Here is a 72,089-nt window from a genome sequence, read left to right as displayed (position 1 = left end):
AAACATTGTCAATTAGCCCCCATAGCACTAACAGACAAGTGGAGCCTGCCAGCAAAACATAACTCACCAAACCTGGAACCCACCGCTTCTCACAACAGCAGCGCGTCCTACAGCCCGGCTGTGTCTTTACCGCAACCAGCACACAGCAAGGACTGCAGTTGGAAAAGTATGTAGCGGCCCGAACTCCCAATACGAAAACCGGTGGAGGATTTTTAGAATGATCATCATCTTCCAGACACTCCAGTACGAAGACAATATCGCCGTATTTTCTCGAAAATAGTGAGAGAGAAAATAAAGATATGATGTCAACGTATCCTTGCTTTCCAACTCTTCTCCTACCATCACATCACTTCAAGTGTGGGGATCTACCGAGGCACTTCCTTGTGGTGAAAGCGAGAAGGAGGCGAGTGGGTGGCCCCACCCCTGCTTATATGGGTAAGCTGATAGGGGTGTGGTCAGACAAATATTGGGATTAAAGGTACATTGTGGTCTTTATTCAGTGCGTGTGCATGTGTGCGAGGACAGTGCAGAGAGTGACGCCGAGCGAGAGCTATACGATACAGAACTGAAATTCAGTTGGATCTGGTGGTCAGATGGTTTGAAAAAATCAAATATTGTTAAATGATTGTGCATATTGTATTGTGTGAGATGATGACTGAATAAACTACTACTAAGTGAGATTAAGTGTCCACCAAAGTTTGAATGAAAAGTTATAGGTCTATTTTAAGGTGAGAAGACTAACAGTCTAACAGTTCCGACAGTCACTGAATTAAGTAATCTGTCCTCGACCATATCCTGTCCCTGGAAATGTCCCAGATTTGTTCTTCTTACAGTAAAAGAAAACCTTATAATGGCGTTTTAGAAGGCAGAAAGGGAAATGTAGATTGTAAATGAATCATACTCGGTGCAATGGTTGCCATGTCGGATACAAATAACTAACCAGCTCTTTTGGGAATGTGTGTGTGGCAGAACAAGTATGTGTCTATTAACACAATGGGGACCGGCCACGTATACGGCTTTCGTGCCATGCGTTGTGGACCAGAGGCACGTATATAGCCGTGGCAAGTTGTTATTGTTTTATTCCATATTAATAACCGGATCAAGATCCCAGATCGACTCTGCAGATCTACCCTCCTCTGTGGAATCGGCAACATGCAATACCGGCCAGATCCTCTTAGGGGCGCCATCGCGCCACTGCAGTATCATTGTGGGCGAATGGATTTTTTTTACCCTCCAACGGAGTATCATATTACTCTGATCCCAAACAAACAGCATGCACCGTGTATCACGTTTCGAAGCGGATATTTCACCATGGAATAAGGGGATTTATCATCAACCAATGGACATATCGATCTACCAGATGCCGATCAATAACGGGGAAATGCTGCCGGGTATCACACGGGCTGACGGTAAGACATTTATCACCTAATTTATAGCCGGATCGGAGCTTGCTGTGCAACGCAAGCAATCGATCTGTGAATGTGGCTACTTACACGGACACTGTATTGGTAATCAATCATACTAATTGACGTCCCCCGCTGCCCCCCTTTTATCCATAGATGCTCTGGGATAGTCCGGATCAAAAGCAGTTTGTGTTATTTCATTAGCATATATAAAACGGAAATGCCGTTGAATATAACGTTAGTAGCCTTTAGCTCTATAACTAGCTTTCCAGAAAATAGATGATACGAAATCTGCGATAAAGCTTATATTCACGGCGCTATAAAATGACAACCTACCGATGGATTTTTTTCTTTCTTTAAGCCATTTTGAAGGGACGGTTTATGCACTCAATTGACAATGAGAATGAACAGATAGCAACACTATAAAGTATAGATATAGCTGTTAGAAAACCCACATGTTTGTTTACATTCCCCGGTCCTCTAGCCACTAATTAGACTAAGCCCATCGGTCGTCAAAGTGTTAAAGATCAAAATATGTCAACGTTATGTCATCCCCATAACGCTGATGCTTTTATCCAAAGCGACTTACAAGTTCTGTATGACAAGTCAACAGTCAACAACTCTTTCAGCTGAGTAATAATGTTCATCAAACAGTGTTGAAACTTGGGTGCTGCAGTGTTGAGTGCATAGTAGTAAAGACCTATTAGTATTACTGTATGTAGTAATATAGACAAGGACGATTAATTAGTGGAAGAGTGCATGATAGTAGAAGACAGTAAGAAGGTTATTTTTTATTTTCCTTTTTTTTATTATAGTTTTTTTTACTTCAGGTATTGATTGAAGATGTGTGTTTTTAGTAAACGTCACAAAGGGACAACACATTTCAAATGGCATCGAGATCGGACAAGCTGTTCATGTTTTTGGTTATGTGAGTATAGCGCTGCCATGGGACCAAATGACTCACAACTCACAGGACTCCTTGCTATAGATTATTAGAACAAACTGCAAGTAACACATCACTTCCTGTTTACCATGTCTTACATAACTCAAATTCAGTTGGATCTGGTGGTCAGATGGTTTGAAAAAATCAAATATTGTTAAATGATTGTGCATATTGTATTGTGTGAGATGATGACTGAATAAACTACTACTACTACTACTACAACACAGTGGTGTAGACTAGCCTTTTGTTGGGGGTACAGTACACTGTGATTATTGTGGGACTTAAATCCCTTGTGTCTAATAATATAATAACAATAATAATAATAACAATAATAATAATAATAATAATAATAATAATAATAATAATAATAATAATAATAATAATAATAATAATAATAATAATAATAATAATAATAATAATAATAATAATAATTGTTACAAAGGGTCAGATTAAACCGAATATATATATTTATTGCTTGAGATCCCTTGTATAATATTTGTATATCGTTTGATATCCCCTGTATATTATTTGTGTATATACACGGAATATCCCTTTACCTGCGTACAAACCAGAGTAATATGCGCTCTCCTATTGGACACCCCCCCCCAGGCTCCAGGCAGTCTCGTACTCAGACAGGTGCAGTGGGCGAGTTTGGGACATGTTACAACATGCCTTTGGCAGTGTAGTGGTTTCAGGACCAAAGTGACCAGGTTGGCACTAGATTGTCACTTACGTATAAATACGGCGCAGGTGTAAACAGCAGCAGTTCGTTCATTACTAGTAAAGCCTTCACCACGAGTCAACGACCAAGTGAAGTGAGCAACCTTGCGTCTAAATAGAGCACTTAGAACATGTGCGAATAGGATAGTAAAAGTGTCAGAGTTTAGTGAAATAACGTCAAGTTCAACCTAGTTTAATGTGAAGCAGAGTGCACAGGAGAATCTACACCGGCGACTGCAGAACCTTTCTGGTTGGATTATATTGCTTTGGTACCGTTACCGCTGGAGGAGAGTACCGTGGATTCCACTGTCGTTTGGGATTTACCCCCGTGAGGATCATCACTCGAGCCCGCCTCTAGGAAGAGGCTGGCTAGCTGTCTTCCATGCTGTCGAGCATACTTGGATTACAACTGCTGCTTTGTCTACCGATCAGGGGAGTACATGTACCGACTCCCGTAGCTGGAGCCTCTTTATTCCTCGTTGACCCAGACTTTGCACCCGAACATTCCTCTACCCGGCCTTACACCCGGAGGGAACCCCCCAGTGTCTCCAGCTGGTACTAGTGTGCCTTATGTAATTGCTATGCCACAGGTGGCGTCAGTTTAGACCCATCTTAGTATTCTCATTGACTTACGCTCTTGACCTACTTTACGTGTGTTCTTCGCCTTACAAGCGCAAGCATAATTCTCAATCTGTAACCTAACGTTGCTTGCTTGATAATAATAAATACCCTCTAAATAGAACTTTATGTGTCAATGCCGTGTTCTTGTGTGGGTGTTCACCATATATATTCATGTACTGTATGGCCAGTAATTAAAGTACATAACTAAGTAGTGGTTTAATATACCATACTCTCAATACAGTCAGGGAATTGTTCCCCTCAGTTACAATAATAATAATAATAATAATAATAATAATAATAATAATAATAATAATAATAATAATAAAATCCCTTTATTCGCCAAGGACGAGTTTCCACGTCATTCTCCGCCATGCGTAATCTGCCAATGACGCCGTAAGGCGTCTTTGAGATCAATATTTCAAAAATCTGTGATGGCAATCATATTTTACCCACGGAGACTTGGGATCTCCTGTTGATCTCCTCTCAACTCTCCAACGGTTCAAGAGCGCCATCTGGTGGCGGATCGGCGGATCGCCCAAACAGGAAGTGACGCGCCGGAAGTGGTGCTCATCCATATTTGGTCCGGGCACTCGCTATCGTTAGCGGGACTCTAGCTCGACACACTGGACAGCGATCAGTTGCCAATAACTCGATAAACAACATGATTTGGACGTATTATACAACCTGGAAATGGATCGCATATATCAACATCCCATAATCGAGAACTTTATGCGCCACGCTGACCACCCAACGGTCAGAGGAAAATGCGGTAAGTTTCAGCTTGTTTGATTATTATTAAACGTATAATCTGCTCTGATATATATATCGCCCATACTAAATAAATGATTTAACGTCGGCCACGGACTTATAAACCCCCCCCCCCCCCCCCCTCCGGTCACCAGCAGATGATGAGGCAGGACGTTTAGGACCTTGTACAATTGAAAGTTTTAATATGACGTCAATCGGTATCAAACTACATTTGATGATGTAATATATGTATTTATAGCTATAATTCGCGTTCTGCAGAATGCTGCAGAAAACGATAAAAACATATTTATACTTTAGACCGTATTTTAGTATGAATATGTGAATGAAAAAGTAGAACGTTGCTACATCCTAAACGATAGATACTTGACGTTGAATGGGCCATAGTAGTAATGTCAATTTAGCAATACAATTTAAAAAGTTATAGCCATGCAAAGAAGGGGAACATCTCCATAGACTTATAGTGGTGGCAGAGAGGGGATTAAGATCAGAATAATCCCTGGCAGATAAAGGGCAATAATAATAATAACAATAATAATAATATATATATATATATATATATATATAATCTCAATATTTACATTTACAACTTTTACAGCTGGGGAGATTTAAATGCTTTGGACTGATTTCTTATTTAACTTTCAATGAAAGGCATTGATTATTATGATTTAATAGTGCAAGTATTGTTAGAAATAAATGCTGATTATGCTTATCAGTTAGAATAGCAGTATTAACAGTGAACATTCTTGAAGTTCTGTCACAATTCAAGCACTCATTTATTACAGAATATTATGAACTTGGCAGTGAAGATACAAACAGGATTAATCTATTACAGAATATTATGAATTTGGCAGTGAGACACAAACAGGATTAATCTATTACATAATATTATGAACTTGGCAGTGAGACACAAACAGGATTAATATATTACAGAATAGTATGAACTTTTTCGTTTGTTTATTAAAAAAATTCGAAAAATTATTTGTTTATGTTTATTTATTTGTATGTGTAAACATTTGAAATAAAATAATTCATTCATTCATCAGTCATTAACCAATCAAAAATTGTGTCTAACTATTGCATCCCTTATTGCACTGTCCAGTCAGTCCCTCATTCTGACAAAACGCTGGAGGTTGGTAAGAGTCTCCAACGGGCTCAGGTGCATCACGAATGTCATTTGTCAATGTCAAAGAAAAAAGTTGCGCTTGGCCTGGGAAATCTGGTCATCCTTTATAAATTAAACAAATTCATTGACATTCCCTAATAGATAGTGTGTATATAAATGAAAATGTATGTGTCTGATATAAAGAGATAGGGATATACGTAGATGAAAAGGTATGTGTCTGATATATATTATTAGAAGATTGTATAATTGGTTGATATGAACATAGATAATGTACAGTATGTAAAAGCTAAATAGTATTCTTACATATCTCGATGTGATTTATCAAGAAATATCTACAGCAAGAATTTTGGGTCTCAATGAATCCAAAATGACAATGTGGTTAGAAGTGGTGGAGAGAATAAAAGCTAGCATGTAATGGTAGTGTATGGTTAGGAACAAGTTATAATGGTTGGATTATCCAATGGGGGGTCCGGGAGGGGGGGGGGGGGGGGTACGAGCTAGAGCATATGTGTATAGGTTTTTAGATAACAGGTATTAGGGGTATATCCTGTATAAGACAATTAACTAAATGGTGATTTCATTGGATGTGCACTGTCAACTAATGCTTGTATATCTTATCGTGTGTTGTCATGTTTGTTTATGTGTTTGTTTAAAAAATAATAAAAAAATAAAATACAAAAAAGCTAAATAGTATATTATAGTAGGTATTGTTGTATTTTATTATGAATTTATTAGGAGTATGTATTGTTGTATTGTATTATGAATTTGATTAGGAGTATTTATTGTTGTTTTAATTGTCTGTATGACATGTGAATGTTGTGAGTGTATAAAGTCTGTAACTGTATTTTACGTGTTATGGACCCCAGGAAGAATAGCCACAGCACTGCTGTTGCTAATGGGGATCCAAATAAATGTAAACTTAAACCAGGCTGGCCAGTGTGATTGACACAGCTTTCACCACATCACACACAGTTGATTTTTCCACTCCCATAGTCACCAACAACTTGGTAGAAAGTCCCACATGCATAGAAGCGTAGAGCAATGAGGACCTGTTCTTCCACAAACAGACCGTGAAATTGAAATAGAAATTTATTTGAAGGATAAACCCCTTGAGATATGCTATCTCGTTTTCGAGGGGGTCCTTAACATAGGATACAAAACATACAATACAATACATAACAAAACAAAAAAACAAGACAACAAATGCACTTATACACTGACAGACGCTCTCCCAAGCTCACTCCCACAATCCACACTGATTCCTCCCAAGAGGATCACCAATATATATATATATATGTTCCCTTATAAAACACAAACAAAATTATAATTTGATCTGAAAACGACATTTAAGCCCTAACACAGTAAATCAATAACAAGTGCAAGTAGTCTGTAGATGAGTGAACAAAGATATCTTGAATAACCTGTAAAGGCGCTCCCATAGTCCAGCAGACTGTACACAGAGCAGACTCCGCGGAGGTCCGCGCGGACTCTTTGACGGCCCGAACTCACTGCTCACGAACGAACACGGACGGACGGACGGGCGGCTGCCTCTTCACTTCCGCTCCCATGTTAACGGACGATAGTAGGCACACTGGCCGCGAGCGGGAGCGCGCCTCCCGAGTGGCTGGCGAGCGGCAAGCTATTTTTTCGCCTCGATCCTATTTGAGGCGGCGCGCCGCGCATTGTCACAGAAATACAATTGAATATCTGCATTATTACCACAGATATAGATGTTGTTCAACCAGGTGTGTCTGTATCTGCAAATAAACGCCTTGAATGTTTGTCTGTATGTTTGTTTATACCTATAACTATTACAATGTTGCATAATAATAATAATAATAATAATAATAATAATAATAATAATAATAATAATAATAATAATAATAATAATAATAATAATAATAATAATAAGCTCTTGCTGCTGCTGGGGCTACACGCTGCTCTTTCAGGAGTACAGTCACACTGATCATCATTCTAAAATGACTGACTTTGCATATAGACTAGGCATTTACAGCTGTCCCAATCAGGCACGTGCACACATAGAGGCCAAGGGGTGCTTGAGCACCTGCCTTTTTGAGCCTCATCAAAAAAGTGCCCTTTTTGAAAAAAATAATTTATTTTATTTTTTATTTGTTTTACTGTTACGCCAACTGAAAAATGTCAGGATAGAATCAAAATATTAGGTAAAGAGAGAGAGATGCCCCATATTCCATTGCAGTTTGCACTGCCTCCTCAGCGTGCCTCTCCGCGGACCTATATATTTTATGCATAGCGTGGGTGGTGATGATGATGATGATAGAAACCACTGTGGCGCATACAGTTGAATGCTGGTATTACACTCATTGATGGACACGAAGAAGTCAAGTCCGATGGGATTTGGGAATCTCAAATACAAATCGGGATTGGAATAAAAAATGCATTTATATTAAACAATACAGAATATACAGCACTTCTTGGGGTCTGTAGGGTAAGCACTTATTCCCTCCCCCCTGAACATTTATGGAGATGTATGGGCCTTTTAAGTCAGTGATAAAAGTGTCTTTCTTTTTTTTTTTTTTTATTGATATTTTTGTACAAATCTTTCCATTATTCACAGTGTATCTTTTCACAGCATAGTATCCAACATCCAAGATTCGTCTTTTTCGTTTTTGTAGCAACATACAAAACATGTAAGAGACTCATACAAACACATTAATAACTGACATGGAAATTAAAAAAACACTTACAAAAAAAAAACATACTATACATTGTGCATATACATCTCTGTTATATATATATATATATATATACGTCATACGTTACATGTAGGCCGATCTACCTGCGAGCAGGTACGTGCTGCATCTTTTCTTTTCTTTTCTTTTTTTTTCTTTTTTTTTTACCTTTTTTCTTTTTTTCCACGTTTCAGCTACGTATGTGTGTGTCTCCTATATACTTGTGTATCCCCCTATGTGTCAGTGAAAGCCTATATCTCAACTATGTGTATATGTAGGTGTATGTATGTCTATTTCCTATACATGAGTATGTGCATGTATGTGTGCCCCTGACGTGTATACCTTATCCTTGTGTATATGAGTGCGTGTAAACCTATTATGTACACATATGAATATGTGTATCCTAGATATTTGTATGTGGCTATATCTGCGCACATGTGAGTGTGATAGAGACATTGACCGTTCCATAGACACCCCATCCGGACATAAAATATATGTACATATATACATAATATATTATAGAGCACAAGTATCATCAGATCAAATCCCCTTTTCCATATTCATCCTTGATAATATTGTATTCCCATCTTAATCATTTGTCCTCAGATCGTTCAGTCAGGTGTAAAAAACTGTCCCATATCTCAGCGAAAATATCCTCTCTCCCTGCGACTCTATACGTCACCCTTTCATATGATGCTGTCCGAAACATTAGTTCCATCCATTCTTTAAAAGTAATATCAACAGGTGATTTCCAATGTCGTAATGCAATTCTACATCCTGATATCATGGCCATTCTATACCACATTCCCCGGTATTTAGGCAGCTTAATTCCTTTCGGTACTATACCCAAAACACATGCCATTGGGGCGTTATTTATCTTCACATTCAGGACCTTACTTAGGAATGTCACAATTTGATCCCACATTTTCCGGACCTTCTCACATTCGTACAACATGTGCAGTAAGGTGCCTGTCTCCTTCTCACATCTCCAGCAGATGTCACTGTCCCTTAATTTCAGTCTGGCCAGCTTACTAGGCGTCCAATAGCTTCTGTTCAGTACTTTGTAAAAAATAAGTTGTGATTGCGCCTCCCTAGAGAATTTACTCCATTTGGATACCAGTTTCTCCCACATTTCCTCAGTAATATCCTCATGTACATTGTTCTCCCAGCTCAATCTCAAACCCGCCAATTTGGGTGCATTGTATTCTCTTATAACATCATAAAATCTTGACGCACCGCCTTTCCTGCGCCATCCTTTATAGAATATTTCTTGAATTGCAGTAATTGGGCCGCACTTTGGTCCTCCTATTGATGACGATATACAATGTCTAATCTGTAGGAATTTATAAAAGTTTTTATTATCTATATCAAAATCCTCCTTAATATCCTCAAAAGGCAAAACCCCATCCTCCCCGGCTATATCACCCAGTACATGTATCCCCCTTTTAACCCAATCGTCCCATATGACTGATTTCTTCCCAATCTTTAGTTTCTTATTATACCATATAGAGGCTCTCGTATAAAAGTGTCTTTCAAGGATAAGTGAGCTCCTGCACTGATTATTATAGTTCAATATTCAATATTTGATCACCAAAACCCCCCAAAAAGCATAAAAAGGGGGCCCCCCGCCCGAAAAGGGCCCTTACAAATCGTGCTTGCACGCTACGCGCGCTCGGTTAATATATACACGCAAGTGTAGTGCCCTTTTCAGCCTTTGAGCACCTGCCCCTCTAAAGTCCTGTGCACGTCCCTGGTCCCAATGTAAATATGCCTTCCTCGGTGCGCTTCCGCACGCTCAAGTCGTAGGTCCAGTGTGCCTGACCAGGCGCGCGATCTCACGAGGGAGCCGCACGTGAAATTCGTTCGTGAGCAGTGAGTTCGGGGCGTGAGCCTTCATAGTCGAGCGGACCTCCGTGGACCAATTTCCTAGATGTCACGCGCCAGTTTACACAATTGTCCCCACGCTGTTCAACTTCTGTCATGTCGTCGTCATCCGATGTCAAAATAAAGAGTATGTTATCTCCGTTTCCAATATTTCGATAATAAAACGGGCAGTTTTACGCACTTGAATAACAGGTATATAGGCAGCGAGATGCAATGTACCGTATAGGCTTGAGGTGGACAGCGCGTGGTGCTGAAAAGACACGCATTGCATGAAATAAAAGCACCCGTTTTATTTCAAAATATTGGAAACGGAGATAACAATATTTATAAATATTTATTTATTTATTTCGAAATAAAACTGGCAATTTTACACAATTCATTTAGAAAAGCCATTCAAACATCTCTCTGGGCACGGAGCGAGTGTTCAGAGTAAAATGCAGATCGGCGTCACATTAAATGCAGTTCGATGTCAACCAAAACGCTGAGCAGCGTTTTGTGTGACACCAAGTCAGCGGCGCGGATGTCCGCGCGTCAGAAAATAGTAGCTTCGCACCTGTGGGTCTGCTGTCCGCTGAGATCAAAGCTCAAGAGTCCGCGCGGACCTCCGCGGAGTCTGCTCTGTGTACAGTCTGCTGGACTATGGGAGCGCCTTAAGAAGTAAGAGATCTGAGTGAACTAGGCAGTTTGTTCCAATCAGCTGGTGCTTTATATTTAAAGGCAAGTCGACCGATAGCTTTGATGGTTCGAGGTATACTAAAGAAAGGATGATCCGTGTGTCTTAAATTATAAATTGAACTATATGGTGTTAAGAACTGCTTTAGATAGGGGGGATAATTAAAGTAAATACATTTGTAAACAAAAAGCAACCAATGAAAATGTCTTCTGAATTGGGGAGAAAGCCAGTTTAACAACTCAAACATAAGACAGTGATGGGTTCTATAAGGACACCTCAATATAAATCTGCAAACACTATTATAAGTAACATTTAAAGGACGGAGATTTGTTAGTGTGGTGTTTTGATAGACTATGTCTGCGTAATCCATTATTGGAAGTACCAGCTGTATAATGATTCTTTTCCTAACCTGAAGAGAAAAACATAACGATACAATATTCTCAGGCTACAATTTGTTTTCTTCATCACAGCATCAATATGTGACTTGAAGGTGAGTTGAGAATCAAGCCAAAGACCCAGATACTTATATTCATCGACATTTTCAAGAGGAGCATCATCTAAAAACGTAATCGACAACTGATTTGATATTTGCACCAGATTTGATCTAGTACCAAACAGCATACTATAGGACTTCTTCTTATTTAATAAAAGTTTGACTTCTTCGGGTTCTGTGTTGAAGTTTTGGCCTGAGAAGGTCCACAATGTACTTAAAGGGGAACTATCTTATAAATGGCCTTTTTCAGTGTTTAGCATTGTTTCCTAGCTATGTGGACTTATATTAATATGATCTATGTCTCTAATTCTCATATTGGCGCATTCTGCCAATTCTCCTCTCACAATATTCACCCTCACTGAACTGAGTCATCTGAAAATGTGCTGATTTGTGATGTCAGAGAGACACCGCTGCATGATAATGTGGCTGTGTGGCATCAGGTACATGATGAGCTGCACACAGTGGTTGGAGCCCAGGCTCAAAACGGCTTAAGATCTTGAGGTAGAAAAATGCTGTTTTTGAGTACTTGATTAGAAATACAAAACAATGAATTAAAAAAAAAAGAAATTACAGAGGTGTTCCATAAACTCACAGGAATTGTGTAAAAGTGCCCAAATAGTGAAAGAAATAGTAAAATAGTTCCCCTTTAATATCAGCCTTCCCAAAGAGAAACCGTGCATACAGCTCCTCAGTGGTGTATTTCTCCAGTGGTTTGGTATGCTCAACATATACACCCTTTGATGGTATCCTCTCCTACCAAAATGGTGGTGGCGGTGGACAACACCTGCCATGTCACAGCCTCTCTGTGACCTGTGAGTCCTCTGAGAAAGGATGAATAAGATGGCTGTGTAATTGGTCTTTTCAAACACACCCATTATAGCTCATTTACTTTTGCTTGTGTTAAATTTTAAGGCAATCATACCCAATGCCTATAAATGATGAACTATGTTCACTACACCAAAGCAATGGTACCATGGACTCAAAAGGCCCTAATTTCACTGTTGCCGAAACCTGTGCGCTATTAGATGGTGTTAGGTGCCATTTTGGCTCAATAGGAGGGAGTTTTAGTTCTGCTAAGGGTGGAGAACTTACCAACAAAAATAAAAATTATATTTGGGTTGAAATCACCCAGAATGTGAATGCCATGGGGTCTGGCCAGAAGACGACCACAGAGCAAGTGAAATTTATGGAAAAAGGACCATGCTTGAAAGAACCGAGGCATGGTCATTGATTGCTGCAACGGTGGACAAAGGTTTAATACACACACAGGTGGTTAGATATAATTATAAGATTGAGATGAAGTCAGATTTCAGAATATAACAATACTGTATGTTCCTCAATTTTTTCGATTGCTTAAGCACGATTTTGAAAACAGGGCCCGGTGTTTCAAAACACTACACACAATTAGCACAACCACACACACAATTATCAGAACACCTCAGATCCTTTGCTAAATTAAACACAAACTATACACTAATTTATAAAAACTACATTTTGTTACCATATGAAACACACGTTTCATATGACTTAATTCTGTTTGAACCAGTTACACACTGCTGTGCTTAACCTAAAACACATTTAGCAATTCTACTTCTCAGTGATTAGAGTACTGTAAGTGAAGTACACAGAGAATGTGCAAATATACAATAAATTCACCAAACACTACACAAGACCAATGCTGTAGACTGATGAAAATATAATTTATTTATCTACATATACCCAAATCAATGATGCAGACTGACAAAAATAGAAATTTTCTCTCCATATAACCAAATCAGTCAACATTTCAACATGGAGAATCACAACAAAACATGTCCCAGTTTTCATGCTACTACAATGTGCATAACACAGTAAGCTCAGCAAATATCAGACAAACATAAAATACTGTATCCAGTACAGGTTAAAATGACAGTAAGACAAAAACAAAAAAAGAAAACATTTAAATAGAGTACAGAAAATACTAGACATAATCTCTTTGCCTATGGATCTGGCAAGAGATTATTTTGTTGCGATTCTCCATGTTGACATGTTGACTGATTTGGGTATATGGAGAGAACATTTATATTTTCATCAGTCTGCATCATTGGTTGTCTTGTGTAGTGTTTGTAGGGGTGGGACGATACATCGATCCAGATCGATACATCGATGTAATTATCAACGATCGAATCGGATCGATGCGATGTAATAAGATCGATTCATATCGATACTCTTATTTTGAAAATCCTGTGGCGAGTCTCATAACTGATTGTGTTAAATGGGCATATGATATCATCTCATATCGATCGCAGGCACCTGAATCTAATCGTATCGTATTGTATCGTGAGAGACTTTGTGATATCGGCAAATATCGTATCGTTGTCCAAAGAATCGATATCGTATCGTATCATGATGAAACTGGTGATTCCCACCCCTAAGTGTTTGGTGAATGTATTGTATATTTTCACGTTCTCTGTGTACAGTACTTCACTCTCCTTCCGTTTTGGTTGAAGGCAGGTGAACTCACCTGCTGCATTTTTATAGTGCTTAAACCTGATTGGTGTATCTACAATTAAGCAATGGTGTGTTTGTGCATCTGATTGCTGTGTTTAACCAATTGGCTCATATGTGTGGTAATTTGACATTCTATGTGTAATGTAATGCAAGTGTGTTTAGTGTTTTGCAAATCACTGTGTGTATTGTTTTGCAAAAAGTGTGAGGCTGACTTTGTGCTTATAGGGGTGCAAATCTGGGCCTATGTTTTGCTCCTTGAGTGTAAGGTTTTGATAATTGTGTAATACTTTTGATTTGAGTGTTTATGCAATCGAAGAAAACTGTAAAGACTAGAGATGAACTGTTTATTTCTTTTGTACATAGGCTGTGCATAATGTTTGTTTGTTTATTTGCTTATGTGTATGATTCTTAACTGTGTTTTTATTTTGTTATTGGTGTATATGTATGTATGTATGTATGTATGTATGTATGTATGTATGTATGTATGTATGTATGTATGTATGTATGTATGTATGTATGTATGTATGTATGTATGTATGTATGTATGTATGTATGTATATGTGTATGTATGTATGTATGTATGTATGTATGTATGTATGTATGTATGTATGTATGTATGTATGTATGTATGTATGTATGTATGTATGTATGTATGTATGTATATGTGTATGTATATGTGTATATATGTATATTTGTACCCTCATTGGGGCCTCGTGGACCATATCAATGTTTTATCTGGCTAAATAAAGGTTAAATAAATAAATAAGAAACTGATGATTTGGTCCTGTTAACTTTGAATTTTTTATGGGGACTGCCCATATCCCTCTCATGGACCTGGACCTCACTTTAAAAAACTCGAATCTAGTTCTTCAGTATTCGTCTCTAATTACTCTAAAATTGCGTATTTCTGTGTGAAAAAGAAAAAAAAGTTTTCTAACCCTAAAAACGCCCCTGATGCCCACAGTAGCCTACATCAAAGGTCTCTCTATTAGCCTTTTGGATTTTAAAGGTCTCAATCTGAGTTTTAGAAGACAGGGTACCTTGACAAGATTGAAATGATGACATGGAAACGATTGTAATCTATTGCTAGATTTAGAGGATTGGCGACCTTGACAGTTTTACGTGATGACCAGTGGTGCGTTATTGAAATCATCTGGGGTGACACGCACCACGTGCACGCGCGCTCCCGGCGCGTGCGCGCGCTCCCGCGAATGCGCATTTAATGTCCCCTCGCTTGGGCACAGACTAAAGACAGTGCCTAATTGCCTCTACGAATGGAATGTAACACGTCTTCACAACAAGTTTAGGTGTGAATGTGTCTGAGAACGTATTTAACACACCTGACGACCGGCGCTATTGATATGCAAATAGCGAGTGAGCTTGCACACCGTGCTACCCCGTCCCATGAACAACGCATGCCTGGTGATGACACTAGTATATTCTTCATAATGGGATTTGGCCTGGGATATATGAAAAGGGGTGGTACGGTTCATTCAAGACACAATCCAAATATTTTGTCCATTTATTTTTCATGACATTGCATGTTGGAAATGGATTGGGGAACTGAAGGTTATTCACTAGAAAAAGAGGATGAAGGTATTTGGAATTTGCATCCAGTATCCAATCAATTGTCCCATTCTATAGTTCACTGAACTATCGTAGGCTATTCATAAATTCTACAGCGATGTGTTTTTGTCAAGGGATTGACCCACGTGAGAAATCCGCAGAACTCTATTCAAATGTCAGAGTTTCCGTCGCCCCATTTCAATAGGGTATATCTGCAGAGCCGCAAGCCCAACGTCTGGGCGGGGCTTCGTGGCTTGTACTCGGTTGAGGCGGGGCTTCGGGGCTTGTACTAGGTTTGACTGTGCAGTAGTCAGTTTGTGCTGTTTATTTTTACAAGCAGCATTTCTGTGTTCCGTGTTGCAGGTTAGGGCTAGGGTTAAGGTTAGGGTTAGGGTTAGGGTTAAGGTTAAGGTTAAGGTTAGGGTTAGGGTTAAGGTTAAGGTTAATGTTAATGTTAGGGTTAAGGTTAGGGTTAGGGTTAAGGTTAAAAATAAACAGCACAAACTGACTACTTCCGGGTTTTACAGGAAACAAGACAAGGTACAAGCCCCGACGCACCGCCCACGCACAGTCAAACCGAATACAAGCCCCGAAGCCTCGCCTCAGACGTTGGGCTTGCGGCTCTGCAGATATATACCCTACTCCCCCATTTGCCCAATCGTGTGAAACACATCTCAGCAACGATTGGTTTGGTAGTCTGTCAGTCATATATGAGGGCGTTCCCAGTTTCGACAGCTGTCAGACTGGAGCAGCGAGGCGAGCTCTCCGAAATGACCCAAAGCGAGCCGCCTAGTAATAACCACCAAGACAAGTGGATCTCATTGTGTATTCCAAGGTTGAGGATGGTCTACTAAATATTAGAAGTAAGCCAATACATTTCTTTTGAAAAGCACATGCACGATGTGACGTTAATAGTTCCAGATGTGGATGGTATCTTGTTATGGCGACGAACCAAAACGCGCATATATCAGCCCTGATGTTTTTAGCATGCAGCACCCACCGTTAGCTATAGTTAGCAAACATTAGCTATAACGTTAGCACCACTGGTAATGTCAGGCGGATGCCCTAATTAAATAGGATAAACTATAACCAAAAGAGGATATATACTCGCCGATTTGTGTAACATAATATATTTAGGCTGGTTTAATTTCCCCCCACCGTTATTTGGACAGTGGTTCTTTCTTTAGCAAAGCTAAATCTGCACGATTGTGTTGGCTGTGTGTCACGTTACTGTCACGTTACTTACTACTAAGAGGCAGGTGGTTAAGTCATGCACTTTGTTTTTAGAGGAGAATAATAACAGCTACATATCCAGAATTTCTTTTATGCAGATTCACTGGAAGAAATTGTATCTTTTTTGCATAATTTCAAGACTTGGAAAAAGCACACACACAACTAATAGACATTTAATGTGTCTTTCTTTCTCTCCTCCATACATGGGGGACCCTGATGTAATATAGTCGAGTTAGACCGCGCTCACAAGTTCTCACACTGGGTGCTGTAATCCCATAAAGTTCAGTATATCAAAGCAGGGTAGCCGGACCAGCACTCACAGGTTCAATGTTTTTTAATGGCAGCCTGTATCAAAAGCAGACATGTTTCGGACAATGTCCTTCTTCAGTGGTATGCTAGCCATACCACTGAAGAAGGACATTGTCCGAAACATGTCTGCTTTTGATACAGGACCCTGATGTAAACTAGACGAAAGTCTTTCTCTGGTCTGCATCCCCTTAACAATTGTGTGTATTGAGCAGTCAAGGCCAGATTAAGACTTCAGAGGCCCCTGGGCCAGATTCTTGTGGAGGTCCCCCCACACACACATACACGTGCACGGTGCACGCATGCACAGTGGCGTTTTTATATGTCACTTTAAAAAATATATAGAATATTTAGAAGTGGTGGGCTCTGAGGGCCAAGCTAAAAGGACTTTGATCACCCCTGCCCACTTTGACAACCTAGGATGGCTTAGAGTAGACGACAGAGTACAGCAACTTGCAATGGGCCTGGTCTACAAGATACACTACACGACCAAGGTACCCATGTACATGTCAAAATACTTCCCAAAGGTCAGTGAATACCACGATCACAACACCAGAGGGAGCTCCACAAATCATGTTAAACCCAGATTCGGCTCAAACAAGGGACTAAACACGTTTCGCAATTATGCCACATCAATGTGGAACGCCCTACCCAAAGCTGTAAAGGAATGTGAATCACTACCCACTTTCAAAAACACTCTCAAAGAACACCTACGGGAGACTGCAATTCGAAACTGGCCCCTGTAAATGTCCTAACACAACCCCCTCCAATGTACAGTAAATGACCAAGTATGGTTTTGTCAATATTCCAATGTACAGTTTTGCTTGTACAGTTGTACAGTGTCCCCCAGGCTGTTCGACGCGGAAATGGGCAAAGACACAGCTCGTCACGCGATTGGGCAAACATGTCAGTGGCCAATCAGAGAGCGTCAGTCAGTGCCAATCAGAGAGCGTCTGCCAGAAATGCGACTAGGTTTAGAAATAAAGCCCCCTAGTCACTAGGGGGAGCTCGATGATATCCGCTATCAGCACCGGCGGGTCTCTGCTGTCTGTCATGAATAATGATCCCAATCTGCCTTATTCGTGTCGGGGCTGTGTCTATTCTTTTACCAATGGATTTCCAGTTCCGCGTTCGCGTTCTGCGATCTGATTGGCCACTGACGTTTCTTAGGCGACTCTTTCGAAGTTGGTTAAGGTTAGAGTATGGAATCAGGGCTGGTGTTCTATCGCCCTGCTCTAAGACAAACTCTAACCTTAACCAACTTCGAAAGAGTGCCTAAGCTTAACCGGTGAAAGAAAGAGGCGTCACATGATTGGCGCTACCAGAAACGTCAGTGGCCAATCAGAGCGCAGAACGCAAACGCGGAACTGGAAATCCGTTGGTAAAAGTATTCAGGCGTCGGGGCTGGGATGTGGAGATGCAAGTTTTGACTTTTTATTGCTGTTTTTACCTCAAACGGAAAACCTCAAACTCTTATGAAGAGGAGAAAAAATACTCAAGATTAGCCACTTGCAGGCGGCAGGGTGTGACGTACTGTATATTTTAGTTGATGAAATATTTTTGTTGACTAAATATTTTAGTTGATGAAATATGTTTTCATTTCAGTGTCACAGTATGACATCGATCTCCAAAATAAGAAAAAAAATAAAAATAAAATGTGGGGCCTCTAGGCCTCCAATTTTTTTTTTTAAATAAAAGTAAAAAAAATAATAATAATAATTTGGGGCCTCTAGTGACGAGGGGCCTCCAACAGGCCTCTAGTGACGAGGGGCCTCCAAAAAAATAAAAAATAAAAGTTAAAAAAATAATATTAATAATTTGGGGCCTCTTGTGACGAGGGGCCTCCAAAAGGCCTCTAGTGACGAGGGGCCTCCAAAAAAATAAAAATAAGAAATTTAAAAAAAATACTTTTATTTATTTATTATTATTTTTTTTTGGAGGCCCCTCGTCACTAGAGGCCCGCGGCCCGGACGGCCCGGTCGTTAATCCGGCCTTGGTATTGTACCCATTCTGCAATCTGTTAATAAAGTTTTCAATCAATCAATCAACATCTCCCTAACATGTTTTCTCCCCCCCCTCCCCCCTCACTCCCTCCTCATCTCAGATCCCCAGAGTCCTGACACCTGACCTGACTATTTGTCTTGGCTTTCCAGTCCTCCGACCAGCTACAGTACATCCCATCATTATCGCCATGGAAACCATCAGCAATTATGTGCTGATCCACGGGAAGAACATCTCCCATAATACTCCAGCCAATTCCTCTGTGCCTCCCATGTCCATAGACAAGTTGTTCCCGGCTCTCCTGGAGTGCTTCGGTATCATCCTATGTGGCTATATAGCTGGCAGGTAGGGTTGACAACATTCTCCTGGGTGTCATCTATCAAATATTTCCCAACTAATTGTCTGTGGAGCAGCTTCAGAATTTATACTTGATGACATCACACGTTTAAGTTTTAGCTTTTTCTAGTTTTTGGATTTGGGAGAGGGTTGGTCATTTTCAATAATAATTTGGACTTTCCTAGACCAGAGGGATGACATGTATGAATTCTAAAATTAGGCATAGTTCCCCTTTAATACTTTAAATAATCGTTATTTTCAACCTAGACTCTACTTTTCTATTATGTGGCACCAATTGACCACATTGGAGCTGTGTGTGTTTTTCTGGGCATTTAAAGGGAAAATTCACCATAAAGTGTGTGTGTATGTTATTCCCTTAAGCTGAGAGACAAGATTCTAGTGAAGAGATAAATCCTGGAACTGCTCCATATACAGTTAATGGTGGAACAACCCTAAGGACACTATGACCGTACCCATGGTGATTCTACTGGGATATGGGTAAATGTCTTGATTCTAAGCTGTATGCCCTACATTTAAATACAACTCATTTTTAAGTAATAGCTCAAACAAAGGCTGACAAACAAATTGCCACTGGACCAGCAGAAATAGAACAAGCTCTGCGTAACGTTTCAAGCCCATGCACAGCACACACACAACAGATGTTTTCCACAGACCACAGTATTTTCTTTGGGGAAAATTCATCTTAAAGCTGATGGTGCCTCTGGGAGTCTGTGGAAAACCTTTTCAAAAGTGATGCAGAGCTTTCTCTATTTCTGCTGGGCAGGTAAACTCCCTCTTTCTAATTTCTCCGAAGTTGTCTACTGCAACTTTAAAGGTATAATGAGTATAATGATCCCCAAAAACAATGTATAGACGCATACAAACATAATCCCTCTCAATCATCACTTAAGACCCACTACTAATGTAGTGGTGTGTTTATCTGAGAGCCCTCCCTCTGCCTGTACTTTCTTTCTATATTGCTGCACGGGACGTTTCTGGGCGTCAACCTTTTACCATATTATAAGTAATATATTTACATATTACTATTGGAATTTACAACATGTACGTATTACAGATATGTACATATATTAGATATTCAGCGTTTCAAAGATAAAATGGCAGCTTGTCAAACTTCTCTTTTTCTTTACTTAAAGTTGAACCTAAAATATGTTTCTGACAACATTTTAGTGGTAAGTTTGATATACTGCTGGGTCCTGAGTCATATTTTATCTGCAATGCAGAGACAGTTTGATGTTATCTACGTTCCGTGGTAAAGCGTTTGTATTTGTAAACACCGAATTGTTTTGGTGTGATGCTATGGTGTCAAACTATTTAGCAAGTGTCCCAAGACAATACTGGAATAGCACAGTGTTAATTATGTTTTAGGGTGTATTTTCACTTTATGTTGACTGCAGTACTCCTGGCCGCAATTCAATCCCAACTTTTTTGTATCACGATATATTAACGATGATGTTCTATTGTTCCGTGTGTGCTGGCAGGGCTGACATCATCACAGCCAACCAGTCGAAGGGACTGGGGAACTTTGTGTCCAAGTTTGCGCTGCCTGCGCTGCTCTTCAAAAACATGGTGCTGCTGGACTTTGGAGATGTCATCTGGGCGTTCCTCTGGAGCGTCATGATCGCTAAGGTAGATATACTGTATATCCTTATATCAAGAGGTCAGTTGCTCAACTATGGAATGGAAAACATTTATTCTTTATTATTTGTTTGTTTATTATTTGTCACGTATAAAATACATGCACTTTACCGGTGAAATGCTTGGTTCCGTATGAGCCCCTGAGAGTGAGCTTCATACAGTAAAAAAGTAAGTAAAAGAGGAATATACGATATACAATACAATATACAATCTTAAGTACATCTAAGTACAATGAGTCAAATTTAGTTAAAATGCAGACAATGAGGTACAAAACTTTTCTTGGTGAGTCACGATCGTTTCGTTTACACTTTACATTTAATGCTCTCTTTCCCTCTCTTTCTCGTCTAGGTGACCGTATTTGTGCTGGTGTGTGTCTTGACACTGATGGTGGCCAGTCCAGAGAGCAGATACAGTAAAGCCGGTCTCTATGCTATCTTCGCTACGCAGAGCAATGACTTTGCCCTGGGATACCCTATAGGTGAGGCCGTGAAGGAGGTCTGTTGTGGGTGGTTTAGAGTGCAAAATAATGTTTCCTTTGAATCCATTATATGGAGGTACAATTGGTGATACCAATTTTTTTTAGCAGTCCTTCCAAGCACATAGTGTGTTAAAAACAGTGAAACAATTACCTATTTTTCTTATCTTTTTAAATTGTTTTATAAATATGAGAGTCCAATGGTAACGGGTCAACAAATTTAGCTTCTAGCTGAAACCACTGTGAGTCCCGTCTTCCCAACGACCATGACAGTACATTTCTTAATTGGGCTGACCAAAAATAATGTTGGAGATTGGGGAGACTGAGACCTCCCATGGATTCTGGCTTCATAAGTGTCAATAACTTTATCCTAGGCATTTTGTTGCACCAAATAAATGTTGAGATGGGTCTATTCATCTATTCATTTGAATCCATTATGAGTAAATAAAATCTCTCTCTCTCTCTCCCCCCCCCCCCCCCCTCCCTCCCTCTCCCCACAGTGGATGCTCTGTACAGGAACACATATCCAGAGTACCTCCAGTATATCTATCTAGTAGCTCCAGTCTCTCTCATGATCTTGAATCCCATTGGCTTTGCACTGTGTGAAATCCAGAAGTGGAGGCAGGACAGCCAACCAAAGCACAGCACACTTGGCATTGTGGGAGTCGTAGTCCTACAGGTACATGTTTTTCTTTGTCTTGTTTCTTTAACCGGGGTAACATTCTGTAGTGTGGCAGTAGCAATCACAGCACAGTGCACATGGAAGCCTGGGAGTTGTAGTTCTAAAAGCTCCTAATTTGAATTTAACTCTTTCAGTGCCACTCACGAGATTTCTCAGGTTTTTTTATAGGTGGTTGCGTGCCACTAACGAGATTTCTCTGAATTATTATTATTATTATTTTTTTGCGATCTGAAAAATTATTGCATCACCCGAGCCTACCCGAGTATAGCCGAGCTGCGCCGGTGATCACTGTGGAAAAAAGCGCCCCCTGTCGTCTCCCAGATGACATAAGTGATTTTGGAATGGACTCAATGAAAATGAATGGGGAAAAAAATCCGGTACTCCACATTTTCCAGTTCACTGATCCAGCCGGGGTTACCACAGTTCATTCTGGAGCCTCAGATCCCCGCGGATCATGGAGATCTACAGTGTCGCGTTGGATCCATACACGTATCGATTTTTTCGAATGGTGATCAGGAATTGGAATATACCAGTTGGATACCATCTGATGTCAGGTAAGGACTCTATGTTATCAGTGGTAGGATAATCGGAGTAAGTTTGATGAAGTTATAAGCTGTTTTGTGAAATGTCTTCTTTCGGTTTCACTGTAAAAGTCTGTGAGGAAATCAACGGAGCGATTATCAGTGCGCGGCCGTAATGTGCTTGCGTGCACGTATAATATTGATCATCTAGCGTTTATTTGAAAACGATTCATAAAAAGGCCGACGAATATCAACGTTGTGGAATATTCCACTAAAAGACGATTTTCATAGAATGCTCCAGAATGAGCTGTTTTTTATATCAAAACGGGGGCTTTTCTAACTGCTCTGAAACGGAAACGACGCGATAAAAAAACAATATGCCTTCACAGCACTGACTGGAAAATAGTCTTTGATAATGCGATGGGCAGATTAGACACATAGCCATAATTTAAAACATAGATTAGGCGATATTAACGTTAACATTGGCGCCGATGGTGGCATTCAAGCGGTAAAACGGAAAACCAGGCGTGGCACTGAAAGAGTTAATTGAAAACCTTTATTTATCCCCAAGGGGAGATTCAGATGTCCATCACAGCATGACAGCAATTTAAAAACAGTTAATGGTAACAGTTAATACATAACATACACTTAAAAACAAGATGGACAAATACATAGGGATAAAAACTAGCTAAAATAAGGCTAAAATATAGCTAAAAGTGGTGAATGAATGAAGAAAAAGAAACAAGCCCAGTCGTGATGTTAAATAATTAAATTAATTGGTTACAGTCCACAACCCAGCTCCTCCAGTCCATGGCAGTTAGCTCGTCCTGGCCCTGCCTGGTTGTGGAGCCTGATTGCCACCGGCACAAAGGACTGCCTGAAGCGCTTTGTGGTATGTCGGGGGGGGGATAAGTCTGTGGCTAAGCGTGGACCACATTGCGGTCAGCTCATCATGGAGGGGGTGGCAGGGGTTCTCAAGGATAGCATACAGCTTCCTCCTCGTCCTCCCCTCTGCCACCACCTCCAGACTGTCCGGGTCCGCTCCCACCACAGAGCTTTCTTTTTTGACCAGTTTATTTATTTTGTCTGTGTTGGTGTTGCCCCCCCCAGCATACCACAGCGAAAGAAGAGGGCACCACCAACCACAGACTGGTAGAACATCTGCAGCAGTTTGCTGCAGACATTAAAAGACCTGAGCCCTCTCAGGAAGAACAGTCTGCTCTGTCCCTTCCTGTAGAGGGCCTCTGTGTTGTCCGTCCAGTCCAGTTTATTGTTCATGAGAATACCCAGGATTTTTTTTTTATCCACTTTTTCTCCCATTTTCTATATTTTCTCCCATCCCAATTTCGTATCATCCAATTCAACCCTCCCCTGTCACGGACGCTGTTTCTTGCCTCCCACAAGCCGGCTGCAATGTGGACTAAGTCATACATAGCACAAGTCCCCTCCGGTACTTGAGGTAACAGCAGTCGCATCTTTTCACCTGCGCAGCTCGATCTCTCAGTGGCGAGGAGTAACGCGTGGGAGGCTCACGCTGCCCCCGATACTTCCTGATTCTACTGCGCAGGCGCACCAACCGACCTGTAGGAGTCGCTGTCCACAACGCCCGATCCCCACCCATCAGTTTCCCACCCCCTAATACGGCCAATGTGTATTAGTACGGACGACCAGCTAAACTGAAAGCAAATGTGGAGCGGTGGGCTCGAACTGAAGAGCCCAGCGTCTCCAGCATTTCGTGGCGAAAGTTCTACCACCAAATGATTAATGGTTTATATTCTTGTGCATGCTTTACCAACTGCTCGCCTGTTTTACTGCAACACTACTATCACCGACATCTAAGAAGGGAGATCCCCTTTTTATTTATTTTTTATTTTCTTTGTGTTTGTGATTTGTCTTGATGTGTGTTTGTGAAACTATAAAAGCTGAAAATAAAATATTATAAAGAAGGGAGATCCCCCCTTGAATGGCCCTTCTAATGTTTCTCTCCTCCACATTGCCTGTGGTGCATTTTTTCCTATTGCTAGATTTTAGTGAGTTTTTCCTTACCTTCACGTGGGGTATGTCTGGGAGTGTTGCATTTATTTAAAATTTTTTGGACTTTATGGTGTTTTGTTCTTGACCTATTGTGATTAAGCATTAGTGTGTTATTACTCATTAGATCATGCCTAGGGGTGGTTGTTAGGCCCGACGCGCAGCGGAGGGTCGTTAGACCCCCCTAGGCGTGATCTAATGAGTATAACACACAACTTCAAATGATGTAATGCTTTTATACAATGGCCCAATTCACCCAATCATATTGCTATACAATAAACACACAGTAATTGAAGCATAATGGAGATTTATTCACAAAACCATCCACAGAGAAAGTAGATCCAATAGTAGATCCACTAGTAGACACCAGAGGGAGCTCCACAAACCATGTTAAACCCAGATTTGGCTCAAACAAGGGACTAAACACGTTTTGCAATTATGCCACATCAATGTGGAACGCCCTACCCACAGCTGTAAAGGAATGTGAATCACTACCCACTTTCAAAACCACTCTCAAAGAACACCTACAGGAGACTGCAATTCGAAACTGGCCCCTGTAAATGTCCTAACCCAACCTCCTTGAAACCTCACTTTGGTGTAAGAGCTTATACAAATGTTTTATCGCATCACAAAGTTGGTGCTCAGTCCATTGTCCATAGAGAAGCCCCAGGTGTTATTTCCAGGTGACACATTGAAGGGTTCTTTCTCTGGTGTCTAGCTTTAGGAGAGAGTGGTGACTGAACTGTCCTGGGGCTCAGGAAGAACACACTGACTGAACTGTCCTGGGGCACAGGAAGAACACACTGACTGAACTGTCCTGGGACACAGGAAGAACACACTGACTGAACTGTCCTGGGACACAGGAAGAACACACTGACTGAACTGTCCTGGGACACAGGAAGAACATACTGACTGGAATGTCCTGGGACACAGGAAGAACATACTGACTGAACTGTCCTGGGGGCTCAGGAAGAACATACTGACTGAACTGTCCTGGGGGCTCAGGAAGAACATACTGACTGAACTGTCCTGGGGGCTCAGGAAGAACACACTGACTGAACTGTCCTGGGGGCTCAGGAAGAACACACTGACTGAACTGTCCTGGGACACAGGAAGAACATACTGACTGAACTGTCCTGGGGGCTAAGGAAGAAAATATGTGAGTCCTTAAAATCAGTGACATTCCCCCTTTTAATGTCATGATGAATGACACATCTATGACACTTTACTGTGTGTACTTGTTTTCTCCCTGATGGTCTCCCTGCGGCCTGTGGGAGGGGTATTACTTCTGTGTAGTTGCATTTATAACTGATCATTAGACCACACACCTGAGACAGTCCAGTCTCATCTGTTTTTCTTTCTTGCTGTTTGTCTCTCATTACCCCTCACACCCCTCTCTCTCTCTCTCTCTCTCTCTCTCTCAGGTGCTGAAGAACCCTATAGTCTTCATGGTGATGGTTGGTATTATATCTCATTTTGCTCTGGGCCAGCGGATCCCTGCTGTGCTGTCTGAGTTCATCGACGGCCTGGCGAACTCGTTCGGAGGGGCTGCTCTGTTCTACCTTGGTCTCTCTATGGTGGGTTTGGATTACAGTTAGGGCCGGGTTTGTTGTGGTTATTGAAGATTAGGTCAGGTTAGTTACTGACCTTCACACTATGTTTAGCACCAGAGACGTTTAAAAAAGGAGACAATTCAACTCGCTCTCGTTCCGTAGAACGTGTTACGTAAGGTGCAGAGTTGGCGGGCCATAATTAATGCTAATTAACACTAAACGGGACAGTTAATGCTGTCTCTGCAGCAGGAAAAAAAAAGTTTTTTCCACAAACTTTCACAAATGTTTGCAAACACAATGCCTTGTTGAATTGACCTCCGGTCTGGCAGAAGCAATTAGCATTTAGGACAAACGATCACAGTAATCTAGGGTGGGGCAAGTCGAGGGATGGGAGGTTGTGCTGTTGTGAGACAGTGTGTAGGGGGAGGAGAATTCTGATTGAGTGAATCGACCAATGGGAGCGATATACCCACTTGGCAACATCACCTCCTGGTTTGGGAATAGCACTGCACAAGACCGAAGCAGACTACAAAGAGTGACACGTTCAGCCGAACGCACAATTGGAGGGGGGCTCCCCACCCTCCAGAACATTTACAACAAGCGGTGCAGGGGCAAGGCTAAGAGAATCATTAAAGACTCCAGTCACCCGAACAACTGCCTCTTTGAACTGCTGCGGTCAGGCAAGCGATACCGGAGTCTCAAGGCGAGCACAGAAAGACTCAGAAGAAGCTTCTATCCCCAGGCCATCAGGCTGCTAAACGAACAATGAACACTACACAACAACAACCATCAAACGCACATAGCACACACATCCACACGCACACACTCACTTTAAACAAACACACTGTAGCACCCACTCCACACACTTTATAGCACACACTCACTTTAAACAAACACACTGTAGCACCCACTCCCCACACTTTATATTTATTGATGAAGGATTGCACTACAACTCGTACACCTTACTGTAAATTGTACCTAAATTGTACCTCATCCCATTTCTGCTTTGCACTATATAGTACTGTACATTAGTACACTGCATAGTATTGTATATTATATGGTAACTCAGTTACGTCTATTCTGCATCGAACATTGTACATATGTCTATACTGAACACTGTGACCTCATTTTCTACTTCTAAATTACATGCTATACTATGTTATTTGATACTATCTTGTCTAGCACAGTCTCTGGAGCGTAACAGTAAGAAGCATTTTGTATGAAAGTATTCTGTACTTCTGTATGACAACTATTAAAGAAACTTGAAACTTGAACTTGAAAACTTGCAACAACTGAGTATGGTGGGTTTGGTTTGGTCAAGTTTAGTTAAGTTACAATTGTTATATAAACGAGCAAAGCAAACATACAATGAATTCCAGATAAATGATGAGTTAACCTCTGTCTTGTCTCCATGTCAGGTGGGCCAACTGAGGAAACTAACCAGAGACACTGGTGTAGTGCTCATTCTGCTCATTACAGCTAAACTGTGAGTAGGACTGGAGGGCTGAGAGACTGTCTGTCTGTGTCTGTCTGTCTGTCTGTCTGTCTGTGTGTGTGTGTCAGTTGTCTCTTAAGAATACCATTTGAATATGAATAGGCTTAAATGAGGCCAATTCGGATATTAACGATCGACACATTGAAGTCGGTGTAAAATGCCCACAATTAACAAGCTTATTCAATTCAAATGAAATTTAAATATTGGAATTCATTCTGACAGCTATAGTGTGTGTGTTTTCCCTCCTTTTGTTTTAATTTTGTCTCTACCCACCCATTAATTCTCTCTCTCTCGCCCCCCCCCCCCCCACCCACCCACCCAACCACCTCCAATGTACAGTCCCCCACCCCACCTACCCAACCTCCTACAATGTACAGTTTCTACGTCAAATGTATATATTCTCTTTTCTGGACTCTTTTTGTATCACAAACAGTACTGTATTTGCAAATCTGGTATGTCATAAATGTATAGATGTAGCAGTACTGTATCTGTATGTCGTGTATGTCATATATGTTATGATGAATTGAAAATGGGGGACCCTGATGTAAACAAGACGAAAGTCTTTCTCTGGTCTGCATCCCCTTAACACTCGCACAGCCGACAAGGGGTCAAATGACCCCTAGGCATTTTCAATAAATGTATCCTCGTCACTCGGTCGAGCTCCAGCTCTGTCACTCAATGACTTTTCCTAAAAGTACCCGTTTTATCTGGCACGGTTTCTGAAATTTCAAAATGACTTCAGGAAAATGTAATTAGAACGTTATTCTATGGAATATATGTGGAAAGTCACAGCACTTTGCGAGCGTCTAGCGCAGGGGTGGCCAACCCATGGCTCGCGAGCCACATGTGGCTCTTTGTCCGTCAATGTGTGGCTCTTCCATCAAAAAAATTATTATAATATTTTTATTTATTATTATTATTATTATTATTTTACTTTTTTTTGTCACTCAAACCTGTGGTAAACGTCATATTTTCATATTAAGAGATAATTATATAGTTTACACTGTTTATTTTTCTCATATAAGCTGTGGGTCATCTGACCCCTTCCGGCGGGAATCAGTGACATTTTCTCCATGGCTGTTCTAGTGTTAACAATTGTATGTATTGAGCTGTACTGTACTGTACCCATTCTGCAATCTGTTAATAAAGTTTTCAATCAATCTCTCTCTCTCTCTCTCTCTCTCTCTCTCTCTCTCTCTCTCTCTCTCTCTCTCTCTCTCTCTCTCTCTCTCTCTCTCTCTCTCTCTCTCTCTCTCTCTCTCTAGCTTGATAATGCCTCTGATATGTAAAGACATGGTGGACATATTGGATGTGGGAGTGAATAGCAGCAGTACCAACCACACCAGTCTGTCTAACTTTGCTTTCCTGTATGGAGTTTTCCCCACTGCGCCCAGCGTGGCCATATATGCCTCACAGTACAATATGGAGCTGGAAGTGGTATGTATTTAGACACACACACACACACACACACACACACAGACACAGACACAGTAGGGATGGGATGATATGATATGCTTATCTCATGATACGATTCAATACACGATACTGGGTTCATGATTCGATACTACAATGATATGATGTAATAAAGGTCCAGTGACAACATAACATGGCTGTGCAGAATTGTGTGTTTATTTCCTGAGCCATACATCTCTCGAGCAATGGCTTGATTGAACATGTCAATGTCAACTAAAAATCTATCATTACAAATTGCAATTAATATAATTTCTCATTATAATTAAATGTTCAAATGGAAAACACTACAAAGTGCAAATAATCCAATATCTTATTAAAATAAAGTTGTATAATCGACAATATATGAATATCATTTCTCATTAGAGCTTGTAAAAGTCATCTAATTTGTGATTACTACTACAGCAGAATAAAATTTAGCTGATTCCTTTTTGTCCCACAATACGCATTGTCACCCGTTTGTATTGCAATATATTGAATTTCAATTTTGCCATCCCTATTACAGAGACCTGTTTGCATGCACACACTGAATCTCCCCTAGAGCGTGTTCAAAGTCACAACAATAACATTCTACGTTTATTTCCTGCTGCAATGTTAGATACTGCAATAGTTGACAGAAAATACATTTGGGTCCAAACTGTTTCCTAGCAACAGAATTCCAGTGAAACTGTCTATAGTACCTAGTAAGCTACATATTATTTTCTATATCTTACATGTCATGAACACATACCCCCCCCCCCCCCCCACTCTCTCTCTGTCTAGGTGACATCTGGGATGGTGATCAGTACGTTTCTGTCTGCACCCATCATGTATGTGTCGGCATGGTTACTAACAATCCCTCTGATGGACCCCACCCCCCTCGTTACGGAGTTACAGAATGTTAGCTTCAACATCAGCATCATCAGCCTCATAGCCCTGGTAAGTGTGTGTGTGTGTGTGTGTGTGTGTGTGTGTGTGTGTGTGTGTGTGTGTGTGTGTGTGTGTGTGTGTGTGTGTGTGTGTGTGTGTGTGTGTGTGTGTGTGTGTGTGTGTGTGTGTGTGTGTGTGTGTGTGTGTGTGTGTGTGTGTGTGTGTGTGTGTGTGTGTGTGTGTGTGTGTGTGTGTGTGTGTGTGTGTGTGTGTGTGTGAGAGACTATGTACAATGTTAAACTCTACTTACGATATGCAGATGTCCCATAAGTATATTGCAGTTACCAGAAAAAACAAGACTTATGAAACATTTTGGTCCCCCCCAAGAGAATTAAATCTGAACCTAATTTGTGTGTGTGTGTGTGATCCAGGTGTGGACCATAGCGGTGATGCTGCTCAGTAAGAAGTTTAACAGGCTTCCTCATCTGTTTGCCATGAACCTCTTCCTCGCTCAGGTAAGGCTCTGGTCACAATTATATACAGGTTTATACAGGTTTATTTGAATGTGATTTCATGGTTTCAAAGTTAGGGCATCCCAAAGGTGGTACAAAACAGATTGAAGGACACTCCCAGGGTAGTAGGTGAAGGCTGAATTCATGTTTAAAAAAAAAATAGTTGTAAGGCCTGTATACAGTAGAAGCTGGTTAAACTAAGGCATTCGTTTTCTAAATGGCCCTCTATCAAATGCATCAACAAGGAGAGTCAAGCAATTGTGTATACTTCATAGGTCTTTCAAAAAAGAAGAGCAATGTGAAATAAAAACAAATCAATAATAGTATGATTCTCCTCCTTTTCACCACAACCCTCCTCTCCTTTCTTATTTTCTCCTCTCACCCCCTCCTCTCTTCTCTCTCCTCCTCCCCTCTTCTCTTCTCCTCTCACCCCACCTCTCATCTCCTCTCTTCTCCTCTCCTCTCCTCTCCTCTCTCCTCCTCTCACCTCTCTTCTCCTCTCCTCCTCTCTTCTCCTCTCCTCTCTTCTCCTCTCACCTCCTCTCCTCTCACCCCTCCCCTCTCCTCCTCTCTTCTTCTCTCCTCTCCTCTCACCCCTCCTCTCTTCTCCTCTCCTCTCCTCAGTTCTTGGTGTGTGTGAGTATGATCCTCTGGAACTTTGTGGTGAAGCAGGAGGACAACCTGCTGGGTCATGTTCTGACCTTCACTCTCCTCTATGGGTCTCTCTACAGCACCTACATATGGACAGGTAGGTTATTTCAACTTCCTATGTTTAGTTTTCAAATATGTAAAAATCTGTGTTCTTTCCGCCAATTTAGCCAATTCTAATTTGTAGTTGACAAAAAAAACTAAGTATGTGAATCTATGACATATATTTTCAGATTGTGAGTTGAAAGCATTAATATCATCTGAAGCCATTATTAACCATTATTATCATCATCTCCAACAATTAGTAACCATTATCTCAAGATGTGTAAAAAGATGTTGAGTCCATTATCGCAATCAAAGTGTGTGTGTGTGTGTGTGTGTGTGTGCGTGCGTGTGCGTGTGTTTGTTTGTTTCAGGTCTGATACCACTGTGTCTGGCCCTGACTGATAAAGATCATCTAGTGAGGCTTCGGCCAGGAATCTTTATGATACTGGGATGGGGGTATGTAGTAATGTTACCTTACTAGTCTTTATGATACTGGGCTAGGGGTATATGTGGTAATGTTAACATACTAGTCATTATGATACTGGGATGGGGGTATGTAGTAATGTTACTAGTCTTTATGATACAGGGATGGGGGTATGTAGTAATATTACTAGTCATTATGATACTGGGATGGGGGTATGTAGTAATGTTACTAGTCATAATGATACTGGGATGGGGGTATGTAGTAATGTTACTAGTCATAATGATACAGGGATGGGGGTATAGACAGCGTTTTTGGCTATTATTGCTTAGCAACAACATTTACTGTAGAAACATGAGAGAGAGGTGTCTAGTCATAAGATACAAGTTAATTCAGTTACCTGGTATACATTACATCCTCCAACGTGTGCGTACATGCGTGCGTGTGTGTGCGCGTGTGTGTGTGTGTGTTTGTACAGGGTTCCGTTCCTTATGGTAGGCATTCTTCTGATGGCAGGAGAGAGGACGACTGACACTATAGACTCCGCCTTCTTCTACGGCAGAGCTCAGGTGAGGGTGGAGACGTGTCACTATGTTTATATGATATGTTGTCAACTGACTGTCTCTCAAAATATACCAGTTCATTATTTTGATTTATTATCTGATTGATGTTACTCCATATAATGGCCATGTGCCTTCAACAGTATAATTCAGTAATAGGTCAGATAGAGCAGGATGGCCTTGAGGTAGAGGCTGATTCCCGGCACAGATAATAATAATAATAATAATAATAATAATAATAATAATAATAATAATAATAATAATAATAATAATAATAATAATAATAATAATAATAATAATAATAATAATAATAATAATAATAATAATAATAATAATAATAATAATAATAATAATAATAATAATAATAATAATAATAATAATAATAATAATAATAATAATAATAATAATAATAATAATAATAATAATAATAATAATAATAATAATAAACTTTATTTGTATAGCACCTTTCATACAGCAACTGCAGCTCAAAGTGCTTCACAACAGAAAAAAGACAGGCATAAAATGAGCACATAAAGTGCAGACATATAAACTCACAGTTTTTCACATTAGGATCTAACATCGCAACAGGCCACCTTGTTTATGGTTTGATTCAGTTTTAAATAGACAATAATAAAAAGAGTAAGATAAAATAGACAGAGTAAAATAGTGCAATAGTGCAGTGCAATAAAATAGTAGACTAGAATAGATCAAATATATTTTTTTACAGTGCAATAAAATAGTTCTGGATTACTGTTCAAAGTCGTCTTTACCTTCTCTGTTTGGTATCCACAGTTTAAAACTTGACAGTCTTCCCTCCTGTTTTATACCCAGAGAGGTTCCCTCTCTCAGGGTGCAGTTCTAGGCCTGGGTCCTACACAGGTTTAAAGCCTGACAGTCTCTTGTTTGATACTCACACAGATTAATACCTGACAGTTTTGAACCTGTAATAAAAAGTAATAGACAGAGTAAAATAATACAGTGCAATAAAATAGTAGAATAGAATGGATAGTAAAATTATGCAATAGAATGGATAGAGTAAAATAGTGCTACAATACAATCAACAGTGTATTAGAAGGCTATGGTGAAGAGGTACGTTTTTAGCTTATTTTTGAAAATATTAAGAGATCTAGCTTCCCTAATGTCCATAGGTAGTGTGTTCCATAACTTTGGTGCATAGTTTGCAAAGGCTGCATCCTCGATTCTCCTTAGACTGGAGGGTGTATTCCAGCTGTAAGCTGGCGACTGGAGGATATCTCTGCCAAATTGCTCTTGAGCAAGACATTGAACCCCAAAATGACTCCAGAGTAATATTTACTTTGGGTCAACCTTGTGCTCTGACCTCTGTGCTGTGACCTCTATTGTGGTGAAAGTGAGGTAGAGCGGTCGTGGTTCCTGGTTTGTTTCCGGCTCCTCCCGGCAGTGTGTCGAAGTGTCCTTGAGCAAGACACTTAACCCCTAACTGCTCCCGATGAGCAGATTGGCACCTTGCATGGTTGCCTCCGCCGTCGGTGTGTGAATGTGTGAGTGAATGGGTCAAATGTGAGGCATAAGTTGTAAAGCGCTTTGGATAAAAGTGCTATATAAATGCAGTCCATTTACCTCTGAATAAATGGATTTGTGTGCTATTCATTAATTCATTCAAACTTTATTTATACTCAATAAATACACTCGAGTAGTTAAACTCATTTACAGTAGGGCTGCACGATTAATCTAAAAAAAAATCACAATCTCGATTCATAGACCTATGCAATCTCATTTCAAAATTATGACGATTTTATAAAAAAATAAATACCAAAAAAAAAATATGAAACTTATTTTATTTCTTTTTACTTAACCTTTTTAAATTATGACGATTCTGACTTGAGTTATTTTGTATGTTAGAAGAGACTTTTAAATTTAAGTCAAGCACTTTCATATGTTATGTTTAAGTTTAAGTCAAGCACTTTCATATAATGTTATGTTGTCTGTTTAAGAAAAAGAGTGCAATAAACTAATTTATTGAAAAAATAAGAATCGTGTGAGAATCGTGATCTCAATTCTTAGAGAGTAAAATCGTGATTCACATTTGAGCAAGAATCGTGCAGCCCTAATTTACAGTGTTCTCGAGATGTTACATTCCCAAGTGTCATAGTGTGTTAATAAATACAGAAACATCGGAACAATTAAGAGCCCATTAAAATGTTATTTATTTAAAAAAAAATTATAATAAAAAATTAAATGTAAGGTAGGTAATAATTTTAAAACAATCGCATATTGTGGTGACCTGATTGGTCATTAAGGTTCTAAACCGACCCATAGACACTAGAGCATAAGTGTCAAACTCAAGGCCCGCAGGCCAAATGTGGCCCGCCACGTCATTTGATGTGGCCCACAAGAGCTCTGGGGGGGGGGGGGGGGGGGAAATACATTTTTTTTTATTATTATTTTTTAAACATTAATCTTGCGTTAAAAATACTGGCGTTAAAAGAATTGTGGGTTAATGCGTTAATAAAGCTTTAACTTTGACAGCCTTAGTTATTACACATTCTTACACATACATGTATGTTGAACATCTGAGGTATTGATGAAGTAACAAAGGAAAAAAGTCAAAAGCACTTACTCCTCAGACATTCTTTGACAATTTTTTTTGTATTTTATTTTTTTATTATTTTTTAAACAAACATATAAACAAACATGACAACACACGATAAGATATACAAGCATTCATTGTCAGGGCACATCCAATGAGATCACATTTTAGTTAGTTGTCTTATATAAGATATACCCCTAATACCTGTTATCTAAAAAACCTACACACATATGCTCCAGCTCGAACCCCCCCCTCCCGGACCCCACCTTGAGAAGTACCTCCACTATCCCTCGCACCTAACCAGACACTACCATTATAAGCTAGCTTTTATTCTCTCCACCACTTCTAACCACATTGACATTTTGGATTCATTGAGACCCAGAATTCTTGCTGTAGATATTTCTTGGTAAATTACATCGAGATATGTAAGAAACCAAACTTTACGGCACATTTTTTCCGGTTGAAACCAGCGTGATGCATTTGACAATTTTACAGCCCAAAATACAAAAAAGATCCAGGTAACAAAGGGTTGAAGAAATATTGTCTGAACTGTCGGATGCAAACTGGCTGTGTGACATAACCGAGCATCTCGCTCAATTGAATAAGAAGCTGTAGGGACGCAAACAAGTCCCACCCAACATTTGACCAATATAGTTGTGAACTGAGACTACCCTTATTTTGTTATTTTTGAGTACAGTTACAGTTGACCCTGATGTAAACAAGACGAAAGTCTTTCTCTGGTCTGCATCCCCTTAACAATTGTGTGTATTGAGCTGTACTGTACTGTACCCATTCTGCAATATGTTAATTAAAGTTAATTAAACTATCTTCCATTAGTTGGATGTATGGCCTCTGCAAGGTTGTGTGCAGCCATTTGTTTTTGTAACATCTGCTACATCTGTCCCACGTGTTCTTTGCAGCTCACAGTTGTTAGTTCTGCCCCTCTTGACTGTGACAAAAAGGTTTTGAACAAACTTAATGTCATAGCTTGTATTTGATGATATTCTTCTTTGTTATTTACTTGAATGGTTTGATCATTGATTGATGGAGTAATATGGGGTTCTGATAAACTAAATAACATAAGCTAACATATATTTTTTACATCTATGCAAATGCATATGCAATATGTGTAACTTGAATAAGTAATAAATACAGAAACAACATGTTTAACAATATGTAAATGAGTAGCTACATTTATTTTACATTACATTAACATTTATACAGTCTTTGGCCCTTTGAGGGCAACCATAATGCTGATGTGGCCCTCTGTGAAAATTAGTTTGACACCCCTGCACTAGAGTGTCTACTGTCTAGTTTCAGAGTTTCCTGCAGGGTATTCCATGAGGTAGAGGCAGAGAAGCCAAAAGCAGATCTACCAAGTTCAGTACAAACTCTAGGCACTTTAAGTGTAAGGTGGGGGGGGGGGGGGGGGGGGTTGAAGGTGGGTAGGGAATAGGGATTCACATTATTTTACGGCTGTGGGTAGGGCGTTCCACATTGTTGTGGCATAATTGCAAAACGTGTTTAGTCCCTTGTTTGAGCCGAATCTGGGTTGACCATGATTTGTGGCGCTCCCTCTGGTGTTGTGGTCGTGGTATTCACTGACCTTTTGGGAAGTATTTCGACATGTACATGGGTACCTTAGTATCTCGTAGACCAGGCCCATTGCAAGTTGCTGTACTCACTACTCTGTCGTCTACTCTAAGCCATCCTAGGTTGTCAAAATGGGCAGGGATGAGGTGGGTTTTAGGAGTAAGGTCAAGCAGTAGTCTGACCAGTTTGTTTTGTGATGTTTGCACTCTTGTTTTTAGTGCTGTTGTGAAGGGCCAGATTAAACCGAATATATATATTTATTTATATATATATATTTAATTGTATTTGTATATTCTCTAATATTCCCTGATATCCCTTGTATATTCCTTGTACAATATGCATTGAATATCCATTCTAGCCTACTGAACATCCCATAATAGTCTCCATTCTACTATTGGTCGAGACCTTGGTGCCAGGCTGCCATACCCCTCAGACCCAGTTCAAACGTACCGCTCGACATGTACGAACAAGTCCTAGTTCCGCGTAGGAATTTGGCTACCGCACCACTAATGGGACTATTTGTTCATAGTGCGTATATATACTGCGCTACTAAAGTAGGACTTTCTTTTCAGTCCAGTTTCTTACCCTCCAATAGAGTCACAGACGTAAAGCCTCCCCGCGATGCCACGTGTGGGAGTAAGGCCAAGTTCGCCTACCATCGGTATTGAGACATCGTGTATATTCATATTTGAATAGTCATATTTGGCACTATATCGTCGAGTTGGACGTAGTCTATTAAGCTAATAATAGTCTGTTAATATATAGTGCTTCGTGCGGTGAGAATACTACCGTAGTCAGTACCCCATCGTTTCGGGCAGAGAACTGGCTGCTTACCCAGGGTGGTTGACCCTATGTGAAGCTGCACCCGAGGAGCCCCAGAGCCGACGAGCGAGTGGACCTGTATACCGGATTATTCTACCGACGACAGCCCGCCTTCCCAGGCACGGATTATGCTTTGGATACTTTGATTATTCTATGGATAAAGACCCCCGACACTACCGTGTGTTGGAACCCCCCCCCTGGAGAGGACACAAGGTGAGGAGACGCTCTGCAAGACGAGGTCTCTCCACATCTCTCCCCCGTGGACCGGAGAGAGCCGGCCCACAAAGAGTCCACCTGCTTTCATCTGTGGTCCAAGGATCGCCGGCGCATTGAACGGCACTACAGTGGGTTCTCCTGGGATACCCTTGGCCGGACGAGGCAGCTGGATTCTACCCCCCCCCCCCTCCTACTCCTGTCGGCTTACAAGCGACCGGATTAACCCCCTCTAGTGTATCCAGCCTATAATCATTAAAGTATCATTGCTGTTATTCCTTAACTATTCCAGGTCGTATATTTACCACCTGTGCCTTCAGAGATTGGACATTATCTATTGATATACCGACGAATACTCCTTGCCATAAAAGTGCATACTATTTCAATTCATAAATGTAATTAAGTGATTAAGTGTTTAGTCTACACACCATCGCTGTGTAGGCAATAAAGACTTGTTTCTAATTCGTACATTTGTGTTGGATCCGTTTCATCTACGTGAGAGTGTTCATGATAATATATTTATGCCGTGTACTGGGTGGCCGAATATTAAGTACAAAGGTAGTGGTAGTAAGTATCATATCTAGTAATACAGTCAGGGAATTGTACCCCTCAGTTACAATTGGTCCTTCGAGCCGGAGGGTAATTAGTGTAATATTAATATAGTGTTATTAATATTGAAATGGCCTATGATGAACACTCCACGAAACGATCCTCCTAACCAACGCCCGCAGCGCGAACGACGGCTCCCTCAGTACTTAGAGGCTTACGCCGTCAGTCAACAACCTAGTCTTCTACTAACAGTAAACGCGGTAAAACTAGAAAGTAAAAGTATGTCTAACCCCAACGCCCAGACTACCCCGACCATAGAGGCCCCTACGGGCTCTAATGTAACTGACCAAGTTCACGGTGGGGACCAGTGGGAACCAGACATGACTTCACACCCCGCCAGTACTGAAGAAGTAGTCCCCGATGAGTCCCGGGAGGAATACAACGCTACCGAGAGAGAACTCGGCACGGAAGAAGACGGGGAGAGCACCGTGGAGATAGAGCTCCAAGGCTCCGCAAGGAGTACCCCGAGGGAAGGCTCCCCTATACAACCGCCTTCTCCCAGCGAGGCAGAGAGGACCCTACAGCAGGCATTCCTCGTCAGCCTGAAAGCCTCTACTGAACGCGATAGACTCCAGGGTGAACGCGATCGATTGCAGATACAGCAACGGAGCGAAGAAGAGCACATACGCCTGGAAATAAGACGCATTCAGATGGAAGAGAATGTGGCCCGAGACCGAGCAGACAGCCAGCGAGCAGCTGCTGGTGCTCTACGGGACGCAGAGCGCGACAGACAGCAAGCGCAACTAATAGAACAGCTGATCAGACGGACAACACCCTCTCCCTCCGCCAGAGGCTCCAGGAACTCGTCTAGACACACCTCCAGGGCGGCATCCCCCAGCCGAGTAAACAACCCTGAACTTGACCAACAGACGAGGTCTATACCCCCCACAGACCACCTCCCCCCACCGGTCCAAGCGAGACCTAGCAACCGGGAAGGAGCAGCATATCCTGTGGAGAGGCTAAACCAGAGACTACAAGCACTGGATGACCTAACTGAAGACGAAGAGGAAGAGGAGGAGAACCACGCCCGAAGACAGCACAGTACTCTACCGGACCAGGAGGTCCGGTACAGCCCAGGCTATACTCCCGCGGAGCTGCGCTACAGACCCCCGACTCTATACATGGGTGAGCACGACGCACGACCCGCACCGAGGAACAGCACCTGGACAAGCGGGCCATGGTACACTGCCGGTACCAGCCCATACCAAGGAGCGGGAGGAGACTCGCCTAGGAGGCCTCTCCCCCAACGCTCGCCGATGTATCCACAGTCAGCGTCATACATTGGCACGCCTATGGTACCCGACTTCACCCAAGAGAACCGGGCCCAGTATACAGAACTCCGCATGTGTCTGGAGACCATGTTGGTGGATGTATTGGATGAACGCCACAAATACGCCATCCTACTGCAGCACTTAAAGGTGCCCCGCGCACATAATATAGCGCTCGCCTACGCGACTTCCACCACCCCATACACAGCAGCGCTGGTAGCATTGGACCAGAGGTATGGGCGCATATGGGATTACGTGATCCAGGAGATCCGACACATCGACCGCTTACCCCCAGCAATAGACAATCGAGCACTGGACGACCTGTCCATCAGAGTGCAGTCCCTGGTAGGGATGTTGGGAGCGCAAAGAGAGAAGGGGAAGTATGAACTTTACGCCAACTCAAATGTGGAAAGGATCCTGGAGAAGCTGCCGCCCGCTCGTCAGGAGCGCTTTAGGCGGCAGAGGGACCACAGAGACCCGAATGGCCCCGAACCGAACCTCCTCGATCTAGCAGACTTCCTGGCGAGAGAAGTCAGCAGCCTACGGCTAGATACATTCGGACGGAGCACCCCTGGCTCCAGAGAAGGAACCAGACGACTAAATGATGGAAGAAGATCGGTGACTGTGATGCACCAATCGGAGTCAGTACCGAGCAGCAGGAGCCACAGTACCCCCTCCAGAACGGAGAAGTGGAAGATAGTGTGCCCCTACTGTGAGAAAGAACACTGGCTAGCGCAATGTGACTCCTTCCCCAAGCTGAACGCGGAGGAAGCAGGTCAATGGATAAAGTCCAACAAGCGCTGTTTTCGCTGTGCGCGCTCACACATGGCAGCCGAATGCCGCTTAAAGAAAAGGTGCACCAAGTGCGATGGAGCCCATCTGGACATACTTCACGACAGTAACAGACGGCGCCCTTCACCTGCACCATCCAGCCGCAAAGCGAGCGTCATGTACATCGATCCCGCCAGCAGCAGTGGAGCCCGAGTACTCCTAAAAGTAGTGCGTGTGACACTAAGCTACCAGAATAAAGTCCTGGACACTTACGCCGTCCTCGATGACGGGTCAGAGAAGACCCTGCTGCTCGCCTCCGCTGCGGCCCAGCTAGGGCTGCGGGGAAGCGAAACCCAAATGACAATTCGGACAATAAGACGAGATTTGAAGACGATAAAGGGCGAGAATGTCTCATTCTCTATCGCAGCAAGCGGCCAGCCTGAGCGACGGTACCAGATTGCAGACGCTTTCACCAGCCAAGAAATAGGACTGTCGCGGTACACATACCCCGTCGCCAAGCTGATGGAGAAATATGCACATCTGCGCAAGTTACCGATCCCGCTCATAGACAATGCTATGCCGACCCTGTTGATAGGCTCCGACCATGCAGACCTCATTGTCCCGATAGACCGGGTTCATACCGGACCCCGAGGCTGTCCTGCAGCAGTCGAGACCCGTTTGGGATGGACTCTCCAAGGCCCGCTCGCCAAATCTCTCAACCGAAGTACAGCCACTAGATGTCTCCACTCCCGAGTCACAGAGGGAGAAACCGCACTCCTGCAACACGTAGAGCGGCTATGGAGCTTGGAACAAATGCCCTTTAAGAATGGAAAGAAAGACATTCGCTCTAAAGATGACATTTACGCCATTCACCTCCTCGAGACAGGGACCAAGAGAGTCCCGGTCAACGGCGTGTTGAGATACGCCACGCCACTCCTGCGGCGAGAAGGAATGCCTACTTTCCACGCCAAGACAGACGCCATAGAACGGTACCTGCTGAACACGGAGCGGCGCTTAGCCAAGAACCCCGCCCAAGAGAGTGTATACCGCGCTGAGATTGAGAAGCTCATCACAGCGGGACACGTCACAAAGATGGACATTAAAGAGGCTGACCAGACCACTGAATCGTGGTACGTGCCCCACCACAAGGTCCATCACAACGGTAAAGACCGCATAGTATTTAACTGCAGCTACCAGATCGGATCCCAAAATCTGAATAAAGAGTTACTGCCCGGTCCCACACTCGGCCCCTCCCTACTCGGCGTTCTACTCCGCTTCCGCCAGGAAAAGGTGGCCATCAGCGGGGACATTAAAGGAATGTTCCTGCAGGTGAGACTAGTAGAGGCGGACAAGCCCCTGTTACGGTTCCTATGGAGAGAGAAGCCAGGAGATGAGCACCCAGCCATCTACCAATGGGAAGTCCTCCCCTTCGGAACGACGTGCAGCCCCTGCTGTGCGACATTTGCACTACAGAAACATGTAGCAGAGGACCCAGCAGCAAACGAAGAGGTCCGACACAGCGTAAAGAACAGCTTCTACGTAGACAACTGTCTACAAAGCCTTTCAACCCAGGAAGAAGCCGAGGCTCTCCTGATTAAACTCCGCGCCTCATTGATCAAAGGCGGCTTTGATCTCAGGCAGTGGGCCAGCAGCGATCCGCAAGTACTGCGCAGCCTCTCCTCCGAGGACAAGGCAGCCAGCAGCGAGACCTGGATGGCTACAATCCCGGGAGAAGCCCAGGAGATGACCCTGGGATTGGTGTGGCGATTCAAAACAGATTCGCTTCACTACAGACACAAGCCCCTGACTACGGAGCAGGGAAGGCCGGCGGCGGCGCCGACCACCAGACGGAGTGTGTACACAACACTCGCCCGACAATATGACCCGCTAGGATGTATCCTACCGTACACCACCAGGGCAAAAATGATTGTACGAGCATTGTGGGACAAGGACCAGGGCTGGGACGACCCCATTCCCGCACCCCTTGCATCCACCTGGAGAGAGTGGGAGATGGAGCTCCACTCACTCCCAGGCGTTAATATGCGCCGAAGCTACTTCCCACCCACGGTGAGGCCAGAGACATGTAAAATGGACTTACACGTCTTCAGTGACGCCTCAGAGGTCGCATACGGATCAGTAGCCTACTTGCGGGCCCAAGACCAAGGGGGAGAGATCTACACAGCATTTGTCCTCGCCCGCTCGAGAGTAGCCCCACGCAAGCAACAGTCTATCCCACGTCTAGAGCTCTGCGCAGCCCTAGCCGGAGCGCACCTAGCCACGCTCATCCAACGTGAGCTCACCATACCGGTGTCTAGAACAATCCTGTGGTCAGATTCCACGACGGTACTCGCCTGGATCAAATCGGACTCATGCAAGTACAAAGTCTTCGTGGGAGTCAGAGTCACCGAGATTCAAGACTTAACCGAAGAGTTAACCGGAGAAACAGAGTGGCGCTACGTTGATACAAAACAGAACCCAGCTGACGTCATCACCCGGGGGATGCCCCTGGATGACCTCACCCGTCGCAATGTCTACAGTGACGGCCCCGCATTCCTAAGACTCCCGGAAGGACAGTGGCCCATGCCTATCCCGAGGGAAGCCAGTCCAGAGGAGGTGGAAATTAAGAAGTCTGTGTTCTGTGGATTGAGCACCGTAGCCTCCACCGACCCTAACATAAACGATTGCACGTCCATAGAGAGTGCACAACAAAGAACATTCCTGCGGTACCACCCGGAGTGCAAGTCCCCCGCTGATATGTCAGCGGCTAACTACGAGGAAGCAGAATTGCTTCTACTGCAGCGAGCCCAGAGAGACTCGTTCCCCGATGAATTGGCCTGTCTACAGGGAGGAAAGCCCGTCCCATCCGACAGCAGATTAATTCACCTGGCCCCCGAGAGCGACGCTCACACCCTCATCAGAGTGGGTGGTCGCCTACGCAGAGACCCCAACACACTCCTGATGGGGCGGCTAGATCCCACATTACCCCAGACAATGTACCGGCCTGAAGAAGCGAACGGCCGACGAATGTGGAGGTACAGCCAAGTATTAGCCGACAAGTTTTGGAACAGTTTCCTACTGCACTACCTACCGTCTCTACAGACCCGCCAGAAGTGGGTAAAGGAGAGAGACAATTTGACAGAAGGAACAGTCGTCATGATTATTGATCAATCACTGCCCAGAGCTATGTGGCCGGCCGGCCGCGTAAGCAAAGTGATCACCGGTGCTGAAGTGCTCGTCCAGGGTCGCACTTACACCCATCCCGTGGCAAGGCTCATAGAACTGCCTCGACTCCCAGACACAATCGATGATGACCATGACCCTACAACCCTATGACTTTGTGAAGTTGACTGACCCCTACAGCAAACCCTTATGTGTAAATAGACAACGCGATTAATCTGTCTCCGTTTAACTGATTAGGTCTGGGACCTATTCAGGGGGTGGCTGTTGTGAAGGGCCAGATTAAACCGAATATATATATTTATTTATATATATATATTTAATTGTATTTGTATATTCTCTAATATTCCCTGATATCCCTTGTATATTCCTTGTACAATATGCATTGAATATCCATTCTAGCCTACTGAACATCCCATAATAGTCTCCATTCTACTATTGGTCGAGACCTTGGTGCCAGGCTGCCATACCCCTCAGACCCAGTTCAAACGTACCGCTCGACATGTACGAACAAGTCCTAGTTCCGCGTAGGAATTTGGCTACCGCACCACTAATGGGACTATTTGTTCATAGTGCGTATATATACTGCGCTACTAAAGTAGGACTTTCTTTTCAGTCCAGTTTCTTACCCTCCAATAGAGTCACAGACGTAAAGCCTCCCCGCGATGCCACGTGTGGGAGTAAGGCCAAGTTCGCCTACCATCGGTATTGAGACATCGTGTATATTAATATTTGAATAGTCATATTTGGCACTATATCGTCGAGTTGGACGTAGTCTATTAAGCTAATAATAGTCTGTTAATATATAGTGCTTCGTGCGGTGAGAATACTACCGTAGTCAGTACCCCATCGTTTCGGGCAGAGAACTGGCTGCTTACCCAGGGTGGTTGACCCTATGTGAAGCTGCACCCGAGGAGCCCCAGAGCCGACGAGCGAGTGGACCTGTATACCGGATTATTCTACCGACGACAGCCCGCCTTCCCAGGCACGGATTATGCTTTGGATACTTTGATTATTCTATGGATAAAGACCCCCGACACTACCGTGTGTTGGAACCCCCCCCCCCTGGAGAGGACACAAGGTGAGGAGACGCTCTGCAAGACGAGGTCTCTCCACATCTCTCCCCCGTGGACCGGAGAGAGCCGGCCCACAAAGAGTCCACCTGCTTTCATCTGTGGTCCAAGGATCGCCGGCGCATTGAACGGCACTACAGTGGGTTCTCCTGGGATACCCTTGGCCGGACGAGGCAGCTGGATTCTACCCCCCCCCCCCTCCTACTCCTGTCGGCTTACAAGCGACCGGATTAACCCCCTCTAGTGTATCCAGCCTATAATCATTAAAGTATCATTGCTGTTATTCCTTAACTATTCCAGGTCGTATATTTACCACCTGCGCCTTCAGAGATTGGACATTATCTATTGATATACCGACGAATACTCCTTGCCATAAAAGTGCATACTATTTCAATTCATAAATGTAATTAAGTGATTAAGTGTTTAGTCTACACACCATCGCTGTGTAGGCAATAAAGACTTGTTTCTAATTCGTACATTTGTGTTGGATCCGTTTCATCTACGTGAGAGTGTTCATGATAATATATTTATGCCGTGTACTGGGTGGCCGAATATTAAGTACAAAGGTAGTGGTAGTAAGTATCATATCTAGTAATACAGTCAGGGAATTGTACCCCTCAGTTACAAGTGCCTTTGAGGTGCTTTGGTACCATGAGGTGCAAGCATAGTCATAGTACCCTTGAATGAGTGCTCCTGTTAGAGTCTTCAGGGTATTCTTGTTTACCAGAGAGGAGATCCGGTACAAGAATCTTGTTCGTTGGTTGACTTTTTTGATTCCATTGGTTGCCATTTTGTCACAGGAAAGATTTGCCTCTAGGATGGAACCCAGGTATGTAATTTCATCTTTCCTTGTGACAATATTGTCACCCACTGTAACAGAGAAGCCGTTGGCCTTGCTGAGTTTGTTATTTGATCCAAAGAGAATGGACTCTGTTTTACCCAGGTGTAATGATAGTTTGTTATCAGCGAGCCAGGTGCAGATTCTGCCGAGTTCTGAGCTGAGGGCTTTTTCAACCTGCAACTTGTCCCTGTCAGAGACCAGCAGGGCTGAATCGTCCGCGAACAGGAACAAGTTGCAGTCACAAGCTGATGACATGTAATTTGCATAAATTAGGAACAGTAATGGTCCTAGTATGCTTCCTTGTGGAACACCACAGCTCACTGGGAGGGGAGGGGGGGGGGGGGGGTATACCGTTTACCTCCACCATCTGTTCTCCCCTCCAGGTAGGATTGCATCCAGCTCACTGATGAAACCAATTGCTTTTAGCTTGTCAATCAGAATGGAGTGTCGAAAGCCTTTTGGAGGTCCAGCTCCAGCATGACCATGCCGCAGTATTTTCCCGCGTCCACCTCTTGTTTGATGTGGTCGTTCAAATAGAGAAGGCATGTGTCAGTGGAGTGGGATGTTCTGAAGCCAGATTGGAATTCGTAGATTCGATTTTTTTCCGCAAGGTACTTTTTGACCTGTTCGTAGAATTTCTTTTCCATGACTTTCGAGATGGAGGTAAGAATAGAAACAGGGCGGTAGTTGCCTGGGTCTAATTTGCTGCCTTTTTTGTGCAGGGGGGTCACTCTTGCAATTTTGAAGTCTTTGGGGACGTGTCCCTGTTTTATGGAGAGGTTTATTATGTGTGTGATGACTGGGGTGATGGCGGCTGCTGAGTCTCTGAGGAATTTGGAGGGGATGTTGTCATGGCCAGTGGCCTTGTTAGGTTGGAGGGCACTCAGTTTTCTGAGTACCTCAGCTGTTGTTACCATTTCAAGTTTGAAGTCGTCTTTGCGGACTCCTAGGTTTTTGTAGTAGGCTTGGATGTGTTCTACCCCAAAATGCCCTGAGTGGGAGGGTAGTTTATTAACCAGTGTTGTGGCTATGTTTGTGAAGAAAATGTTTAAGTATTTGGCCACATCCAGCTTGTCTGTGATGAGGGTGTTTTCGGTCTTTATGTTTATGTTTGTAAATCTGGTTTTTAGTTTTTTGCTGCAGCTTAGTTGGTTGTTGAGTAATTTCCAAAGTTCACAGGGTTTGTTTTTGTTTTCCTCAGTTTTGTCATTGATGAATTCTTTTTTTTGCAGATTTGATCATGGTTCAATCAGGTTCAGTACAACCTCTAGGCACTCTAAGTGTAAGCCAATCACTGGATCAGGTTCAGTACAACCTCTAGGCACTCTAAGGGCTAGATCTGTTAATAAAATTTTCATTCAATCAATCACAATTGTTAAGGGGATGCAGACCAGAGAAAGACTTTCGTTTTGTTTACATCAGGGTCCCCCATTTTCAATTCATAATGAATTGCTTAAAGTAAGGGTGCAACTTGCTCCGTGCAATCCATTCTTTGTGGATCTAGCCCTAAGTGTAAGCCAATCACTGGATCTTGTACGACAGGGTCCAGTGGTCCATTCCAATAAAGAAGTAATATAATTAGGACAGTCTCTAATTATGGCTTTTAAAAGAAACAGATTCCTATGCTATGTGTATCTAAAAAGCATAATGGAAAGGACAATTTTCACTTGCCTTGTGTACATTTACAATAAAGTAATCTTCTATTACTAAAGAAAAACCTCAACTAGACTAAAGTAATTAATTTTGTTTGTTATTTTTCTTCATGAGAAAACTAGCCATGCTGTTGAGAAGAGTGATAGAACTCGACTGCTCTCTATTTTACCTCTATTTTAGAGTGATAGAACTCGACCTCTGCTCTCTGTTTTACCTCTGTAGATTATCAGCACAGCAGTGGTGCTATCAGTCAGCCTGGTGTTAGGAGCCATATCCCTGATGGGCTTGAGCCAGGCAGGCAGGGAGCAGAGTGTTTACCAAAGCCTTGGACAGAGCCTCTATAACGGGCATCACAGATGGAGCTGAGGACCCCTGGTGGCCTGGACGACCAAGAGCAACAACTTCAACAACCAACACCCAGCTCATCCGACGCTAGCATCAACTCAGGTACAACAGTGACAATGTTTTGTATTTCTATATGGTGGATCACTTTAGTAGCTGGCAGTATTGGTTAACAAGACACAAACCTTTGCTTCGTAGTATTTCACAAATCACACCTTTAAGAGAGAGAGAGAGAGAGAGAGAGAGAGAGAGAGAGAGAGAGAGAGAGATTGAGAGAGAGAGAGAGAGAGAGAGAGAGATGAGAGAGAGAGAGAGAGAGAGAGAGAGAGAGAGAGAGAGAGAGAGAGAGAGAGAGAGAGAGAGAGAAGAGAGAGAGAGAGAGAGAGAGAGAGAGAGAGAGAGAGAGAGAGAGAGAGAGAGAGAGAGAGAGAGAGAGAGAGAGAGAGAGAGAGAGAGAGAGAGAGAGAGAGAGAGAGAGAGAGAGAGAGAGAGAGAGAGTGAGGAGAGAGGGGAGAGGAGGGAGAGAGAGAGAGGGGGGGGGGGGGGGGGGGGGGAGAGGGGGCCTGGAGGATTATTTGTTTTATGAACTAATAATCTGGTTGTGTTCTTTTTCAACCTTCTCTACTATGTTTTGTTTATGTTCTCTCCTCAGTCTTCAACAACAGCCCTCCTCTCCACACTTTACCTGATATGATAGCCAGCACACAGAAGGACGACACACAGAATACAGGTGCTCACGCGCACAGCCGCACACACAAATACACATTTTAAATACGTCATTTGAATTCACTGATCAAATCGCACAATTCATAGGATTAAAATCTTACAGAGGTTCTGTATGCACAGTATCCATACAATACTGAAATGTGACCTAAGGGATGATCTAGCCACACAGTCATGTAGTCATGTGGTTTGTGCCATGTGGTGCCCCAGTGGTGTGCGGTTAAAGTGAATGCTTACCCACAGTGGTGCAGTGGTGGTCCCACACGGTACCACGCCGTCCCAGCAGTTTTTTCTGAGCAGAAGTACGCGTATGGATGTGCACGCGCGTGCACACAAAAATGCATTCACAACTTTCACTCGACTCGTCGCGCGCCGTGCGCCAAGTACCGGCACTTATCTATCACCTAGACCAGGGATCGGCAATAGGCGGCCCGCGGGCCGAAATGGGCCCGCCAGCAATCATTTCTGGCCCGTCAGGTTATTTTGAGAATATGATGTTTATTTTACGCGCAGGAAATATTCACTCGTTGTGACGCCAGAGTGTCTTTGAAGCTGTATCTATCTATTCATCATATCTATGGCTGTCACTATAGCCAATTGAAATGCTAGAAATGGTCACATGGACTGGGAGAACCAATGGAATTTCACTTTCACTTCCGCGTTTGGGATGCCGGCGAGCGAACGTTTGCAAAAACAAAACAAACGTCTTTGAATAACTTCTTTGCAATGCAACGGGGAAATATGATGAGCCAGAAGAGGAGCTTACGACCTATAAAGCTTATTTAATAAACAGGTGTCATTCTTAAAATACGGGTTTATCGCAACAGGTAACTCTTGCAATAAGCAACCGGTGACTCTCGCTTGTTGACATTGGCAACACGAGCAAGCAACTGTGTTCAAGTTGGTGGGGCATTCAACGCGAGTGGACATTTAACATGTTATTAACATGGATTTTGGAGGACCGAAGCAGAAACAATATCAAGTCCAGGGCAGGGCTGCCTGCATTATGCCGGTGAGTGTTGTGTTTTAATAATAATAATAATACATTCGATGTATAATACACCCGCTGTGGTGCTTAAAATCAAATGCACCCTACTGATCTCGATTTATAATGCGAGCACCTGCATTAAAATCAAATTACTGATCTGTTCATGTGTAATGCACTGTCTGAGAGGCACTTTATAATAGAAAAAAGACAGTGCAAACATGTATATGTCGTTTTTTTTTTTACAGTTAAAAAATTTTCACTTATCATTGGCCCGCCACACAATGGCTTGGGGAAAATTTGGCCCGTGGGCAAATCTAATTGGCGACCCCTGACCTAGACTTTGCATAATAATAGGATACCAATAACTTAACAAAGAATGAGAAGTGCAAAACCAAAATACAAGCCCTGTGGGGGTTTGCTTGATCTGTGGAGCTCTCACTATGTGACAAATGGTCTACTACAAACAAAAGGCCTACTCTGACCACATCATCTCCTACATCATTTCCCTCGGGGGGGGGTCCAGGTCAGCTCCAGCACCTGTTAAACAGGGTGCAAGACCAGCTGTAACAAAACACTTTTGTTTTGAATTGTGCATGAATCTGTGATGATAAAATGTTTTATTGGAGTTTTAACGGTTATTGTGGTGGTGTTGTTTCCCTCCAGGACACAGTGGGGCACCGTGTGATGACCTGCAGCAGAGTTCTACGTCGCCTGACCCCCCACCTCTGAACCTGCCCCCACCTGGGGCTCAAATCTACGATGACAGACAGACAGTCAGACATGTTCTACTCTGTCTACTGCTCATAGTCAGCCTGTTAGCGGTGAGAAGGCTGTCGGAACGACTAGGACTTCACAGTTATTTTGTGACTATTGCCACCTAAAATGCTTGATTTTGCAACAGCTTTTCTCAAAAATTGTCCATGCAATTTGAGTTTTATTGCGGGAAAAGTTGCGGGTAATTGTGAACATTGTGAAAAATTGCTAATTTATATATACCGGTATATATATGTAACGGATGGTATCGTGAAGCGCAGTCAAGAAGGGTTGGGGTGAGTAGCGGTGCTATGGGTTAAACTCACTCTCACATCCTCAAAAGACAGATAGACACGTTGCAAAGTAGTGAATTCACCTCTTGGTATAGCGGTCTGTGTTGGTGCCCGCGGTGTGGGAGACCGGGGTTCGACTCCCACTCGGGGCATTGAAGTTTGAGGTGACGTTGTCACAACCGTTACATATATATACCTTTTCTTCAAATGACACACACACACACACAGACAGACAGACAGACAGACCTGCATCCTCGTCTCTCTCTGCCCCTCTCACATTCACCAACTCTTTTCCATGACAAATTGAAGCACTCACTTTGGTTCCTGCCACCAACTTCAAAGCAGCTCCAGTTCTCTGTGATTTATTCTGTTGGTTAATGTCAGTCCTCGTCACAACGCGTCTCTCGGCTTGAAACCTTCAGATGAACGTTGTCGCTTCTCAGTACAATGTTGCAGGTAAACTGGCTGCGAGAAACAGAAGATTGTGAGCGACTTGGACTATTTTAATAAGGAAATATTGCTGGAATTGGTCGCAAAGTTTGTCACAAATATTGTGTGTGGGGGGTGGGGGGGGTTTGGTTGAATTTGTGTGTGTTTGTTTGTATGTTTCTACTGCAAAACCATAAGTCCTACGGGTTTACAAGGGATTACAAGACTACCTGTCTGGTGGCTGTTAAACACAGACCCAGGGAGAGTTACCTGACCTGATTTATAACCACTGTCTCTCTCGCTCTCTCTCTGTGTAGAATCTGTCCAGCTGTCTGTGGTGGCTGTTTAACAGGGATCCAGGGAGACTCTATCTGGAGCTACAGTTCTTCTGTGCTGTGGCCAACTATGGACAGGTGTGATTGATTGATTGAACATTTTATTAACAGATTGCAGAATGGGTACAATACATTACGGCTCAATACCAACAATTGTTAACACTTTAATCGCCAAGGACGCCTAAACTCGTCATTCCCCGCCATGCTAATTCTGCCAATGATGCCGTAACACGTCATTGAGATCAATATTTAAAAAATCTGTGATCGCAATCATATTTCTCCCGCGGAGACTTGAGATCTACTGTTGATCCCCTCTCAACTCTCCAACGGTTCAAGAGCGCCATCTGGTGGCCGATCGGCGGATCGCCCAAACCGGAAACCGGAAACTGGTGCTCATCCAAATTCGGTCCAATCACTCGCTATAGGTCCCGGGACTCGAGCTAGACACAATGGATAGCAATCCGTTACCAATAACTTGATAAACAACATGATTTGGACGTATATACTATTATACAACCTGGAGATGGATCGCATATTTCAACATCCTATAATAGGAATATTTTTGCTCCACGCTCATCGCCCAACGGCCCGAGGAGACTGGGGTGAGTTTCAGCGTTTTTTTTTACCGTGTTCGATACAAACTGCTCTAATGATCATATCACCCACACTAGATGAATCATCTAACGTTGGCCACGGAATTATAAACGACCCCCCCCCATCCGGTCAACATCAGATGATAAGTAGTAACTTCTAGAAGCACGTCCATTTGACATTTTTTATCTCGCACAGATCGCTATCAAACTGTATTTGATCATCAATATAATGCATTTAGGGCTATTAATCACGTTCTGCAGAATGCTGCAGAAAACGATAAAAACATATTTATACTTTAGACCATATTTTAGTATGAATATGTGAATGAAAAAGTATAACGTTCCTACGTCCTGAACGATAGATAATTGACGTTGAATGGGCCATAGTAATGTCAATTTAGCAATACAATTTATAAAGTTATAGCCCTGCAAAGAAGGGGAACTTCTCCATAGACAAATAGAGCTGGCAGAGGATGGTATAATGATGTACATAAGCCTGGCGAAGAAAGTGTTAAGGGGATGCAGACTTTCGTCTTGTTTACATCAGGGTCCCCCATTTTCAATTCATAGCGACATTTATGACACACACAACATACAGATCATATATATATATATATATACATTCCAGCTTCTCACCCGTGAACACTGCCAATTGTAGGGACTACTAACCAAGCCGGAGGTACCGCTGCCAGGAATTAAACCTGGGTCTCTGCGGTGGTAGGCTACACTACCCAGCTGCGCAAAGATTTCTACCCCTACTATCTTGACTGTAGCCGACTGTCTCTGTCTCTCTCTCTCTCTCTCTCTCTCTCTCTCTCTCTCTCTCTCTCTCTCTCTCTCTCTCTCTCTCTCTCTCTCTCTCTCTCTATATATATCTCTCAGGGTTTCATCTCATTTGGTATCTTTGGTCTGGACAGACACCTCATCATCCTGCCCTTCAAGAAGAGGTGAGCTGAGGCACACGCCACGTGAACGATGTGTCCTAAGGTGGACTCCTAACCCAGTTCTCCCCCATGCCGCTATACTTGTACCATCTATTAACCCATTCCGTGCCAATCACGATGATAGTCGGGTTAACTCGCCATCGCTTGCGTGCCAATCACGAGTATGGTCTGGTTTTAATCGTTGTTTCTTTTATTAGCGATATCCATTCATTTTCATCCATCCAACCTGATGTTATCATTGGGAATGGGTCTGAGCTCGCAAATGGGCAAATACCGCCACCTATCGTTTCCCGGACGGTCACTTGATTGGATTGGCTGGAGATGTGCATCAGAAAAAAAAACTCCGGTCCGGGTTTCCCTTCTCGGGCAAGCAGTATCGTGTTACCACATTGACTGGGGAGGCTGGGAGCAGCTTGGATGATGTGTTTTGGACTATAACGTTGGATCAATGGACGCAATCGATATTTGGAATGGCGATCAGGAATTGGATTAATCTTTTTGCAGAACATCTGATGTGAGGTAAGGACTCTATGTTACCAGTCTTGGGTTAATCAGATGTTCCTTTCACCGCCATCGGAGTGTGTGTGTGTGTGTGCGTGCCGTTGGCGCGGAGCAAGACACGGATAAGCGATTTTTCAGCCCGCTTCTCTAGCGTGCATAAGGACACATATACTATCAATAATCTAGCGTTTATTTGAAAACGATTCATAAATCAGCCGAAAAATGACAGCGTGTTTTGTGTATTCCACTAAAGGGCTATTATCCCATCTTTCTCTGGAATTACTAGAAATCTCAAACTATACTCGTATTCAAAACGGTATGAAACGGAAATGTACTGGAGCGTAACAGAAAGAAGCATTTTGTATAAAAGTATTCTGTACTTCTGTATGACAACTAATAAAGAAACTTGAGAAACTTGAACTTGAAAAAACAATCCATTTCGTACATGTTGACTGCAAGCAAGTCATTGATAAGCGACGGGTGTATTAGACCCATAGCCATAATTTAAGATATAGTTTAAGCGTTCGCAAATATCCCCGTCCTCCCATTGATTAAAGCGCTGGCCTACAAGCCCTGATTTGGTCATATCCGGCCGGCTCTGAATGTGTTAAAGTAGAAATGCCTTCAAAATGTATCTTTTAAAAATAGGCAGCCGGCGCTGACAAATCTGTTCTCATGACATATTGTTAAACGTGTGTGTGTGTGTGTGTGTGTGTGTGTGTGTGTGTGTGTGCACATGTTTCATAATTACCACATGATGCGTCCTTCTCGAACTCTGCAACTGTGTGCTTGTGTCTGTGTGTACGTCTCTCTGTCTCTCTCAGGTTGCAAGGCCTGTGGCAGGGCAGAGACGTTGAAGAGGACAGTCCTACTGTCGTACCAGAGGAGATCAGACTCACCTGCACCCAGTTTGTCCGCTACCACAAAGACCAATGTGTCCAAGACATTGTCCACACACGCAGGTACACACACACACACACACACACGCACGCACACACGCACGCACGCACGCCAGAATAACTTGATTGTTGATGTTGATGTCGTTGGCGTTATTGTTGTCTTAATGTTATTCAGTGTCTCTGCACCAAGTTGATCATATCTTTTGTATCACACTGGACTCTCTTCTCTGGTAATCTTATCTGCGTGATTATGACATGTGTTCATGAGCGATAGCTGCTAATATCTGTTAATCTGCTCACAGAATGTACACATGAATGATTCCACTAAACCTAAACTATTCCCCTAAAATCCTAAATCATCCCTCTGTCCTTCTGATGATTCTTTGCTTTGCTTTGCTTTGCTTCCTACTTCTAACACGTTTAACCCTTTCCAATCTTCCCTTCCTTTCCTTTTCTTTTTCCTTTGTTTCTCTTTCCCTCTTCTCATTTCCTCCTCGCCTTCTTCTCTTTTCTTCTTTCTCTATTTCCTCCCTTTCTTGTTCTTTGTTCTTCCCTATCTCTCTCTCTCTTTCTCTTTCTCTTTCTCTCCCTCTCCATCTCTCTCTCCCTCTCTCCCTCGCTCTCCTTCTCTCCTCACTCCTTAGTGGTTCAGGGGAGAGTGTGAGCGCTCCGTCAGGTGAATCCTTCCTCTGATAATAACAGGTGTGGAGGAGAGGAGAGCGGTGGTGCCTGTCGCTGCCACCACCCCCTTCCCCAGAACCAGGCCCCAGCTGTGGGACAAGATCAGAGGCAGCCTGAGGTTCAGATTCAGTATGAAGATAACCAAGCTCACAGCCCGCATCAGGTTCAAGCCCCGGATCAAACACAGTCCCTTCCTAAACCCCGCTTCAGAATCAACAACCCCAAGTTCAAGCTCACAACCACAAACCTGCCTGAGAACCAAGCTTTACTCCAACCTCAGTTGCAGCCTAGTCAATCTTGGACCAGCCAGACCCAGCCTGAAACCCAGCCTGAAGTCCAAGCTGCCATCCCGATTCAGGCTCCAACAGACTGTCGAGCTTTACCCCAGACCTATCCCAGGGACCAAGCTAAGTACGACACTCAAGCTTTTAATCGAAACCAGCCATCTGAAGCCCACATTCCCATCTCCATCCACCCCCCTGCAGAGCCTCAGCTAGAGCCCCGTCCCGATGGCCTGTTCCGGGGTAGCGACTTGGTGGACTGGCTGGTATGGAGTGGCCTCTGTGGGAACCGGGTCATGGCTCGGATCTACGCTAGGCATCTCCAACAGGGAGGGGTGTTATGCCATGTAACGCACCAACATGGGTTTAAAGACGACCCCGACATGCTGTACTGCTTTTAGCCAGGGGGAGGGGAGGGGAGGGGAGGGGAGGGGAGGGGAGGGGAGGGGAGGGGAGGGGAGAGGAGAGGAGAGGAGAGGAGAGGAGAGGAGAGGAGAGGAGAGGAGAGGAGAGGAGAGGAGAGGAGAGGAGAGGAGAGGAGAGGAGAGGAGAGGAGAGGAGAGGAGAGGAGAGGAGAGGAGAGGAGAAAAGTAGTAGTAGTCACCCTGGAGCATGGTGGGGTGAGGATGATGAGGAGAGGAATGGATGATGGGATAGAAAAGAGATGGAGGTAGCAGAAGACTAGAACTCCTTCTGGATCCAGACTGTTATTTTCTCCTGGATTAAATTTTGTTCACCACCGTAAGCAAGGCTGGCACTGAATCCATTTGATTTATAACACTTGAAGGACAAATCATTATTTTTGTTTTATTTTATGACATGCACTTGACACTAAAGAGGGACAGGTACCAGTGGAGAGAGAGGTGCGACAGCAGGACGAGGTGGCATTTTGAACCCATGCAGTTTCATGTACACAACATTTGCCAGGGCACGTTTGATTGGACAAATAGAAATGTGACTTTACTGGCTTACATCAAAAAGCCCCATCTGTGCCACCAAATGGTATCAGATCTTCACAAAGAGAGTCAAATGGTTGAAGCTGGCTTGTTGAAATCCTTGGAACCTTAAAGGAAAATTCCAACATTTTGGGAAATTAGCTTATTTGCCATCTACCCTGGAGTTAGACAAGAAGATACATAGCCTTTTCTTCTCTGTGCATGCAGTAGGAGTAGGAAGACGTTGGGAACTAGGCTAATGGAGGAACCTACTTCCAGTCACTGACGCTAAGCTAGGCTAACGGTGCGCGTCTTCCTACTCCTACTGCATGCACAGAGAAGAAAAAAGGTATGTATCTTCTTGTCTAACTCCAGGGTAGATAAGCTAATTTCCCAAAATGTTGGAGTTTTCCTTTAATGTTGGTAGTTGTGTGCATGAAATGCATGGAAGGAGGCAAAGGTGCAGAAACTAGAGTATCCTACGGACTATAGATGCTGGTCTGCTTAACCACACAGCCAATAAGCTGCTGGTCTGCTTACCCACACAGCCAATAAGCTCCTGATCTGCTCACTTCCAGTCAAAATGAGCTTCTGATCTGCTCTGTCTCTCTTTTTGAATTACAGGAAGTAAATTATTTTCCATCTCCGATGGTACAGTACGGTATATGTTTGTTTGTGTTTCAACCGCAACAGTATTCTATGTCAACTCCTCTGCATGACTGAGAGAGTATATACTGAGCCTTTTGCACTGACCACACAGTGACATTTTCCAGCTGTTTTATGCACCCTATGGATGTCAGTCCTCTATGACTACTGAAGACGACGTGTGTTATTATCGTATAACTGTGTCACTTTCTCACTGCTTGGATTTGAAGCCTCTCCGCTTGGTGCAGACTATGTTACCAACACTGTCACTGAATGGAGTCGGTCAGGGTGGGAAGCTAGTGACTGCTCACCTGTCGGATTCTGGCCATGTTTGACTTGGCCCGGAAATGTTCGACCACATCCACGCCCTGGCTGAGGTTTTATGAGCATGAGCCTGACTATAACCAAAATCATCACCAATCTCGGCTAGAGAAATTCAGCCCGACTCAACCTGAACCCCTGTTGGAAATACCTTTTTATGTTCTAGCATGGCCTGGCAAGTTTGCTTTAGCCAATGCATAAAAACATTTGTTTCCTACCCTGGACTTTACACAGTTATACCACTAGATGTTAGTTTCCTACCCTGGACTTTACACAGTTATTCCACTCAATGTTAGTCTTCTACCCTGGACTGTACAGTTATTCCACTCGATGTTAGTCTCCTACCCTGGACTGTACACAGTTATTCCACTAGATGATCTTGATACAATCAGATAGAGTCCTATACCTAACATAGTTGTGCTGTTTTGTATGTAGGGCTGTGGTTCATATCATAACACCACTGAGCTATTCAAACATAGTAAGCTACACCTGAAACACACTATGCTAGGACAGAACCAAAATGTTGCACAGTGGTTCACAATAGTTCTTCGGACATAGATATGTGCAAACTAGTCTTTACTGTGGATTTTGAATGTGTGAGCAAGCAAGTACATTTCCTATTTTGAATAAGCTTTGATTTTGATTTTGTATTTTATACAGTACCACCTGCCCGAATACTCAATTCAGTGTCCATTAAAACAGTGTCCATCATTTGTGTGTAATAGACACCTTCCAGCAAAGTGATCTGATCACTTTTCAATATTAATATGAATTATTATGTCCCCCACCTTAGGAGCGGATTCCAGATTTAAGCTGTGGCTTTAATTCACCAATATTTGAAGAAAAAAATTGCACTTGATTGAGATGGGCATTATTGCCCTCAGCAGTAATGGACAAAATCAACTATATATGTTTTGAAAATGGGGGTATTTTTTTTGCAGTGCAAAATTCTTGACAAAATTGCCAATCTACATTGCCTGAAACATTTAGCCTGTGTTGTTGGTTTTGTGGCCAAATAAAAATGAGAACCTTCTCTGTGCGTCCAAGTCAGAGAGAGTGCGTTGCTACTGTCTGCTATGCTGGTTATCTTGTGTATTATTTGTATGAAGTTTACAATGTGAAAGGTCAGAATCTTTTTAATCTTTTGAGATTATGCCAGTTATATATACAAATATATTAATATTATATACACATCTAAATGCCTTCAGCAGATACAAAGAAAATATATTGACAAATATACACATCTAAATTCCTTCAAGAGATACAAAGGGACGAAGAGACAAATACCCTTACGGTGGAATAAAGCTCCCATTTGTTTGTTTTTCTTTTAAGATGAGGATGAGGGCCCGTTCACACTGTGTGCTCTGAAAACCATTATTTCCAATGGCTTGTGCCGCGCCACGCTGGCTTTTCCCTGTGCCAGATATGCGCTGAACCCAGTGGCGTGTGTGTGTGTGTGTGTGTGAAAGGCCTTTTGAGTGAGAGGCTTCAGCAAAACATGAGATGCTGGTCCCTTCATGTACTTTCTCTTGTATAAGATTTAAACCAGTCATGGTCTTTGTATGTTTGACAATATGCTTTATTGTACATGCAGGGTTTTGCCTCCATTCTTTTGTTTGTGGTCCATTCTTAAAGGTGCCATAGATAACATTCAGCCACTAGATGTCGCACTAGAGCACCAGCATATCCAATCGGGTGCATTCCACGTAGGGAAATGAGAAGTAGGGAGGGGAATGTATGCAACATGTAAACAACATTAATTTGTTCTATTACTTTCCTTTGTATCTAGCACTGGGCTAAGGCATTTCTAAGTGTGTGTACATTATTATCTTTGTAGCATATAATGACAGTTGACACCAAATCTCAGCATATGCAGTGTATATCAGAACCATGTTCTGATTGTAGCCAAACGACAGGTGACTGATGTGTCAAATGAGTTTTTATCAGAAGCTCTCTGCAAAAATGTCAGTGTGTGTTTAAGTTTATGTGCACCCGCATGTGTATGTTTATTGGTTAAATGTACTATTGACTGAGTTACCCAGGCCGTTTGCGTGTGTGAGTTTCCCTTAGAAAAGGTACTACAGAGTGTGTGTGTAATGATATTGGTGTGGTTGTTAAGTATGAACTGTGTTGCTGTAAGTCAATCAGGGTCAGTCACTGTATGACCACTAAAAGGCACAAATAAATTAACTGTTTGCATCAGAAATGTTTGTGTGTATATTTGTGAGTATGTGTGTGTTTCCCCACAGAATTTCTGGAATGTGGTGGGCTTTTAGAGGTTTATTCCAGACAGGGAAAGATAGAGAATTAGATTAAGTCTTGGAATATCACATAATTTTACAAATGGGTCACTTCATAGGAATGTATTTAATTTGATGGTGTTGATCAGGTTTTGTTTGGTATACTGGCAATGTGATTGTTCTTGTTGATTAGAACTTTGCTGAGGTGAAAAATGGCATAAATTGACCAGGAAGGATTTATCTCATGCAAACCTTCGGTCATATCTTTACAGTAGACCTAGGATAGAAACCTGTGTGTGTGTGTGTGTGTGCACTAGAGCTGTCCCCGAACTGCCTGTTTTTAGGATTCAAACTTCGGCAGGGTTTTTTGAACGGACCTTAGAGCCATAGTTTTTAATCATGCAAAAAAAAGAGAGAGAGAGAGAGACTCACTCACATTAACCCTCACTGTAGGAGAAATAACCCTCTCTGGGACCAGCTTGGTTGACATTAGCACTGGACCGATGTTAGAAATAAATTAGCTTGCTCTCTCACTTGTGCTTCTCCTCAGACACACCGTTGTGAATTAAATGAAGCAGAAACGGGTGAAAAGCTTCCAAAAGTTTTATTTCAAAAAGTATTTGGTACTCCAGTTTGATCAAGAGAGCAGAGATACTCTTAGGGCCTTACTCATAAAAACATTGATATGCACAAATTCTAGATAACAAAATCAGCACCAACATTTTATTATACTGTTTCTACTGCGTAGTAGGTTACATTCTCCTTCATTTGTTTTTCTTCCAGTGAAACCTTAACACTTTGATTGCCAAGGTTAAATTCATGATATACCATCCCTTGCCAGCTCTATTTAACATGGAGAAGTTTCCCTTCTTTGCAGGGCTATAACTTTTTAAATTCTATTGCTAGATTGCCATTATTAGGGCCCATTCAATGTCCTATATGTATTGTTCATGGTGTAGCAACGTTAAACTTTTTCATTCACATATTCATACTAAAATATGGTCTAAAGTATAAGTATGTTTTCATCTCTTTCTGCAGCTTTCTCCAGAACGTGATTTATAGCTCCAAATGCATTATATTGATGATCAAATACAGTTTGGTAGGAATCTGTGCGAGATCAAAAATTTCAACTGGACGTACTTCTAGAATTTACTACACGTCATCTGATGTTGACCGGATGGGCGAGGGGGCGTTTATAATTCCGTGGGCAACGTTATACCATTCATCTAATGTGGGTCATATGTTCATCATAGCAGTTTATATCGAACACGGTAATACTACACGCTAAAACTCACCCCAGTCTCCTCGGGCCGTTGGGCGATCAGCGTGGAGTAGACAGTTTTCGATTATGGGATGTTGAAATGCCCGATCTATTTCCAGGTTGTATAATAGTATATACGTCCAAATCATGTTGTTTTTTCGAGTTATTTCCACCGATCGATGTTCACTGTGTGAAGACAGAGTCTCTCTAACATTAGCGAGTGCCCGGACCCCATATAGACCACCGCAACACTTCCGGGATTCTGAAATCAGGGAGGAGATTGCGGGGGGGTCAAATGAATGAATGTGGACGAGAGCCGTGATCTAAGTGGTTGCCGATACGGCTGTGGGGGTGCTAGAGACATGATCGAATAGACGTTTATGCGCCTCGCTCTCCTGAACACGGCGTGAGCCATAACTAATCGATCAGAACTAAATCGGCAGAGAAAAAGCCCATTTTAAAGCACCTATTCCGCATGGACATGCGCAGAGTGCCCATGGAGTCTGGACGACGTGAGATGACGCTCGAATTAATGTGGACTGTTCCATCAGAGGGGGGAGCTTCGATGGTCATGTAAGTGGCTACAGACCGCTGCACTTAAATATAAACATTGGTCTACCTGGAGACTCAATGAGGTAATTGTAGATGTCGCCATAAGACGCGTCTGGCCATTTAGTGGGATCATTTTTTCATTATCCTGTTCGGCTGAAAGGACACTGGCCACCGAAGCTCCCCCCTCTGATAGAACAGTCCACATTCATTCGAGCGTCATCTCGCGTCGTCCAGACTCCATGGGCACTCTGCGCATGTCCATGCGGAATAGGTGCTTTAAAATGGGCTTTTTCTCTGCCGATTTAGTTCTGATCGATTAGTTAGGCGCATAAACGTCTATTCGATCATGTCTCTAGCACCCCCACAGCCGTATAGGCAACCACTTACATCACTGCTCTCGTCCACATTCATTCATATGCTCCCCCCGCAATCTCCTCCCCGATTTCAATGTAACGCGGAAGTGTAGTGGTCTATGGAGTGAGTCCTGCCGGTTCAAAGGTTGATATCCGGTTTCGATCTGCCGATCGGCCACCAGATGGCGCTCTTGAACCGCTAGAGGGTTGAGAGGAGATCAGCACTGTGTGTCAAGGCTCCAGAACGGAAATATGATTTCGATCACAGATTTTTGAAATATTGATATCAAAGACGAGTTACGGCGTCCTCGGCAACTTGAGCATGGCGGGGAATGACGAGTTCCGGCGTTTTCGGCAGTTAAAGTGTTAAGACAAGTATGTCACCCATCCCAGGCTTGTGAAAATATATACTGTTGTCATGTAGGGAGTACCCATCAGAAGTAGTGCCATGCATGGAAATAATATACTGTTGTCATGTAGGGACCCATCAGAAGTAGTGCCATGCTTAGTTCTGGCATAAACATCTAGCCCAGGGACTACAACTGAAAACTAGCTGTTGGCATATTTACAGTTTTTTTTTTTTTATTCATTTATAAATGTATAACTGTTGATTTATATGCACTGTTCCTGATCAAATAAACTGAGTAAACAAAGAAAAAACTAAATTACTTTAGCTCTATTTTATAAAAAAAAAAATCTAAAATGTGCTTATGTACCTTAGTTGCTATTACATATACAGTATGTTTTATTCCATGTATACGTACATACATACCAACTATTCACCTGTTTTATTCTCCACCCATCTATCATCCATAGCAACACTATATTATCACCAACGACCAAGTTGCGGGATCCCTTGAACAGCCCTCCTCCACGTCGCCTGTGGTGCTCCCCCCCCCCCCCCCCCTATTGCTAGGTTTTTTGTGAGTTTTTCCTCATCTTCATTGGGGAATGTCTGGGAGTGTCGCATATTTGGATTTTATGGCGGTTATTTGTTCTTGATTTATTGTGATGTTTCTTCTTGACTTGTTCAAAGAAGACTTGTACAGCCCATGGGGGCATTACCTTGTGATTTTGGGCTTTACAAATACATTTGATTTGATTTATGTGTGGACATTATACTGTTGTCATGTAGAGACCCGCCAGAAGTAGTGGCATGCATGGAAATATATACTAGAGCAGGGTTGGGTCCGTTTACTTTAACTATGTCCACTTAAAAGTCTTGATACTGCAATATATTTACTAATGATTGATGTGAAACGAGAATGTCTTGTATGGCTGCCGGCCTGCCGCTTCACAATTCCAATTCAAAAGAAAATGTACTTCCGGGATTCCAACCCTGATTAAATAACCTGACTGACGGAGAAAGAGGAAGATACACACTTTTGCAGTGTGTATCTTCAGTAGTGGAGGAGGTTGGGTACACTGGAGGTAGTTATACTGCTGGAAACACCACAGTACATACAGTCAAGAGCACTAGTATTAGGACAGTGAATTAATATCTTGCCGGTGTCATTTAAGATGGTAACAACAATAATATGTAGTAGCCAAATTCGGAAGCGGGGTTGTCTTTCCAGATATTCATACCTTAAATGGTAGGCAATAGCTAAAAAATACAAATAAATAACATTATCTGCGTTCCAATATGTGCTTTTGACTGTTTGTTCCCAAGGTAATTAGACTAATAGTATGTGGGTGTATTCGTGCCCAAAGAAAGATACTACATAGATCTACATACTGTATATCCTCCACTGCATCACTTTTGTCAGACACTGCAGGGTGAATTTACTCCTTTGTGTACAATTTGTGGCTTTAATCCCATGTAAACCATACATACCATATGTGAAAACATGACAGACGAAAACAAGACCAAAAATAACACATCACACTTTTAAAGTTACAGTATTTTTTCTTTCACAAAAGCTACATTTGACTGTTGCCCGTGTGAATATGTTATGAGGAGGAGAGGGGAGGGGAGAGGACAATAGGGGTGGGGGATGTCTTTATGAGGAGGTCTCCTCTTAACATATTCCACACCTGCAGACCACCAGCAGCCAAACAGTGACCTCTAGGTAAAATGGTTTTGCATGGTATTTACATGTTCTGTTTTGGTCTGATGTGTGGGGATAGGGGAGGGGTTGCTAATGCGGGCCATATCACAGGCTCTGCCAAGAGAGGTCTGAGATATTCACTGTATAACAAGTTAATATATATATATATCATAACTAGATTTATTATAATATATGCCATATTATAGCTATATATATAACGTATTATACTGTGCATTTCTCCAAACCTCTCTTAGAACCTGAGGTATGGCCAGTGATACCAACCCCTCCCATATCCCCACTCAACTCCAACCCACACATCAGACCAAAACAAAAAAAAAAGTGCAATACCAAGAAGATAGGTCTTGCCTAGAGGTTGCTGTTTGATGGCATTACAGATTCAACCTTTAACACTGAATGAAAAATAAATAGTGCATTTTTCTTTTCAACAGATTAACATTTGAGCATATTTCAGTCACCCTAATGAGCATGAACATGAAGTGCAAAATGATTCCCACTCCTTCAAACAAGCTAACCTGTCTACCACCATAGGGCGCTGCAGCTTGGCAGTCCTTTTGACACAAACGTATTACACTAAATAGAAAGTCTCTCAGCGTTGCTACCAGCTTGGCTGGTCGTTCATACTAACGCAATTGGCAGTGTTAGGGGGTGGGAAGCTGGTGGGTGGGGATCGGACGTTGTGGACAGCGACTCCTACAGGTCTGTTGGTGTGCCTGCGAAGCAGAATCAGGAAGCAACGGGGGCGGCGTGTCCCTCCCACGCAGACCCCCACCGCTGAGAGATCGCGCTGTGCAGGTGAAAAGATGCAACGGCTGCTTCCTCGAGTACCGGAGGGGACACGTGATGCAAGGCTTTGTCCACATTGCAGCCGACCAGTGGGAGGCATGGCCTAACAGCGTTCGAGACAGGGGAGGGTAGAATTGGATAATACGAAATTGGGATGAGAAAAATAAAAAATGGGAGAAAAAGTAGATACAAATAAATAAATATATATATTAAGTAATATAATCTCTGGTACAGTCTATAGGCCGAGTTAACGCTATCTTTGCTGAATGATGCTAGTGGTGTTATCCTATCCTGAAGGAGCCGACAGTGCAACTGGGTCAACTGTCAACAAAACGTTTGTTTCATCAGAGAACAAAATGGATCGCCTTTCAACATGGCTGAAGACTCCTGTGACCGATAAGTACTTCAACTAACCATTTTGCCAAGAAGCATCGGTTACACACTGACCTTTCTGTTGGTGTGCAGTCTGCTCATTCACAAGTACTTCAACTAACCATTTAGTCAAGAAGCATCGGTTACACACACTGACCTTTCTGTTGGTGTGCAGTCTGCTCATTCACCACTCACTCACTCACAGAACCACTGGAACGTCTCAGTATAGGAACCATAATGGTGCACTTGATAATGCACCACATTCAATTCTACTTCTACAGTCCTGAATGGTCTCTTAAATCTGCAAGGATTTCACTTGTAAAAAAAGAATGGAAGTGGATTCTCCAATCCAATCCAACTTTATTTATAAAGCGCACAGCCACAGGGGCACAAAGTGCTGTACAGAGGGAGCATATTAAAAAAAACTATAAAGCAGCACTAAAAATAGATAAAAGAACAAGAGTACTAAAAAGGAAAACATAGGCAACAATAAAAATTTAAATAGATGAAAGTACTTAAAAATATTTAAAAGCAAAGGACACAGTAACAAAACGATACAATAATAACACAGTAAAACAATAAGATCATAAAATCAACAAGCTACATGGTGTCGAAAGCCAGAGTGAAAAGGTGGGTCTTAAGGAGGCCTTTCAAATGGGATGAGGCCTGCCTAATCTGCAGCGGCAGCTCGTTCCACATTTTGGGGGCGACAACGGAGAAGGCACGGTCCCCCCTGAGCTTACGCCTAGTTTTAGGCACTACAAGGAGCAGCTGGTCAGCTGACCTGAGAGCGAGAAGGTGTATAGAACTGCAACAGCTCAGAGAGGTAGGGTGGGGCAAGGTCATGAAGAGCTTTAAAAGCAAATAAAATAATTTTAGAATTAATCCTAAAGTGCACTCCACTCCAGTGGAGTGAGGATAAAATCAGTGAGATGTGGTCATATTTACGAGTGCCAGTTAAAAGACGCGCAGCGGCGTTCTGCACCATCTGAAGGCGAGCCACTGAGGATACACTCACCCCTATATAGAGTGCATTGCAGTAATCCAGCCTAGTAGTCATAAATGCATGGATTACTGCTTCAAAATGCTGCGCCTGTAGGATGGGCTTGATTTGACCACGGCCTTGATCTGGCTGTCAAATTTAAGGTCTGGGTACATTTTTACACCTAAGTTCTTTACTATTGGTTTGACATAAACATTTAAAAAAATGCAATGCCATCCAGGACTTAATGTCATTGAGACATTTGGTCAGCGGCTCTATGGAAAAGGAGCCAGACTTTTTATTTTTTTTAACTTAAATTTTTATTAACATTTATAGACAAACAACACTTACACAAAAATGAAACTAACAACACAATAAGAAAGAATGCAGTGCACATAAATGGTTACATGGTTAGCATGGTTAGTTATCTGGTTCCACTTCAGTTGTTTTTCCAGGTACTTAATACAAAGACTGATTGTGTACCGCCCTTAAACAGGTATACAAATATAATACCTACTCAAAAAAATTAAATACTGACTAAGGCATACATGTGTGATATGGGTCCAGAGACCCTCCTTGAACTTCTTTCTTCCCTTATCCTTTTTTTTTTTTTTTATTAAATTTCTCTTTGCCTTTTGATTCACCCATATACAAACCACATCATCCCTGAATATTAATACAACACTGTTAAACAGACATAAATAATAAAGTACAAAAAACATAAAACAATTGTAATACCCAAAAAAAATTTAATTAGAGAATACTAACTAAAGCAAAAGTGTGTGACATGGGTTCAGAGACCCTCCTTGAACTTCTTTCCTCCTTTACCCTTCGCCCTCTTGTGTTGCATTTGGTTCTTCCTCTGTGATGTCGTTTTCGTTCCCTTTATAATCCTCCCACTTTCCCCATCTTTCCCCAAATTTCTCTTCCTGTAGCCTCAGCATGTGCGTTATCCTCTCCATATCCTGTATCTCCTCTACTATTCCTACCCATTGTGCTATTGTCGGTGGGTCTTCCTTGTACCACAGTCTCGTTATTGCTTTTCTGGCCGATATCAACATTATCTTTATTAAATACTTGTCCCCCCCTGTATTCCCTTGTGTGTCAGGTCCCCTAAGTAAAGCACCAGTCCCGTTTGTGGTAATCCGTATCCTAATATTCTGATCATTGCCTCCCCTATCGCCTCCCAATACCCCTTCAGCTTCTGACATCCCCAGAATATGTGCGTGTGATTTGCCCCCTCCTTCCCACACATCCTCCAGCATGCTCTTTGTGTTGGTGCATATTTTCCCTTCAACTCTGGGGTTATAAAGAATCTGATTATGTTTTTCCATCCAAACTCTTTCCATATCCTCGATCCTGTTGTTGAATGTTGCACCTCGCATATGTTACCCCATTCCTTCCCTGTTATTCCTATCTCTAGTTCTCTCTCCCATTTCTCCCTTATGTAGTCTGTCGTGTGTCCCTTGCTGGTCATTATAGCCCGGTACAGTGCTGATATTACCCTTCCTTTCCCTCCTTCGTATGCCCTTACTATCATCCTAATTATTCCATTCTGTTCTTCGTCCTTGCCCCCTCTTATTTCTTTATTATAGTAATCTCTAATCTGTAGATATCTGAAGTGGTCCCTGTTTTCTAGTCCAAATTTCTCCTTTAATTTTTGTAATGTTTGCATTTCCCCCTTCTCTATCATTTTGCATATCGCTGTTGCCCCCCCCCCCCCCCCTCTCCCACCTCCTGAATCCGTGGTCCAACCTCCCTGGCTTGAATCTCTTGTCATGTGCTACCCATCTCAGAACCCCTGTCTGTTTCTCCAATTTGTGTGTTTTTACTACTCTGTTCCATATGGTCAAGGTGCATTTGGTGATTGGATCTAACAGTCCCTCCTTTTCTTTGAATAGTTCCCTATCTCCCACCAGAGCTTGTATCTTGTATCCCTCCCCTTCTTTTTCAATGTCTTTCCATCTTGCCTCATATCTGTCGTTACACCAGCACGTCACTGCTCTCAGTTGTGCTGCATAATAATAATCTTGTAGGCTGGGTACTGCCATCCCTCCCTCTTCCTTTGGTAGTTGTAGTGTTTTATATCTGACCCGTGATCTTCTCCCCGCCCATATGAACCTCGATATCAGTCTGTCCCACTCCCTGAATTGATTCTGTGGTATTTGTATCGGTAGCGACTGGAACAGGTACAGTAATCTTGATAGTATGTTCATTTTAATGACCTCTATTCTTGAATTGAAGTCCAAGGGCATTACTGTCCATCTCTCTAAGTCTCTCTTGATGTTCTGATTTATCTGTGTATAGTTCGCCTCAAACAGTTTCCCCACCCCTCTCGTGATGTTCACCCCTAAGTATTTAATCTTGTCCATGTCCCATTTTATCCCGTACTGTTCCCTAATTTCCGTCGTTGGGGTATAGTTCCATGCTAAGGTCTGTGTCTTTGTCACGTTTAGTTTGTATCCTGAGTAGTGGCCATATTCCTTCAGTAGATCCATCAGTGCCGGGAAGCTCTTGTCTGGTTGTCTCATGTATACTATCACGTCGTCCGCAAATAGGCCTAGTTTATATTCCGTTCCCTTTATCCTTACTCCCTTGATGTCCTCGTTCTGTCTGATCAGTTGTGCCAGTGGTTCTATGAAAACTGCGAAGAGCGTTGGTGATAGACAACATCCCTGTCTGGTAGCCCTCTCTAATCTGATTCTATCCGTCAGGCTGCCATTCACCTTAACCCTCGCTGTCGGTTCTTGATATAGCGCCTTGATCATCTTCATTGCCCTCCCGTTTAGTCTGAATCTCATCAATGTTTTATATAAAAATGTCCAACTCACACTGTCGAATGCTTTTTCTGCATATAGGCTAATGTAGCCGGTGTGATCTTGTCTGCGTTGTGTTTTAGTCGATTCGACCCCTGTTAAGGGATCGCCCTGAGTGGGAGTTGAACCCCGGACGCCCGCGTCGCGGGCGGCATCACAGACCACTAAGCAAGAAGTGAATTCACTTCTTGCTTCCGGGTCTGGATGCCTCTGGGGAGTGAGTTTACTTGCAGTACCGCTTAACGTCCACAGCCACTTCACGACTTGTACCTCGTGACTGTGGATATACTGCGGTACCTCCATTACACTAATCAATACCGCACTACCTCCTTGTTTTTGTATCTCCTCCACTATGTGTAATGTCTTTCTGAGCCAGACTTTTTTGGTGGCATATAAATCTGGCTGTCATCAGCGTAGCAGTGAAAAGGAATACCGTGCTTTCTGAGGATGGAACCAAGGGGCAATAAATAAATAAATAAATAGAGAAAAGGACAGCGCCAAGTATCGAGCCCTGAGGTACACCATACAATAGGGGGGCAGTAGAGGACACAGAGTCCTCAAGCCTAACACAAAAAGTTAGATCTGCCAGGTAGGACTTGAACCATTCAAGGGCTATGCCTCTGATGCCCACCCACTGTTCAAGGCGGCCAATTAAAAGGTCATGCGGCCGACAGGTCTAACAGGACCAGGAAAACACAGTCACTGGAATCAGTAGCTAAAAATATGTCATTAAACTCTTAAAAGTGCCGACTCAGTGCTGTGCAGGGATTTAAAACCAGATTGGAAAACCTCGAGAATATTGTGCTCGTTTAAAAAATTCATTAGCTGAATATAGACAATTTTCTCGAGGATCTTTGATAAAAATGGCAGTTTAGATATGGGCCTACAGTTCGACATGGCTGCAGGATCAAGCCCAGGCTTCTTGATCTTGATCTTGATTACACAACCGCATGTTTAAAAAGTGCCGGGACCACACCAGAGGACAGGCTACTAGTCATAATGTTAAGTACAGCTAGAATATAACAACAGCTGGGAAGACTTCCTTAAAGAGTCGAGGTGGAACAGCATCGTTTGGGGAGCCCGAGGGCTTCATTTAGGCAATGACCTCCTGTAAGGAAGACGGCGTCATGGGCACAAATGTGTCAAATACAGCGGGGCTGGGGACAAGAACGGAGGGGTCGTGAGCAGGAGGTGAAATAAAAGCCCTAATGGAGGAGACCTTATCAATGAAGAAGTTAAGGAAACCTTCACAGGCAGCACGAGAGGCCTCCACACAGGTAGTCAGTGGTGCATTAAGTACATCATTGATTCTCTCCTTCTCCAGAAACTCTATGCTTCTGCCCCTACTTTTTGCCAGCCGTCTCATTTGGCCAAATAGTCTAATTATTAAATAATCAAAATACCTCATCTTTAAACACAACATTGCCTAGCTAACACAATCTTGCTGTAACTAAGGGAAAATAAAAAAATTTGTTCAAAGATCACTAGATTTATCAACTTAGAATACACATTTCATGTGGGTATTTCCTGATCACAAGATCACAGAGGACAATTTTCCAACAGTGAACATTAAATACTGAACCAAATTACTTAAACTCAACAGCAAAAAGACAGAGCTCATGGTTGTGGCCCCCAAGGCACTGCTCGGGAAGGTTGGAGATCTCCTCCTCCACGTTGACGGCTGTTCCATCTCCCCGTCTCTCGAAGTCCGTAACCTGGGCGTCACCCTTGACTCCACACTTTCATTTCACTCCCACATCAAATCTGTCACCAAGTCTGCCTTCTACCACCTCAGGAACATCTCCCGTCTCCGACCCTCACTCTCAGACTCTGTGGCGGAGACCCTGATCCACTCATTTGTCACCTCCCGGTTGGACTACTGTAATGGAGTCCTGTTCGGGGTACCCAGCAAAGCCCTGGACAGGCTCCAGTATGTCCAGAACTCAGCTGCCAGGGTTCTCACTCACACCAAGCCCTGGCAGCACATCACCCCCACCCTCATCCACCTCCACTGGCTCCCAGTCAAGTTCCGCATCACCTTCAAACTCCTGCTCCTCACCTACAAATCCCTCCATGCCCTCGCCCCCCGGTACCTGTCTGATCTCCTCCACCAGTACACTCCATCCCGGAACCTACGATCCTCTGATCTAGGTCTCCTCTCCATCCCTCGCACCAGGTTACGGACTTTTGGGGACAGAGCCTTCAGCGTCCCCTACCCTCTGGAACTCTCTCCCCCCCGAAATCCGCAACGCCCCAACCCTGGACACCTTCAAATCCGCTCTAAAAACACACCTCTTCACCAAGGCTTTCCCCATCAGTTAGTTTTAGATTAAATTAGGTCCATTATCCCCTACTTTCCCTCATCCCCTCTTCCCCCTCCCCCCCTACTTTCCTTGCCCTATTTTTTGACTTGGGCATTGGCACTTTGTAAAGTGTTGCCAGAGAGCTGATTACACTAGTGAACATTTGTGTAGTAGCGCCCTCTTGTGTTTATGTTTACCCTCATTATTGATTTCAACGGGCAATGATGGAAATGTAATAAAATACCTGTCGTTGACCGATTAGAAAAATATTCTGGTCCTTGGCCTACAGTCAGCATCCAAATCGGATCAAAACTGTAGGTATGATGGCACGGACACATAGACAGACAGACCCCCTCACCAGTGCTTCGCGCACACAGGTATAAGAAACAAGTTAAGCTAAAGCATTGTAAGCTTTGCATGGGAACTATGCACATTTTGTCTAAAAGGATGTGCATACTGATTGTCATGTGGGGACCCACCACAAATACACCCTTTTGTATTAAGACCTGTAGTTTAAGAAACACTTCCCTAAAGAATCCTATAGGCCTGGGTTACAGACTCTCAACACTCTTTGTATATGAGGGCAAGCTCAATGATATTTTGAGTTTTAAGTACACAATGGTGACCAACAAATGTTTTATGCCGACACTTAAGTTCCTTAAAGCTTCCTATGTTATCCACACAGATTCTGTACCATTTGCAAATCCCAATGCTTACCCTGCCCTTTTTTCTGGATCTCATGCTATACTAGGGGAACTAGCAGAAACTAAAGCTTCCTCTCAGGGTGAAGAACCACCCGTACCTACCAGCAATGCAGATAAAGCCCATTCTGAAGAACTTCGTTGGCGAAGGATAGCCTTTTTACTAGAGGAGTATGTTGATGTGACTTGTTGACCTAGTTATACTAGCTCTAAGATACACCCCAACCCCCAAAGTCTCTTTTGCTTCTGAATCAGCTGGTCTTCTCCTTGACTGTAGACTGACCGTGTCCGTTGCAGTCTAAGTCGTCCCGCTCAAGGTGCTCGTGGCTGTAGCGTCGGATCAGGGCTCCGGGGAGGAGGGCCGCACAGGCAATGGCCAGGAGCTGGGCCAGCGTGCCCCAGGAGAAGATGTCATCTAGCGAGGAGATCTTGGACAGCATGGAGCCCGTACGCACACAGATGAAGTTATAAGGGATGAGGCCTGGGGAAGAGGAGGAATAAAGGAGAGGTGAGAGGGAGGGAGGTTTGTGTGTGTGTGTGTGTGTGTGTGCAATATGTGTGCACGTGCAACAGGATGGAGTTCATATTCACACAGATTAAGCTATACTGTATGTGGTGAGTAAAGTGAGGGGAGAAAAGAGGGGTTTCAAGCACTGGTTCAGGGTGCAACACTGGGCCATGGAGAGATTAAAATAGGTCCCCAAATGGTTTTGAGATTTCTGGGGGGGCCGGTTTTCACTTGACAGTTAAAGGTTTGAATAAAACCAACGTTTTTATTTCCAATTCTGTCATTTCAGGTAGGCCAAATACTGTGGGATAGTAGTCAAGTCAAGTCAAGTCAAGAGTTTTATTTGTCACAGGATACAAGTATACAGTGAAATGCGGGGGGTCTTGCCCGCAACGATTGTGCATAATACAATAATACAATAATAAGAATCCAATAGGATGAGAATGCGACATATGTGCAATAATACAAGTAATAAGAGTAAAGCCATATCAGGTATATGTACATGAGTTTTACAAAAGCATGGTAAGACATGCTAGGTCCTGTGATAGTGCAATACCCCCCAGGCCATCAGAGCCCTGAACAATGAACATTGAGTGCTCAGAACATTGAACTATCCACACACAAGCACACATGAACACACACACGACACGCACGCTGTGCACGCTCACACACGAGCAGCCACTTAACACTTTAACATGAGCGGGC

General features: G+C 42.9%; 2 protein-coding genes across 2 annotated transcripts in view; one reads left to right on the top strand and one right to left on the bottom strand.

The window, feature by feature from the left end:
* Positions 1-16,169: 16,169 nt before the first annotated feature.
* LOC311234751 (lysosomal cholesterol signaling protein-like) lies at positions 16,170-54,941 on the top strand (the record flags this gene model as incomplete). The annotated part of the gene is given in 22 exon segments (XM_084321994.1): positions 16,170-16,258; positions 19,039-19,280; positions 20,771-20,918; positions 21,276-21,405; positions 21,903-22,081; positions 26,061-26,213; positions 27,608-27,675; positions 28,950-29,121; positions 29,917-30,072; positions 30,435-30,518; positions 31,140-31,263; positions 31,580-31,664; positions 32,108-32,198; positions 47,001-47,099; positions 47,101-47,136; positions 47,138-47,225; positions 47,773-47,850; positions 49,495-49,652; positions 50,624-50,719; positions 52,117-52,181; positions 53,504-53,641; positions 54,281-54,941. Coding segments are annotated over 21 exon segments (2,964 nt in total). The 5' UTR covers positions 16,170-16,258; positions 19,039-19,125.
* Positions 54,942-71,127: 16,186 nt separating this feature from the next.
* Positions 71,128-72,089, bottom strand: part of LOC311234750 (transmembrane protein 41A-B-like) — a gene marked incomplete at both ends in the record, with an annotated part of 28,131 nt that continues 27,169 nt past the window's right edge. Inside the window, 1 exon segment of the mRNA XM_084321993.1 lies at positions 71,128-71,357. Within this exon segment, the coding sequence (XP_084178119.1) occupies positions 71,128-71,357 (230 nt within the window).

Source organism: Notolepis coatsorum (assembly GCF_963971535.1).
Source record: "Notolepis coatsorum genome assembly, chromosome: 9".
Classification (NCBI taxonomy): Eukaryota; Metazoa; Chordata; class Actinopteri; order Aulopiformes; family Paralepididae; genus Notolepis; species Notolepis coatsorum.
The sequence above is the reverse complement of the archived record's forward strand: the minus strand, read 5'-3'. Positions and strand labels throughout refer to the sequence as shown.